This window comes from Dermacentor variabilis, chromosome 3 (assembly GCF_050947875.1).
Source record: "Dermacentor variabilis isolate Ectoservices chromosome 3, ASM5094787v1, whole genome shotgun sequence".
In the NCBI taxonomy this organism is placed as follows: domain Eukaryota; kingdom Metazoa; phylum Arthropoda; class Arachnida; order Ixodida; family Ixodidae; genus Dermacentor; species Dermacentor variabilis.
The window spans coordinates 163155512-163227600 of record NC_134570.1 but is presented as its reverse complement, the minus strand read 5'-3'; the positions used below and the strand labels follow the sequence as shown (position 1 = coordinate 163227600).

Sequence of the window (72089 nt, the reverse complement as noted above, 5' to 3'; positions counted from 1 at the left end):
AGCATGCTGCTAAAGGTGGCCTGTAGTGGTAATGCAGAGTGCAAATGGCTTACCGTATGTTTTACATATTTCCTCATCATTGTCGCCCATCATGCGCTTTTTTCTTCCCTCTTTCTTTCCCTCCTCCCCTTCCCCCAACACAGTACAGCTGGCTAGAGGAATGTAGCTCAGGCCGACTTCTTTGCATTTCATATCATTAAACATTTCTCTCTCTCTCTTTATATATATATATATATATATATATATATATATATATATATATATATATATATATATATATATATATATATATATATATATAATATAACGCACCATAGTGTGCAATGCACTGATGAACTGAAGTCCCCGCAGGGGCGTCTGCGTCAGGAGGCGTTTGGTGTGTTGCGACACCACGTACCCGAGCACACGAGGGTTGGACCCTCCCGCGTGTAGCCGTGCGCGGCTTGGCCGTGTCCGGGGAAAGGGGGATCCTGGGGGTTGAGCCGATGCCGGGTGTTCGGACCTTTAACCCTTTGTTGCATGCGGAATAATTACGTGCGCGAACTGTGATTTTTTTCTTGTTTCGTGCCTTTCTGCATCAGAAAAAACGGGAAAAATTTTTTCATCTCTTTCAAATGTTTATTTTGGAAGATACAGAATGTCCACTACAGTGGACAACATGAATACCAGCTCCGGTAGGGGAAAGTAAAAATGTTTATGTTTGCCTTTTCCACCAGGCGAAGTTCTTCCAATAACAAAAGGGCACTTTACTCTTCATTATGAAATAAAAAAAACAGTCACTTTTGCCGTCAATGCACAAGAACACTTTGCACTTCCCGCAGAGGTATGTTGTCTTCCGCTTGCAGCCATTCATTTTGCACCTTTGTGCTGCACACGTTTGCTGGCGGGGGAAGTGGCTTACGCTGTCGTACCGCACGTCTGCGGACACCGAGCTTGCTTTCGCAGGCGGCCTTCGTTTCGCTGCGGCTGAGCATGCTAGTGCATTAGAAAAATCAGTTTCATCAACAGTGGTCCTTGATTCTGCCTTGATCAGTGCTATCGCCACCGATAACTTGAAGTGGCTTAGCTGCATCTTACACTCTGCTGCAACACAGCGGTATAGCAGCCATGCGTTTACGATAGCCAAACCGGTCAGGTGAAAAATTACTCTTTTGTACCATTTTTTTGTCTTGAGGTGGGTCCGGTACATAGAAAGCAGCATGTCACACTTGTCGACGCCGCCCATATTTTCATTGTACCTTACGATTAGTGCAGGGCTTTCGACCTCAACGTGTTTTTTTTGTTTTCGGTCAAACCGCCTCACTTTTACAAGTGGGTTGACATTATGCACATTTGAGGCCACCATTACAAGCCTGTTATCGTACCACTCACAAACAATGATGCCATGCTCTCTATCGACTTTGTAGTCGAACGAGCCCCTGCCTTGTTTTCTCAGCTCTTTTTCAGGCATCAACGGGCATTTAATTAGCTGCCCTGTTTCTGCGCAGGGTGCATGTCGCATGCAGTCCCTTATCCTTTAGGTGTGCCAGGAGCTCTGGGGACGCAAAGAAATTGTCAAAAAAAAGGAACGTACTTGGAGGTACAGCTCTGGCAAGGCGCAGCACTACGCGTCCTGACGGGCCAATAGTCTGGGGTGCGTCAGGCGGGTCGGACTTCAGGTTGTCTCCGTGAAACTCTATTTCGTGAACATACCCGGACTGACCGGCCCTTACCCAGACTTTGTATCCCCATTTTTTTGGCTTGTTTGCCATGTACACCTTTAGCGAGTGCCTTCCTTTGAAGGGGATGATCTGCTCATCTATTGCCTGGCAAGACTCTGGTTCAGCCAAATTCTTGAATGAAGCATTCAGTTGGTCGATCATTGGACGAACTTTCTGGAGACGATCGAAGCCTTCCTCAGAACTCTTCTTTTCTAAAGCAGCATCGTTGAGGTGAAGAACTGATAATATTTCCTCCCATCTGTTCACCGTCATTGCGTCAGCAACCATGTCCTGCCTAGTGTTTGAGGACCAGTACGAACGCCTAAAGGAGATGTCGACTATTGACATGTACATGCATATTCCCAAAAAAAACCTCCATTTCATTCTTTGTTGTCACCTTCATTTTTGGACGATTAGATATTCTGTGCCTGTTAGATTCAAATGTTAGCAGCTCAATGAGATCCTCACCATACATGAGCTTGAACATTTTCAGTGCAGTTTTGCCTTCAGCAGCTGCAGCCTTAGGCTTCAGCTCGTTGTGCACTTTGGTGCAATGAGGAATATCTCTCTTATCCCAACGCCATACCTTCGGCTTTTCCTTCTGAATGCGACGCTGTATTGGTGCGCCCTCGCCTTCAGCATCGCTGTCAACGTCTTCCTCCTCACTCGCACTGCTATCGGTTATATCACTCCATCTGTCCACTTCTACTTCGTTCTGGCTATCATCTTCACTGTCAAGGCGATCATCGTCACTACCAGATGGCAAGTGTTCTCCATGTAGCGCATTCACCTGGTCCCGTGGCAACGGGACATCCAATAGTTTATCGATTTCGGCATCGGTTAATTTCTTCTTTGAAGCCGGAATCCTCCTAATGAGAACAAAGTAAAGCTGCGTTAAAAACTATATAGAACATAATAAATAATGCACTCAAATCTGAGCAGCAGCAGTAAACCCTTACGAAAAGCCTCACATGGGCATGTCGTTTTCCCGCCATGCATGGTGTCCACCACAGTGGACATTTGAAAGAAGTTGTTCGGAAAACTGACCTATGTTTTACTCAGTCGTAATATCAATGGCGCGTACCTAACAGTATCTCTTTTCTTGTTTCCGCATAATTATACATCGCAAATTAGGGAAATGTGCGAATGGTAAGCCAAAAAGTGAAGACAAACGTCACTTACCCGCTCGAGCAGGGGGCAGCCATCTTCGTAGCAAAATTTCGAGGCAGCCGCAGTATGGTGGCGCCATCTAGCGCATCGAAAACGCACCTTTTTTGTCCACTGTAGTGACCAGCATGCACAGGAGCACCTGGCGTACACTGAACTTGCTCTAAAAATCGCAGAAATTTGTCCACTACAGTGGACACCATGCAACAAAGGGTTAAGGCCCCCCGGTGGAGGCAACTCACCTCTTTGGCCTCTGCTTCACGCAGACGGCACCTCCAGACTGACCCACCTGGAGGAAATCGGCAGTCGCCTTTTCCTGTCCTCGTCTTCAATCTTCGACTTTCTCTCTAGCCTTTTCATCTTTCCTGTCTTCTTTTCATTTCTTCTTCCTTCCGAATTTCCTGGCGGCAAGGGTTAACCGTGTGTAGTATATCCAGTCTTGGTTATATGCATTAGGTTATAGTGGCGGCGCATAGCTGGCGTGTGCAGGTTGCTCACAACCTGTAGCGTCCCCTTGTTGGGCTCGGTGGTGGGTGGCTACCACCGTCGCCGAATTTTAAACCATATTATGGCAGAAGCTTTTCCGCGACTACCTGATCGCTCCCTGAAGAGGGGGCGCACCGATGAAGCTTTCAGCTTCTTTATGCAACCAAAACAGTCATTTCCGAAATACCACGTTGTTCACAGTCAACACGAAACCAAGACAGTCCGAATGATATCACCTTTTCTTGTAGCCAAATCCCTCACAGAAGCAATAGGCCCAGGTTATAAAGTAACAAAGATGGGAAGTGGTGATCTTCTTCTCGAAGTTCGCGACAAGCCACAGTACGACAGACTCTCGAAACTTGTAGCGTTCGGGGACATTTCCGTCTCAGTAGGACCACACAGGACGATGAATACAGTGCGCGGGGTCATCTCGGAAGATGACCTTCTTGAACTTAGTGAAAGTGAATTACTAGAAGGATGGCAGGAACAGAACGTTGTCAAGGTGCAAAGGATTAAAATAAGACGAGATGACAAAGAAATACCAACTAGGCACATTATCATAACCTTTGGAACCAGCATCCTTCCTGAATCAATCGAGACCGGTTACTGCAAGCTACGTGTCAGACCATACATTCCAAACCCGCGTCGATGTTTTAAGTGTCAGCGTTTTGGGCACGGGTCACAAACCTGCGGAGGGCGTGCGACTTGTGCCAAGTGTAGCTCCATCGAACACTCTTCTGACGTTTGCAGTTCAGCAACTCACTGTGCCAACTATGAAGGAGACCACCCTGCTTACTCGAGATCCTGCCCTTCGTGGAAAAAGGAAAAACAAATAATAGAACTCAAAGTGAAACTAAATCTGACTTTCCCAGAGGCACGCAAGCGTTTCTTTCCCAACAATCAGAACAGTCCTTTCCACACCGATGTGGTGCGCCGGGGGGCAGCGCCACATCATTCGGCGCCCGCCCAAGTCACTCGGAGAGTCACGGCGGTCACGCCATCCGCCCTCCTGACTGGGACAGCCAGCGCTGTTCCGTCGCCCGCAAATGAGGGCCAGCAGACCTCCGGGCCTGTTGTACCCAGGGCCACTGCTCGTACAGATTGGCCCACCACTCTTGCGAAAGTGCCTGCTCCGCGGGCAGTATCCACCGCCTCAGGCGAGGTGATGGATACAAGCACAAATCCGGCGTCTCAGACGCCCAAGGTACGGCGCAGCTCCCTCGAGCGCGCCGGGAAGAAAGAGAGAGCTCGTATCAAGGGGCGTTAAAACGTCTCGTGAGCATATATAATCTATATTTCTTAGACACACAGCACAAAACACATACATTATGGATACGCAGATAATACAATGAACGTCAGGGGTTTACTCCACAACCTAGACGACATTAAGGAACTCTTAAATAAGTATAATCCAAAGATGCTGTGTGTCCAAGAAACAAGTCTTAATCATTCACATACGAACTTTCTCCGGCAGTATGCCATATACCGAAAAGACCGCAACGACGCTCTTGCCTCGTCTGGCGGTGTGGCAATAATTGTAGATAAGGGTGTTGCTTGCCGGCAATTACAATTTAAAACACCCCTAGAGGCAGTTGCAGTTCGTGCGATACTGTTTAATAAACTAGTAACGATTTCCTCAGTATACATCCCTCCGAACTGCCATCTTTCGAAAACAAAATTCCAAAGCTTTATTAATGAACTGGTCGAACCTTATATTGTCGTCGGAGATTTCAATGCACCCAACACCGTTTGCGGAGGTTGTCGTTGTGATGCCAGGGGACGCCTAGCAGAAAGCCTGCTCTTCACTACAGGTGCATGTTTGCTAAATAATTAAGAGCCTACATTCTATAGCGTGGCAAACAAACCATTTTCATCGATCGATTTGAGCATTGCATCTGGTACACTCGTTCCGTATCTAGAGTGGAACGCGCTTAAAAACCCATATGGGAGCGACCATTTTCTAATTATCATAATATCAACAAAACATGATCAATGGTCCCCATGCGTCGCCCACTGGATAGTCGAGTCAGCCGACTGGAAACATTATAAAGAACTTCCCCGCATGACCTGGGAAGACATCTCTGCACTTTCTATTGATGATGCCGTGTCATATCTGATAGCATTTATAGTTGATGCGGCGTCACTGTGTATCCCTCAATCAAATGGTTCGCCCACTAGGCGACGTGTTCCCTGGTGGAATGCGGAGTTCAAAGAAGCTCTTAAAAATCTAAATAAGGCTTGGAGTCACCTTCGCGAATCTCCAACTGCCGAGAATCTTATCAATTTCAAGAAAATAGAGTCACTAGGTAGAAGAACACGCCGCCGGGCCAAACGGGAAAGTGGGCAAAAAATACATCAGTAGCATCAATTCATATACAGACGAACGGAAAGCCGGGAATAGGGTCAACAAAATAAAAGGCCGTGAAACTCACCCTCTACCTTTAGTAACCACACAAGGAGACACTATTGAGGACCAAGCTGATTCGCTAGGGGCACATTTCCAGTACATATCGAGCTCATCCCATTACTCAGATATATTTCTAAGATATCAGCGACAAGCGGAACGACAGCCTCTGAACAGGAAAGGAAATAAAAATGAACCTTACAAACGGCCATTTAATATGGTGGAATTTCAGGCTGCGTTGAACTGTTGCAATAAATCAGCTCCTGGAGGCGATCGAATAGTTTGAGATGATAGAACACCTACACGCCGAAACACACAAAACACTACTATCACTCTTTAATTCCATATTCTCTGCCAGTTACATTCCATCTGCCTGGAAGCAAGCAGTCGTCATTCCTATTCTCAAAGGGGGCAAGGATCCAACTTCGGTCTGCAGCTACAGGCCTATAGCCCTGACAAGCTGCCTATGCAAACTCTTTGAGAGAATGGTAAACAGACGCCTAATTCATTATCTTGAGAGCAACAAAATACTAGACCCCTTACAGTGTGGTTTTAGGGAGGGTAGATGTACGACAGATCACCTTGTCCGCATGGAGGCGAATATCCGAGATGCCTTCGTGCACAAGCAGTTTTTATTAGCCGCATTTTTAGATATCGAAAAGGCATACGACACAACCTGACGTTTTGGAATTCGTGATCTGGCTTGTATGGGTGTCAGAGGCAATCTCTTGAACCTGATTCAAAGCTACCTCTCTAATCGTACGTTCCGTGTGAGGGTTGGTAAAATACTATCTCGTCAATTTACGCAGGAAACAGGTGTGCCACAAGGTGGTGTACTGAGCTGCACGCTCTTCATCGTAAAAATGAATTCCCTCTATAGCGTCATACCACGAACAATGTTTTATTCAGTGTATGTGGATGACGTACAGATAGGATTTAAATCATGCAATATTTCTATCTGTGAGCGACATATACAGCTTGGCCTAAACAAAATATCAAAGTGGGCTGACGAGAATGGATTCAAGTTAAACCCCCAAAAAAGCACATGCGTTCTATTCTCTAAAAAGAGAGGTATTTTACCTGACCCTGTTGTCCATCTTAATGGACAACCGCTATCTGTCAGCCACGAACATAAATTTTTAGGAATCATCTTAGACTCTAAACTAACATTTGTCCCTCACCTTAAATATCTGAGAGCGAGATGTCTGAAAACATTGAACTTACTAAAGCTCTTGTCCCGCACATCTTGGGGAAGTGACAGGAGATGCCTTTTGAACCTCTACAAAAGCCTTATACGGTCCCGCCTCGACTATGGAGCAATAGTATATAGCTCTGCTGCGCCTAGTGCTTTAAAGATGCTAGATCCCATTCACCACATGGGTATACGCCTGGCTACAGGCGCTTTTTGGACAAGTCCCGTAGAAAGCCTGTATGTGGAGTGTAATGAATGGTCATTACATCTCCACAGGACATATTTAACCTTTTCCTATGCCCTCAAGGTTAAATCAGACGTTCAGCATCCATGTCACTCATCTATTCATGAAGTGTCTACAGCCAGATTATTTAGTAACCGCCCAGCTATTAGACCTCCGTTGAGCCTTCGGTTGACAACACTGGCAGAAGAAACAGGTGTCTTAGTCCCAGAGAATGTCCTAATGGCACCCACTCGCCTGCTCCCTCCATGGGAATGGCAGACCATTGAATGCGACGTCTCTTTCGTAGAAATATCTAAGAGGGCACCAGAAGCAAATATACAATTCCATTTTCGTGAACTTAGGGAGAAGTACTCCTGTATAGAATATTATACAGACGCTTCCAAGTCCTCTAAAGGTGTTTCCTACGCAGCTCTGGGACCTTCATTTTCAGTATCCGGAGCACTAAATCCACACACAAGTATATTTACAGCTGAAACCTACGCTATACTCTCGGCTGTTCAAAACATAAGGCTCACAAAACTTGCTAGGGCTATTGTATTTACAGATTCATTAAGTGTAGTCAGAGCCCTACTTAGACCAAGAAAATATAAAAACTCAGTTTTTAGTGAGCTGTACAGTCTGTTGTGCTCCCTATATATGTGCAATCAAGTGATTGTGATGTGTACCTGGTCACAAAGGTATAAAAGGAAACGAAGCTGCTTACGAAAGCGCTGGTCAGTAACTTTTAGCGATGCAGATTCAAATATCCCCATCCCTGCCACAGACCTAAAGCCTTTTCTACGCAGTAAATTTCGGAATCATTGGCAAGGCGAATGGGATAAACAAGCAATGAATAAGCTTCACATAATAAAACCAAAACTGGGGAACTGGATAAATGGGAAAATAGCAAGGGACAAGGAAGTACTTTGCCGATTAAGGATAGGCCACACATACGGCACCCACTCTCATCTCTTAACTAGGGGCGATCCTCCAACTTATGTTAACTGCGGCAATAATCTCACTTTCAAGTGACAGTGACTCCACACAGCACTATGAACACTACACGCGGCGTTGTCTCAGATGATGACCTGCTTCAGCTGACAGAGGCAGAGCTCCTAGAGGGCTTCAATGAGCAAAATGTTGTTAATGTGAAAAGAATAAAGATGAGGCGCGATGGTAAAGAAATTCCAACCAAACACCTAATTCTCACCTTCAATTCAAGTGTCCTGCCCGAATCAATCGAGGCCGGGTACATAAAGCTCCGTGTCAGGCCTTACGTGCCTAATCCACTCCGATGTTTCAAATGCCAGCGCTTCGGCCACAGCTCGCAGAGCTGCCGAGGCCGCCAAACTTGTGCTAAATGCAGTGCCAAAGAACACACCACTGAAACCTGTGAGAACCCTCTCCGCTGTGTAAACTGCGATGGGGAGCACGCCGCGTACTCGCGGTCGTGCCCATCCTGGAAGAAAGAAAAGGAAATTGTTACAATTAAAGTCAAGGAAAATATCACTTTCAAAGAGGCACGCAGGTGGGTTTCATACCTGCCCAAGAAAAGCTTTGCCGAAGTGGCGCGTCAGGGGGCAGCGTCACAACGGCCTCCGGCGGCTGTCCGACCCACAAGCAGTGAGTCGGCAGTTACGCCGTCTGCCCCTGCGGCGGTTGCAGCTAGCGCTGCTCCGTCAACCGTGGAGAAGGGACCATCGATCCCGAAGGTGGGCGCAGCCGAGGCTGCCTCAACCTCCCAGCCCCGCAGGGGCGTCTGCGTCAGCAGGCGTTTGGTGTGTTGCGACACCACGTACCCGAGCACACGAGGGTTGGACCCTCCCGCGTCTAACCGTGCGCGGCCTAGCCGTGTCCGGGGAAAGGGGGATCCTGGAGGCTGAGCCGATGCCGGGTGTTCGGACCTTTAAGGCCCCCCGGCGGAGGCAACACACCTCTTTGGCCTCTGCTTCACGTAGACGGCACCGCCGGACTGACCCACCCGGGGGTAATCGGCAGTCGCCTTTTCCTGTCTCTCTTCCTACAACCTTCGTCTTTCCCTTACTTTCCACCTTTCCTGTCTCCTTCTCTCTTCTATTTACTTCCTTTCTCCTTGGCGGCAAGGGTTAACCCTGTGTGGCTATCCAACCTTGGGTAAACCATATTCGGTTATAGTGACGGCGTACGACTGGCGTCGTGCAGACTTGTATGCAAGCTCTGCCGCGTCCCCTCGTTGGGCTCCATGGTGGGCGGTCGGCGCTGTTGCCGAATGTACACATATTTTCATGGAAACTTCTTTCCCCTCCCTTGTTGATCGCCCTCAGAAACGAGGGCGCACCGAAGATGTCTTCAAGTTTTTTGGACACCAAATCCAGAATTTCCCGCGCTTCCACGTTATCCACTCTGAAAAGCCAAACAAAGCAGTTCGAACATTTCCCCATTCCTTGTCTCAAAGTCCTTGACTGATGTTTTTGGTCCAGGTTACAAGGTGTCGAGAATGGGAAGCGGTGACCTCCTCTTGGAAGTCCGCGATCTGAAACAATATGAGAATATACAGAAACTAGTGTCATTTGGGGAGACCCCCATAACAGTAACCTCACACCGTACAATGAACACCACCCGTGGTGTTGTGTCAGATGATGATTTGATTGACCTGACTGAGGCGGAGCTCCTGGAGGGCTTCAGCGAACAAAATGTGATCAACGTCAGAAGAATTAAGATGAGCCGGGATGGTAAAGAGATCCAGACGAAGCACCTAATAATTACTTTTGGATCAAGTATCTTGCCCGAGTCAATCGAGGCCGGGTACATCAAGCTCCGTGTTAGGCCGTACGTGCCAAACCCACTCCGTTGTTTCAAATGCCAGCGCTTCGGTCACAGCTCGCAGAGCTGCCGAGGCCGCCAGACTTGTGCTAAATGTAGTGCCCAAGAACACACCTCTGAAGCTTGTGAGAACGCTTTCCACTGTGTAAACTGTGACGGGGATCACGCCGCGTACTCGCGGTCGTGCCCCTCATGGAAGAAGGAAAAAGAAATAGTAACGATCAAAGTAAAAGAGAATATATCCTTCAAAGAGGCACGCAGGCGGGTAGTGTACCTGCCAAAGAAAACCTTTGCCGAAGTGGCGCGTCAGGGGGCAGCGTCACAGCGGCCTCCGGTGGCTGTCCGACCCACAGGCAGTGAGTCGGCAGTTACGCCATCTGCCCCCGCGGCGGTTGCAGCTAGCGCTGCTCCGCCTACTCAGCAAACGGGGCCATCGACCCCGAAGGTGGGCGCAGCCGAGGCTGCCCCAACCTCCCCGGCCCTTTCCAGCGCTGGCAACAGCCGGCGCAGCCAAATCCCTCAGGGAGCCCCATCGACCTCCGGGCTGCTGGGCACAGGGGTCTTGCCCTCCAAGGCGGGATCTTCCCTGGTAACTTCTCGCTCGCAAGAGCACGTGTCCGGCGCCTCACTAGATGCAATGGACACAACACCTATCCTCAAGGCGCACCTAGCGCCGAAGGAGCGTCGACACTCGCTCGAACGCTTCAGAAAGAGCAAAACCCCTGTTACAGGGCCTCGAAAGGGCTCTGTAATCTAAGGCATCTCTTCCGTTTCCGTAAACACAGCACCTATTGACCTCCAATATGGATACACAGATAATTCAGTGGAACGTCAGAGGTCTCCTTAGAAACCTTGATGATGTTCAAGAACTAATCCACAAACACAATCCCAAAGTGCTGTGTTTACAAGAAACAAACTTAAAACCCAAGCACACAAACTTTCTCCGACAGTATATAACATTTCGCAAAGATCGCGATGGTGCTGTCGCATCGTCGGGCGGTGTTGCCATTGCTATCCATAAGAGCATTGCATGTCAACTTTTACAGGTACAAACGCCTCTCGAAGCAGTGGCGGTTCGAGCTGTACTCCTAAACAAACTCATCACCATTAGCTCTCTTTACATACCCCCACATTACAAATTAACGAAGCACGAATTCCAATCCTTTATTGATCAATTGCCAGAACCTTACATTGTTCTTGGCGATTTCAATGCGCACAACTCTCTGTGGGGCGACTCACGTATGGATTCGCGAGGTCGTCTTATTGAACAGTTCCTTTTCTCTTCTGGTGCGTGCCTTCTCAATAAGAAGAAACCCACATATTACTGTCTTGCAAACAATACTTTTTCTTCAATTGATCTGAGCATAGTTTCTCCGTCCATACTGCCTGAACTAGAATGGGAAGTTACCAGCGATCCCTACGGAAGCGACCACTTCCCCTTACTATTAAGAACACTTAAAGAAGACGAATATCCACCACAGGCTCCTAGGTGGAAGACTGAGACAGCAGACTGGGAGAAATTCCAAAACTTAACCAGTATATCATGGGATGACATGTCCTCGTTAGGAATTGATGCTGCCGTGGAATATTTTACAGCCTTCATAATAGATGCCGCAACTAAATGTATATCACAAGTAAATGGATTGGCATGCAAACGGCGTGTCCCGTGGTGGAACGACGATTGTAGGATTGCTCGTAGGAAACAGAACAAAGCGTGGGGGATGCTACGCGCCTCCCCCACTGCGGAGAATCTTATCAATTTTAAAAAAGTAAAATCCCAAGGCAGGCGAACCCGCCGACAAGCCAGAAGAGAGAGTTGGCAGAAGTTTTTATCTGGTATCAACTCCTATACAGATGAGACCAAAGTCTGGAACAGGGTCAATAGGATAAAAGGGCGACAAACATATTCACTCCCTTTGGTGAACACACAAGGTGAAACACTGAAAGATCAGGCGGACACACTTGGAGAACACTTTGAGAGCGTGTCGAGTTCAAACCACTATTCGCAATCATTTTTGAAATACAAACAAATAGAAGAATGTAAGCCAATAATACAAAAATCCAGACAAAATGAACCTTATAACCGGCCGTTCAGTATTGCAGAGTTGAGAGCTGCTTTGACCACATGCAAAAGCTCTGCACCGGCACCTGATAGAGTCATGTACGAAATGATCAGAAACTTACACACTGACACCAAACTTACACTACTCACGCTCTTCAACGTCATTTGGGCTACGGGATACCTCCCATCCACATGGAAAGAAGCGATTGTGGTCCCTGTTCTTAAGCACGGTAAAGACCCTTCCTTGGCGGCAAGCTACCGTCCGATAGCTCTTACAAATTGTCTTTGTAAGCTTTTTGAAAAAATGGTTAACCGCAGACTAGTACATTTCCTTGAACTCAACAATATCCTCGATCCCTTTCAGTGTGGCTTCAGAGAAGGGCGGTCCACAACCGATCACCTTGTGCGCATTGAGGGAAACATTCGCGACGCCTTTCTACATAAACAATATTTCCTATCCGTATTCCTCGATATGGAGAAGGCGTACGACACTACGTGGCGCTATGGAATCTTGAGAGACTTGTCGGGAATTGGCATCCGTGGCAATATGCTCGTGCTAATAGAAAGCTATTTGTCCGACCGTACATTCCGCGTGAAAGTCGGCAATGTATTGTCGCGACCTTTTATACAGGAAACTGGTGTACCTCAAGGAGGTGTACTTAGCTGCACTCTCTTCATCGTGAAAATGAACACCCTTCGTGCTTCATTACCGCCAGCCATTTTTTATTCTGTTTACGTAGACGACATACAGATAGGTTTCAAATCCTGCAACCTTACTGTATGTGAGAGGCAAGTTCAACAGGGCTTCAACAAAGTGTCCAAATGGGCAGAAGAAAACGGATTTAAAGTTAACCCCAAAAAAAGTTCTTGTGTGCTTTTCACAAGAAAGAGAGGGCTTACTGCAGAACCCAGTATCGTAATGTATGGCCAGCAAATTCCTGTGAACAAAGAACACAAGTTCTTAGGCATCATACTTGATTCGAAATTAACCTTTATTCCACACATAAAGTACCTCAAGGTCAAATGCTTAAAAACAATGAACTTAAAGTGCTATCCCACACAACATGGGGCAGCGACAGGAAATGTTTAATGAACCTTTACAAGAGCCTCATTCGATCACGGTTGGACTATGGTGCCGTGATCTATCATTCTGCAGCCCCGAGCGCGCTAAAGATGCTAGATCCGGTCCACCATCTAGGAATCCGACTGGCCACTGGAGCTTTCAGAACAAGTCCCATCGAAAGTTTATATGCAGAATCAAATGAGTGGTCACTACATCTGCAGAGAACATACATCAGCCAAAAATATTTCCTGAAAGTCCACTCTAACCCTCAACATCCATGTTTCAATACCGTTAACGATATGACATATGCTACACTCTTTCATAATCGTCCCTCCGTAAGACAGCCTTTCTCGCTGCGTGTGAGGGAGCTTAGTGGTCAAATGCATGTCCCACTCCTCGAGCTCCGTATAATGCATCCAGCGAAGCTGCTACCTCCTTGGGAGTGGCAGCTCATACAATGCGATATATCTTTTGTGCAAGTGACAAAGCATGCTCCTGAGATAGAAATCCAAATGCATTTCCGGGAACTCCAGTACAAATATTCCTGCACGGAGTTCTACACAGATGCATCGAAGTCACGCGACGGGGTGTCCTATGCAGCCGTCGGTCCATCCTTCTCGGAATCTGACGTACTACATCCGGAAACCAGTATCTTTACGGCTGAGGCCTACGCACTCTTGTCGGTTGTAAAGCATATAAAGAAATCAAACCTCCAGAAATCAATTATATATACGGACTCCCTTAGTGTTGTGAAGGCCTTGATGTCATTCTGTAACCACAAAAATCCGGTAATTAACGAACTCTACTCCGTACTGTGTAAAGCATATATATCCAACCAACATGTGATTGTATGCTGGGTGCCTGGGCATAGGGGCATTGAGGGAAACGTACTAGCGGACCAGATGGCCACATCCATTTTATTGCATGCAGTTAGTCCTACTGCTTCGGTCCCTGTCACAGACCTGAAGCCTTTCTTAAGAAGAAAACTGCGAAACCACTGGCAACGTATGTGGGACGCAGAAGTAAATAATAAACTGCACGTAATAAAGCCACAGTTAGTTTCTTGGCCCTCCGTAACAAAATCACGGCGAACAGATGTCCTATTCTGTCGCCTCAGAATAGGACACACGTTTGGCACGCATAACTTTCTGCTCACTGGAAATGATCCTCCAACCTGTGGTAGATGCGGGGAGAGGCTGACCGTCCTCCACGTCCTCCTGGAGTGTCGCGCAGCCGAATCTGAAAGAAGGAAACATTTTTCCCTAGCATACCGGCAGCACATCCCCCTACATCCCGTAATGCTACTCGGCCCAGAACCTTTATTTGACACCAACGCAGTCCTAAGTTTTCTGAAAGATGTTGTCTTGCATGTTTTTAGCCCCACATGTTCGTAGCGGGTCCTCTCTTCAGAGGATGCCGCTGCGATAGCTGTTGAGTATAGCACATGCCTCTAGGCCCTTGTGTTTCAAGGGCTCTGGCGAGGCAGCAGTGCTCCATGTAATTTTACGATCTTATATATTTTATATTTTGCATCATTCTTCTACTATGGATTTTAATCTTCATAGTATTCGTCACAAGTCATCGCCATAATTTTGTACCACGTAGACTTTACGCACTTTACAGCGACTATTTTAGGCCACTTTACAGCCAAGTCACATCTTCGTCACAGAACTCATCATTCCACCGCGAAGTCACTAACACTGTCTTGGCGCTCTTTGGCCATATCTGGCCCTTGCGCCACTAAACCACACACATTCATTCATTCATTCATTCATTCAAACTCCCAGGTCCCTTCCAGCGCTGGCAACGGCCGGTGCAGCCAAATCCCCCAGGGAGCCCCAACAACCTCCGGGCTGGTGGGCGCAGCGGTCTTGCCCTCCAAGGCGGGACTCTCCCTGATAACTTCTCGCTCGCAAGAGCACGTGTCCGGCGCCTCACAAGAGGCAATGGACACAACACCTATCCCCACGGCTCGCCAAGCGCCTAAGGAGCGGCGAGGCTCCCTCGAACGCTCCAGAAAGAGCAAAACTCCCGTTACAGGGCCTCGAAAGGGCTCTGTAATTTAATCACTGTAATTTCCATAATCACTACTTCTGTTTCTGTACACACAACACATATTAACTCCCAATATGGATACACAAATAATTCAATGGAACGTCAGAGGTCTTCTCAGAAACCTTGATGATGTGCAGGAACTTAGCACTTTTGGATTGTGTTTTTGTTTGTGTTTACAGGAAACACATTTAAAAAACAAACACACAAACTTTCTTCGACAGTATCTAACTTTTCGCAAATATCGCGATGATGCCGTCGCATCATCGGGCGGTGCTGCCATAGTCACTCATAGAAATATAGCGTGCCAAGCTTTAGAGCTACAAACGCCCCTTGAAGCAGTGGCGGTTCGAGCTCTCCTACTAAACAAACTCATCACCATTTGCTCGCTTTACATACCCCCGCATTACCAACTAAACAAACATGAATTTCAGTCCTTGCTAGATCAATTGCCAGAACCCTATGTTGTTCTTGGCGATCTCAATGCGCACAACAGCCTGTGGGGAGACTCTCGTATCGATGCGCGAGGTCGCCTCATTGAACAATTTCTTTTTTCGTCCGGTGCGTGTCTGCTGAATAAGAAGACACCCACATATTATTCTCTCGCAAACAGAACATTTTCTTCAATTGACCTCAGCCTACTTTCCCCTTGTATACTGTCTGAACTCGAATGTGAAGTCACCAAGAATCCTTACGGAAGCGACCACTTCCCCATACTGCTAAAGACACATAAAGAAAAAGAATGTCTACCACAGGCTCCTAGGTGTAAGATCGATACAGCCGACTGGGAGAAGTTCCGAAACTTAACTAATATCTCATGGAATATCCGCAGGGGCGTCTGCGTCAGCAGGCGTTTGGTGTGTTGCGACACCACGGACCCGAGCACACGAGGGTTGGACCCTCCCGCGTGTAGTCGTGCGCGGCTTAGCCGTGTCCGGGGAAAGGGGGATCCTGGAGGTTGAGCCGATGCTGGGTGATCGGACCTTTAAGGCCCCCCGGCGGAGGCAACACACCTCTTTGGCCTCTGCTTCACGTAGACGGCACCCCCGGACTGACCCACCCGGGGGAAATCGGTAGTCGCCTCTTCCTATCTCTCTCTCCTCAAGCCTTCGTCTTTATCTCTCACTTTTTTACCTTTCCTGTCTTCTTCTCTTTTCCATTTACTTACTTTCTCTACGGCGGCAAGGGTTAACCTTGTGTGGATATCCACCTTGGGTACACCATATTTGGTTATAGTGACGGCGTACGGCTGGCGTCGTGCAGGCTTAGACACAAGCCCTGCCGCGTCCCCTCGTTGGGCTCCGTGGTGGGCGGTCGCCGCTGTTGCCGAACACACACACTTTCCTATGGCAGCTCAAATCTCTGTTGTCCATGATCGGCGTCTCAAAAGATGCCGCACCGAAGTACCGTTTCAATTCTCGTTTCGAACCAACGCTCCATCTTTCCCCAAATACTATGTAGTCCACAGTGAAAGTAACACGCCTATTAGAAAGCTTTCTCCATTCCTGGTAGCCAAATGCCTGAAAGATAAAATCGGACAGACATACAAAGCCCCCAAAATGTCTAGCGGGGACGTCCTCCTAGAATTGAATAGTAAAGATCAAGCAGATAAGCTGTCTGAACTTACCAGTATTGGCGAGGCGACAGTGACTGTTTCAGCCCACAGAACACTCAATACAAGTAGGGAAGTAATATCTGAAGAAGATTTTATTGGATTAAGCGCCGAGGAACTGCTGGAAGGTTTCCAGGAAAAAAATGTTACCAAGGTACAGAGAATAGTAATCCGCAGAAACGATCAAGAAATCCCCACCAAACACGTTATACTCACCTTCGGAACAAGCGTAATGCCTACCTCGCTCGATGCAGGTTATGTTAAAGTCAATGTAAGACCATATATTCCAAACCCCAGACGATGTTTCAAGTGCCAAAGGTTTGGACACGCTTCACATGCATGTCGAGGACGAACAACTTGTGCTAAATGCAGCTCCAACGAACACCAATCTGAGAATTGCACTTCTTCCCCACATTGTGTTAACTGCAAGGGAGATCACGCAGCTTATTCACGGTCGTGCCCTTGCTGGAAAAAAGAAAAAGAAGTCATTGCTGTAACTGTAAAAGAAAAAATTTCGTTCTTTGAAGCCCGAAAGCGGCTTTCGTATCTTCCGCGAAGAAATTATGCCGAAGTGACGCAGGCGGGGGCAGCGTCACAGAGGCCTCCGGAGTCCTCCGAGCCCACGTGCAGTGGTGCCGCAGTGACTCCTCCCGCCCCCGTGGTGGAAGCAGTCAGTACTGCTCCACCCTCTTCGACGGCCCTGCAGACACCAGTCCCGCAGGGCCCTAAGATCAAGCGAACCCCAAGGCCCGAGACGCGTGTCTCGGCGCCTAACTCTCGATCCTCCAGCGCCTCAGAGAGAGCGATGGAGGTCGACGCAAAAACCCGGGTGTCCTTGACACCGAAGGACAAGCGCTCTCTTGAGCGCGGTAAGAGGGACAAGATCCCAATAACCACCCAAAATAAGAAAGCGATAACCTGAAGGTTATCGCTCATTTGTATTAGCCTTTTTATCCATGTCACCTATAACCCTACCTCTTAGTTTTTCGTAGTGCCATTTTTTACCTTTCAATTTCAAGATGGCTTTTATTATTCATTGGCATTGTAGAGGGCTTTTACACAACTTAGGTGACATCAAAGACTTGTTAAGTAACTTCTCGCCTGTGGCCTTGTGCTTACAAGAAACAAACTTAGGCGAAAAGCACAAAAACATTTTAAAAGGCTTCACTGTTGTGCGGCGCGATCGTACTCAGGCGAACAGGCTTTCGGGTGGTGTAGCTATAGTCCTACAGAGTGGCATCGCAGCTAGAGAAGTTGCCATTAATACTCACTTAGAAGCCGTTGCAGTCACGGTTTTAGCACATAAAACCATTACCATTTGTTCAATGTACATTCCACCACATTCACATTTTACTGTAAGAGATCTGGAGTTAATTTTAAACCAGCTACCTAAACCTTTTTTAATAGCAGGTGATTTTAACGCTCATAACATATTATGGGGTAGCAAAACAACTGACACCAGGGGACAAACAGTTGAAGATTTTATCCTGACTAACGAAATAAGCCTTTTAAACACTGGTTCGGCAACGTACTGCTCCCCAAGCACAGGAGCTATGAGCTGTCTTGATCTGGCGCTGTGCACTCCATCTCTGTTGATAGATTTTAAATGGAGTGTTATTAACAATCCTTATGGTAGCGATCATATGGCCGGCATTATTAAAAGAACATCTCCTTTCCCTACAGTACCATTAAGATCACCCCATTGGAAACTCCATCTAGCAGACTGGCCTCTTTTCAGCGAGAAGGCCAGTCTCGATGACATATCAGATGAGCAAACAATAGACGAAATGAATGAAAAGATTATTGCCTCCATACTTGCTGCAGCAGAACAGACGATCCCGCAATCCTCCGGTTTCTTAAGGAAAAAACTAAAACCCTGGTGGACGAATGAATTTACACAAACTAAAAAAGCACAAAACAAAGCGTGGGGTATCTTTCGGCGATACCCAACACAAGATAACCTCCTGTACTTCAAAAAAGCAAAGGCGAAAGCCAGGTACACGCGTAGGCAAGCCGAAAGACAGTCATGGCAAGCATATGTATCCACCATCAATAGCTCAATAACATCCAAAAGAATGTGGGATCAGCTTCGTAAATTTAGAAGCGAGTACGCTCCTTATACAATCCCCATTCTCTCACCTCCAGGTACACAGACGAATTTAAAAGAACAAGCAGACATATTAGGGCAGCATTTCCACAACATATCAAGCTCACTTAACTACTCCACTGAATTTCAAAAGTACAAACAATCAGCAGAAAAACAAAAGCTTCCGACAGCAGGAAGTTCCGAGAAACCATATAATGCCCCCCTAACACTTTCCGAAATTAACAGAGTACTCACTAGTGGCAAAAAAACAGCGCCAGGTCCGGACAGAATACATTACACAATGCTCGCACAACTATCTTCAAAAGCAGTTAAGACATTGCTCCGCTTTTTTAACATAATCTGGGAAACAGGAAAAATGCCGAATGCGTGGAAAAAAGCCATTATAATCCCTTTCTTGAAAGCTGGAAAGCATCCTACAACAGCTACCAGCTACCGACCTATAGCACTCACAAGCTGTCTCGCCAAGTCATATGAATCCATTATAAACATCAGATTGGCATACGTCCTCGAAACTGAGAACCTGCTCGATAATCATTAGTGTGGGTACAAGGAAGGCTGCTCCACAACAGATCATCTAGTTCGGTTAGAACACGAGATATGTGCGGCCTTTCTGCAAAAGCAATATTGTCTCACAGTTTTCTTTGATCTTGAAAAAGCGTACGACACAACATGGAGGTTCGGTATTTTAAGGGATTTAGCGGATTTAGGGATCCGCGGCAGAATGCTTAAATGTCTAGCTGATTTCATGTCCGATCGAACATTCCAGGTGCGTTTAGGAACGGTGCTTTCCAGCGTATTTATTCAGGAAAACGGAGTACCTCAGGGATGCGTATTGAGCACAACACTGTTTGTGGTAAAAATGAACTCGCTCAATAATGTAATTCCATCTTCTATAATGCATTCACTATATGTGGATGATCTTCAAATTGCATGTCGTGCATCGAACATGGCAACCTGCGAACGACAAATTCAAATTACACTAAACAAACTAACGCAGTGGGCATCTGAAAACGGCTTTCGCTTCTCAAGTGAAAAAACGATTAGTGTTGTCTTCACACAAAAAAGAGGCCTACAACCAGATCCCATCCTTAAACTACAGGATGCCACACTACCCGTGAAACAAGAACACAAGTTTCTGGGTGTTCTGTTTGATAAAAAGTTGAACTTCCTCGCACACATCAATAGTATTAAAATCAAAGCGAACAATGCACTTAACATTCTAAATATCCTCTCCCGGAAACGGTGGGGCTCTGACCGTAAATGCCTGCTACACATCTACCGCACTTTGGTGCGTAGCATATTAGACTATGGTAGCATTACATATGGTTCAGCCAGACTATCTTACGTCCGACGACTTGATCCAGTCCACAACTTAGGACTACGACTAGCATGCGGTGCTTACAGAACATCACCTATACAGAGCTTACATGTTTAATGTAATGAACCTCCTTTACAGCATCGCAGAGCGCTACTAACTTTTTCCTACATACTCAGAATCCGATCCTCACCACAACACATATGCTACAACATCGTCACAAAGTGCAGCTCACGCTTACATTACACAAATAAACCAAACATGATTAGGCCGCTTATCTTGCGATACGAGGAATACTGTCGGGATTATGACATCCCTCGGGAAGTCCTCCAGGTTGCCAGAAAGCCAGAACGTTTACCCCCGTGGTGTGATTTCACAGCGTTATGTCATTGGACACTAACACATCTAAAGAAAAGAGACACACCACATCAACACATTATACAAGATTTCCGCTCTCTTCAAGACAAGTACATAAACTACATAGAATTTTATACTGATGGCTCTAAAACGGAAAAACACGTGGGTGTAGGGGCTGTAACAGAAAATTGGGAAACATGTATTCGATTACCTCAGCATGCCTCTGTCTACACAGCCGAAGTGTATGCGATATGGACGGTAGTTCAAAAGATCATTGCTGACAAACTTGAAAACACTGTCATATACACAGATTCATTAAGCGTACTGAAGGCTCTACACATGAAATCCCAAAGTGAACCCTTGTTAGGCGATGTTTTGAATGCATTAACGTCAAACAAATATGGCAGATCAATTAAGTTATGCTGGGTACCAAGCCATGTTGGAATATTGGGTAACGAAGCGGCGGATAGATGCGCATCAATGGCAGCGTACAAAAACATTCAAAATACAGCACTTCCATATAAAGACAGTGTCAATGGGATTCGGAAGGCCTTGATGTCAAAATGGCAACGCGATTGGGACACTTGTTTAAGCAACAAGCTTCATCTAATTAAACCTGTCATTGGAGAGTGGAAATCATGCAGTCACCGGCAACGATTCTACGAGGTGATCTTGTGTCGGCTTCGAATTGGACATACACATCTGACGCACAATTTCCTTCTCCGAAAAGAAAACCCGCCAACTTGCGAAAAATGTAATGAAGCTCTTACAGTCATGCACATCTTAATAACATGTCCACACATCGATACACTGAGACGGAGGTTTTTACACAGCCTGTATAAATTGCACATCCCATTACACCCTACCCTATTACTAGCAGATGACCCCCTAGTGCCATTTCCTAACCTCTTCGAGTTTTTAGAAAAAACTGGTTATTTACACCAACTATAATGTAATGCAGGTTTACCTGCCCTAACGGTTCTCTTTATTTTGTCTTGTGACTGGCGCAGCATGGCCTTAGTTGCCTTTGTGCCACTAAACGCAAACTAACTAACTAATATCTCATGGAATGACATGTCTTGTTTAGGAATTGATGCTGCTGTGCAGTATCTCACAGCCTTCATTATAGATATTGCATCTAAATGCATATCTATATATTGTTCAAAAATAATTTCATTGTAGAAACTTCGACGCTTACTGGGACTGTGATGTGCCGTTGCCACGATTCAATCTTTTTTTTTCTAAATACTTTGACCTTTCAATATTATTTCTCGAGTTGCGTCGCACTGTATGCTTATCGGTGTTCTCAGCGTGCAATTTCCCGCTGCTCCTTTTTTTGTAATCCAGTGCATTAATTCATAACACAAATATGACCATATTCCATGCTTCTTTATGCGTTGCATATTGCAATCACTCAGTTCAGCCCTTGGGCGCGGCCGGGCAGCCACCATTGACCTTTAGCGCAAACACGTGACGTGACGTCACGACAGCCGGAGGAAAAGCTGGGCCCCAACTCGCGCGGTCGCGCGCGGCCGCAGCCACCACCTGACTCCCGCTCCTCCCGCTAGGGGCGCTGTTTAAATGTGCTTCTTACCGCTGCCTTTCCACTCCAGTGAACTTGCCAGTATCTATAGCATCGACAAGTTCATAGTCCAAACCGTCATGACATTAGTCGGGCAGCGGACTCGGGCGAGCGTCTCAGTGCGCGTTTTTTCAGAACATCGCAGACCGGGTGCCGTAGCAGAAATCTTCCTCGCGTCTGTGCTTGCTACATACCCGAGTTGTAGCCGATGACTGTTTGCCTGTTTTATGTTTAGCGAGCCAAGCTTCACGCAGCTTCTTGTCCTGCGGCTACGTGTGAATAAGACTGACACCGGCCTCCGTTACGTGCGTCCGGCCCTGCGGCACCGAGCAGTAGCCTACCATGTTGCGCGCCTTCAAAGGCAGCCACTACCTATTGTAGTGCTTTCAAGCGTTGTAAAGGAGACACTCGAAGCGGGAAAATTTCGCCACTAAATGAGGACCGCAGCGTACGAGGGAATTTAAACTCGTTTTCAGCTCGCTTCGGCGCTCCCGAAGCAGCCGACGCGGCCGCTATGTCCACGTGATCCCTCCTAGCACGTCACGCCGACGGTGGCGCCAGCTTTTCCAGTGGTGGAGCTCGAGGCCAATACTATGCCGCGATGGAAAGCGCAGGACAGCGAGGGATCTTTGGTCGAAGGAGAGCGCCGAGAATGCGCCACGGGCACGATCTGCTGCGCGTATCGTCGAGCGACACAAACTGCTTCAGCTCTGGTTGCGCCGCTGCCTGGCATGACGGCGGCACGCCGCTTCAAGGCGATTGTGAATGAATGAATATTTGATGCTTAATTGCGCAAGGGCCAGATGTGGCCAAAGAGCGCCATGCTAACGATTAATGAGTTCGCAGTGCCTGATGGGTTTATGGTCTTAATGCGCCGTGGCTGTAAAGGGGCCTAAAAGAGTCGATGTAAATTGCATAAAATGTACGAGTAATAAAATTATGGGAATGACTATTGGCGAGTACTATGAACATTAAAATGGATTGAGAAAGGATGATGCAATATATCAAATATGTGATTGTCTAGATGTATAATATTGTCTAGAGTACTACTGCCTCACCGGGACCCTTGAAACGCAAGGGCCTAGAGGCATGTGCTATACAGAGAATCTATCCTAGTGATATCCTCTGGAAAGAGGATGCGCTAAAAAATGAATGGGCTTGTAACATGTAGTACATCTTCCAAGAAAGCGAGGACTGCTTTGGTACCAAAAAGCGGTTCTACCCCAAGGAACATGGCCGGATGCAGAGGGACGTGATGGCTGCATGCAAAAGGAAAATGTTTTCTCCTGTCTTTTTCGGCTTCCCGGCACTCCAGGAAGACATGGAGGACGGTCAGCCGGTCGCCACATCTACCACAGGTTGGAGGCTCGTTACCGGTCAAGAGAAAATTATGAGTGCCAAATGTGTGTCCTATTCTCAGTCTAGTGAATAGGACGTCTGTTATTCGTGTTTTCGTTGCTGGCTGCCAGAAACCTAACTTAGGCTTAATTACGTGAAGCTTATTGCTCGTTTCTGCATCCCACAAGCGTTGCCAGTGGCTTCGCAGTTTGTTTCTGAGGAAAGGCTTCGTGTCTGTGGCAGGAACTGCAGCAGAACGGCTACCCTGCGATGCCATTGATTCGGCCATCTCGTCAGCAAGCACATTTCCCTCGATTCCTCTATGGCCAGGAACCCAGCATATTACAACATGTCTGTGTGATGAGTAGATGTTACATAAGTGTGTGTAGAGTTCATTGAATACAGGATTTGTATGCCTTGTAAAGGAATTAGTGCTTTTACAAGACTTAACGAGTCTGTGAATATTATTGCTCTGTCAAGTTTCAGTGTCTTTATGTGTTTTACTGCAGACAGCACTGCATAGGCTTCTGCAGTGAAGATACTTGTTAGGGGGTTCAACACGTCAGATTCAGAAAGAGAGTCGCCAACAGCAGCGTAGGATACACCAGCATGGGATTTGGACGCGTCATTGTAGAATTCGTAGCAGGAGTACTTCGATTGAAGCTCTCGGAAATGCATAGCAATTTCAAGCTCAGGTGCGTGCTTCGAGACCTCTACAAAGGATGTGTCACATTCTATCATCTGCCACTCCCAGGGCGGTAATAGATAAGCAGGAGCCATTAGGCGATGTTCGAGTATTGGGACATCCATTTCTTCACTAGCTTCTCTTACACGCAGCGACAAAGGAAGTCTCATGGAGGGTCTGTTACGGAAGAGTGTTTCAGACGTTAAGTCGTTTACTGTCGTGAAACACGGATGTTCCTTATTAGAGCGCACTTTAAGAAAGTAGGTGAAGCTAATGTATGTTCTCTGAATATGTAGTGACCACTCGTCTGACTCTGCATATAGACTTTCGACGGGGCTTGTTCTAAATGCGCCAGTGGCGAGGCGGATGCCCAGATGATGAACGGGGTCTAACATATTTAGCGCACTCGGTGCAGCAGAGTGATAGATCACGGTTAGATTACGGTGCCGTAGTATAACTAGGCTCCTGTAAAGATTCAACATGCACCTCCTGTCGCTACCCCATGTAGTGTGGGATAGAACTTTAAGTAAGTTCATGGTTTTTAGACATTTTGCTTTCAGACTTCTTATGTGTGAAATGAAGGTAAGCCAGGAGTCAAGGATAACACCTAGAAATTTCTGTTCTTTGTTAACAGGAACTTGTTGTCCACCCAGTTCTACACAGGGATCAGGTACCAGGCCTCTCTTTCTTGTGAATAGAACACAAGAACTTTTGCGCGGGTTAATTTTAAATCCATTTTGGTCTGCCCACTTGGACACCTGCCCTGCTGTACCTGTCTTTCACATACTGTAAGGTTGCAGGATTTGAAGCCTATCTGAATATTGTCTAGGTATACGGAATAAAAAATGGCTGGGGGCAGTGAAGAACGAAGTGTATTCATCTTAACGATAAAGAGAGTGCAGCTAAGCACTCCTCCCTGGGGTACACCAGTTTCCTGCGTAAAAGGACGTGACAGTGCATTACCGACTTTTACACGGAAGGTACGATTTGACAGATAGCTTTCGATTATGTTCAGCATATTTCCACGGATGCCCATTTCCGACAGGTCTCGCAAAATCCCGTAACGCCATGCCGTGTCATAAGCTTTTTCCATGTCAAGGAATATCGATAGGAAATACTGTTTATGTATAAACGCATCGCGGATATTTCCTTCAATGCGCACAAGGTGATCGGTTGTTGACCGCCCTTGTCTGAAGCCACATTGATAGGGATCGAGTATATTGTTGAGTTCAAGGAAGTGTATGAGTCTGTGATTATTCATTTTTTCAAAGAGCTTACACAAACAATTTGTTAGAGCTATCGGACGATAACTTGCTGCCAAGGAAGGGTCTTTTCCTTGCTTCAGGACAGGAACCACAATCGCCTCTTTCCATGTAGATGGGAGCTATCGGGCAGCCCACAGAGTGTTGAAAAGAGTAAGTAGTGTAATTTGTGTGTCAGTATGTAAGTTTCTGATCATGTAATACATGACTCTGTCAGGTCCCGATGCAGTGCTTTTGCATGTGTTCAAGGCAGCTCCCAACTCGGCAATACTGAAAGGGCGGTTATAGGGTTCATACTGTCTGCATTTTCTAATTATTGGCTTACATTCTTCGGTTTGTTTATATTTGAGAAAGGACTGAGAATAATGGGTTGAGCTGGAGACGCTCTCAAAGTGCTCCCCAAGTGAGTCTGCCTGATCTTGCAGGGTATCGCCTTGTGTGTTTACCAGAGGGAGTGATTGTGCTTGTCGCCCTATTATCCTAATAACCCTGTTCCAGACTTTGGCCTCATCTGTGTACGAGTTGATGCCCGATAAAAGCTTCTGCCAGCTTTCTCTTCTGGCCTGTCGGCGGGTTCGCCTGCCTTCGGATTTTACTTTTTTAAAGTTGATCATATTTTCTGCAGTGGGAGAAGCGCGTAGCAAACCCCACGCTTTGTTCTGTTTTTTACGTGAGATCCTACAATCGTCAGTCCACCACGGGACATGCCATTTGCACGACAGGCCCTTTACTTGTAATATGCATTTAGATGCGGCATCTAGTATAAAGGCTGTAAAATACTCCACAGCAGCATCAATTTTTAACGAGGAGATGTCATGCCATGAGATACCAGTAAGAGTTCGAAATTTGTCCCAATCAGCTGTCTCCATCTTCCACCGAGGTGCCTGTGGTGGATATTCGTTTTCTTGAGGTGTTCGTAGTAGTATGGGGAAGTGATCGCTTCCGTAAGGGTTCTTTGTAACTTGCCATTCAAGTTCAGGCAGAATAGAAGGAGAAACTATGCTCAGATCAATTGAAGAAAAGGTATTGTTTGCAAGACAGTAATAAGTGGGTTCCTTCTTATTCAGCAGACACGCACCGGACGAAAAAAGGAATTGTTCAACGAGACGACCTCGCGCATCGATACGAGAGTCTCCCCACAAGCTGCTGTGTGCATTGAAATCACCCAGAACAACATAAGGTTCTGGCAATTGATCTATAAAGGATTGGAATTCATGTTACGTTAATTTGTGATGTGGGGGGATGTAAAGAGAGCTAATAGTGATAAGTTTGTTTAGAAGAACAGCTCGAACCGCCACTGCTTCAAGAGGCGTTTGTAGCTGCAAAGGTTGACACGCAATGCTTTTATGGATGACAATGGCAACGCCGCCCGATGATGCGACACCATCATCGCGATCTTTGCGAAAAGTTAAATACTGTCGGAGAAAGTTTGTGTGTTTTGATTTTAGGGGTGTTTCCTGTAAACACAGCACTTTTGGATTGTGTTGGTGGATGAGTTCTTGTACATCATCAAGGTTTCTCAGAAGACCTCTGACATTCCATTGTATGATTTGTGTATCCATATTTAAAGTGAATTGGTGCTGTGTTTACGGAAACGGAAGTGATGTCTTAGATTACAGAGCTCTTGCGAGGCCCTGTAACCGGGGTTCTGCCTTTTTTGGAGCGTTCGAAGGAGCCTCGCCGCTCCTTAGGCGCTTGGAGCGCCGTGGCGATAGGTGTTGTGTCCATTGCCTCTTGTGAGGCGCCGGACACGCGCTCTTGAGAGCGAGAAGTTTTTCGAGAGAGTCTCACCTCGGAAGGCGAGACCCCTGCGCCCGCCAGCCCGGAGGTCGATGGGGCTCCCGGAGGGATTTGGCTGCGCCGGCTGTTGCCAGCGCTGGAAGGGGCCGGGGTCGGTGGCCCCGTCTGCTGTGTTGGCGTAGCAGCGTCAGCTGCAGCCGCCGGGGGGGGGGGGGGGCGGATGGCGTCACTGCCGCCTCACTGGGTGGGGGTCGGACAGTCGCCGGAGACCGTTGTGGCGCTGCCCCCTGACGCGCCACATCGGCAAATGTGTGCTTTGGCACGAAGGATACCCGCCTGCGTGCTTCTTTGAAACTTATGTTTTCTTTTACTTTGATCGTTACAATCTCTTTCTCTTTTTTCCAAGATGGGCACGACCGCGAGTACGCGGCGTGCTCCCCATCACAGTTCACACAGTGGAAAGTGTTTTCACACGATTCAGCGGAGTGCTCATGAGCACTGCATTTTGCACAGGTTTGGCGGCCGCGGCAGTTCGATGAGCTGTGGCCAAATCGCTGGCATTTGAAACATCTCGGAGGGTTTGGGACATATGGTCTGACCCGGAGCTTCACATATCCTGTCTCAATACTCTCAGGGAGCACACTTGAACCAAAGGTGAGAATTAGATGTTTTGTTTTGATCTCTTTTCCATCGCGCCTTAGCAGAATTCTCTTAACATTGATTACGTTTTGATCGTTCCAGAATTCTAATAGTTCAGCGTCCGTAAGTTCCATCAGGTCATCCTACGAAACTACACCACGGGTGGTGTTGATCGTGCGGTGCAAGGTAACTGTGACTGGGACATCTCCAAATGATAGAAGGTTAGGCAGTTTTTCCTGTTGTTTTTTGTCGCGGAGCTCCAAAAGGAGATCACTGCTAGCCATCTTTGATGCTTTATATCCTGGTCCAAATGCCTGAGTTAGAGTTTTTGAAACAACAAAAGGTGAGATTGTTCGTGCTTGTTTTCCTTGTTTTTCAGAATGCATTACATGGAATCGCGGGAATGTTTCTTTTTGGCGTCCAAAAAATTCAAAGATTTCTTCGGTGCGCCCCCTTTTCAAGGAGCGATCAGATAGTGGAGGGAAAGAACTAGCCATAAGTGGGAGTGTATTTTTCGGCAGTGGCGCCAGCCACCCACCATGGAGCCCAAGAAGGGGACGCTGCAGGGCCTGTAAAACGGCCTACAAGCGCCAGCTGTACGCTACCGCTATAACCAAATATGATATAACCAAGGTTGGCTACTCACACAAGGTTAACCCTTGCTGCCAGGAAGGTCGGAAGTATTAAAGAAATCAGAAGGAGACAGGAAAGGTGGAAAGTAAGGAAAAGACGAAGGTTGTAGGGAGAGAGAGACAGGAAGAGGCAACTACCGATTTCCCCCGGGTGGGTCAGTCCAGGGGTGCCGTCTATGCGAAGCAGAGGCCAAAGGGGTGTGTTGCCTCCGCCGGGAGGCCTTAAAGGTCCAAACACCCAGCATCAGCTCAACCCCCAGGATCCCCCTTTCCCCAGACACGGCTAAGCCGCGCACGGCTACACGCAGGAGGGTCCAACCCTCGTGTGCTCGGGTACGTGGTGTCGCAACACACCAAACGCCTGCTGACGCAGACGCCCCTGCGGGGAAGGCGATTGTAGAGAGTCCAATCTTCTTTCCTGTCGCCCTTGATGGCTCGATGTTCAGCGCGGCGCCGGACAGCTTGATGTCGGGCACCGGCGTTCCCGCAGGCACAGAACACATTTCGTGGCGTCGTCGACACAACTGGTCACGTGAGTCAGGAAATCCGTGCCCCGCAGGGGCGTCTGCGCAAGCAGGCGTTTGGTGTGTTGCGACGCCATGTACCCGAGCACACGAGGTTTGGACCCTCCCGCGTGTAGCCGTGTGCGGCTTAGCCGTGTCTGGGGAAAGGGGGATCCTGGGGGTTGAGCTGATGCTGTGTGTTTGGACCTTTAAGGCCCCTCGGCGGAGGCAACACACCCCTTTGGCCTCTGCTTCACATAGACGGCACCCCCGGACTGACCCACCCGGGGGAAATCGGTAGTTGCCTTTTCCTATCTTTCTCTCTCTTAAACCTTCGTCTTTCTCGCTCACTTTCCACCTTTCCTGTCTTCTTCTCACTTCGTTTACTTCCAATTCTCCAGGCAGCAAGGGTTAACCTGGCCCCCGCAGGGGCGTCTGCGCCAGCAGGCGTTTGGTGTGTTGCGACACCACGTACCCGAGCACACGAGGGTTGGACCCTCCCGCGTGTAGCCGTGCGCTTCTTAGCCGTGTCTGGGGAAAGGGGGATCCTGGAGGTTGAGCCGATGCCGGGTGTTTGGACCTTTAAGGCCCCCCGGCGGAGGCAACACGCCTCTTTGGCCTCTGCTTCACATAGACGGCACCCCCGGACTGACCCACCTGGGGGAAATCGGCAGTCGCCTTTTCCTGTCCCCCTCTCCATCTATAATCTTTCTTCTGCACCTTTCCTTCTCTCCACTCCTTTCCTTATCTTTTTTTCTCTACTCTAATTTCCTGGCGGCGAGGGTTAACCTTGTGTGGCTAACCAGCCTTGGTTACACCATGTACGGTTATAGTAGTGGCGTACAGCTGGCGTTCGCAAGTCTTGAGATACAAGCCTTGTGGCGTCCCCATGTTGGGCTCGGTGGTGGGCGGCTGGCGCTGCTGCCGAAGACAAATACTTTTTATGGCTACTCCATCCATTTCTCTAACTGATCGTCCTCTAAAAAGGGGGCGCAACGAAGCAACCACTCGATTCTTCTTCAAGAGCTACGACAACTTTGCAAAGTACCATGTCATCCACAGTGACGGCAGTATAACAGCCAGAAAACTATCTCCCTTCAAAGTTTCGAAGTGCCTAAGAGACACATTAGGCCCAGGATTCAAAGCTACAAGGATGGCTAGTGGTGACATCCTTCTGGAACTGAACGACAAAGAACAACTTAAAAAGCTTTCAGACCTCAAATTCATTGGTGACATAGCAGTAACTGTCACGGCGCACCGTTCGATGAACAGCGTTCGTGGGGTAATCTCTGATGAAGACATGCTTGACCTTAGTGAGGAAGAATTGCTTGAAGGTTTTGCAGAACAAAATGTGACGAAAGTTCAAAGAATCATGATCCGTCGGAATGACACCGAAATCCCTACAAAACATGTAATCCTAACATTCGGCTCCACCACACTACCAGACTCAGTCGAAGCAGGCTATGTGAAAATCCGTGTGAGGCCTTATATCCCCAATCCTAGACGTTGCTTCAAATGCCAGAGGTTCGGGCACAGCTCTCAGACATGCAGAGGAAAATTAACGTGTGCCAAATGCAGTTCTAACGATCATCCATCAGATAATTGTAATGCTGAATCACACTGCACGAACTGTGAAGGGGATCATCCTGCATTCTCACGATCATGCCCAATCTGGAAAAAGGAGAAAGAAATCATTGCCCTTAAGATAAATGAAAACATCACATTCTCTGAAGCACGAAAACGACTTACATTTCCCCGCAACGAAAGTTTTGCCGCTGTGACGAGGCAGGGGGCCCTCTCACAACGGCCTAAAGAGCCAGCCGTGGTCACACGCAGTGAACCACGGGGGACTTCTTCTGCCCCCACACAGGCAGCACCCAGTGCTGCCGAATCCAACAACACGCAGACCTTGCTCTCGCAGGGCTGCATTACTGTGCAAAAATCGAGGCCCGAGACACGACTCTCAGAGCCTCGTGACCCCGCCTCCACCGCCTCCCAGAAGGAGATGGAGGTTGACGCAAGTACATCGGTGCCAGTGGCACCAAAAGACAAGCGCAGCTTGCTTGAGGGACGTAAAAAAGAAAAAAACCCTCGAGTAATTCCACCAAAGCCTAAATAAGATTATCACTCTACACAGAACACTCCCCAAAAAAAACCTTTGTCATAATGGGTGTTCAGATATTGCAATGGAATGCCAGAGGCCTTTTGCATAACCTAGATGACGTCAAAGAATTGTTATCTACGTATAAGCCTAGAGTGTTCTGTGTTCAGGAGACGCACTTAAAATCAAGTGACTCGAACTTCCTAACTCAGTTTGGAATTTTTCGTAAAGACCGTGATGATGGACATGCTGCATCAGGTGGCGTGGCAATAATAATATCAAAGACTGTTGCATGCCAAAATCTCCAACTTAACACGCCTTATGAAGCAGTAGCCGTACGAGCTATTTTGCTTAATAGGCTTGTTACTGTATGCTCTTTGTACATCCCACCAGACAAGAGGCTCGACATTACTGACTTTGAAAAACTAATAGACCAGCTTCCTGAGCCGTATATTGTGGTTGGTGATTTTAATGCTCATAGTGGACTCTGGGGGGACTCACGTTGTGATGCAAGAGGCCGCGTAATTGAAAAATTCCTCCTATCCTCCGCAGCATCCCTGTTTAACAAAAAGTTCCCGACTTATTATAGCATTACACATAACACCTACTCCTCAATAGATCTGGCGGTTGGCTCTGCAACACTTCTGCCATTGTTTGAATGGAGAGCTCTCACAGACTCCTTTGGAAGTGACCATTTTCCAGTTCTCTTAGAGGCAATACATACGTATGACCCACCTGTGAATCCAAAAAAATGGAAACTAAACGCTGCAAACTGGGCAGAATTCAAAGAGCTCGCATGTATATCCCTTGAATCCATAAGGCAGCTTGACATTGAAGAAATGACTGCCTATATAACTGAGCACATTATTCATGCCGCGAAACAATCGATACCACAAACCTGTGGTAAAATAGTGAATCCTAAGCCCTGGTGGAATGAAGAGTGCAAGCAAGCACGAAAAGAACAAAACAAAGCCTGGCGTACGTTTTCGAAATATCCAACAGAAGAAAACCTTATAAATTTCAAACGTGCAAAAGCAAACGGAAGACGCATTCGTTGGGAAGCCAAGAGAGATAGTTGGAGAAATTATATCGGCTCAATAAACTCATACAAAGATAGCCAGAAAGTGTACAGTAGGGTTCGAAGGCTGAAGGGGAATACCACACTACCCTTGCCCGTGGTAAATGACACTGTGTCTACATTAGAAGGGCAAGCAGATGCTTTAGGCGAACACTTTGAGCACATATCGAGTTGCGCGAATTACACAAAAGCATTCCTTACATATAAAAAATTAGCTGAGTCAATACCCTTCTCCTTCCGAAAATCCCATAGCGATGGGTACAATTGCCCATTCACGATGCAAGAATTAAAAATAGCTTTGCACAACTGCAAAAACTCTGCGCCAGGATTAGACAGTATTAATTATGAGATGGTCACGCACCTACCCGAGGAAACACTTGAATGCCTCTTATACCTGTTCAATAAAATTTTCTGCAGTGGTCGATTGCCGTCCTGCTGGAAGGAAGCTATAGTAGTGCCAATATTAAAGCATGGAAAAGACCCCTCCTATGTACAAAGCTACAGACCTATCGCTCTAACGAGCTGTGTATGTAAGGTGTTTGAAAAAATGACAAACCGCCGATTAATGTTCTTTTTGGAATACAATAGAATTCTGGATCCCCACCAAGCCGGTTTTAGGCCAGGAAGGTGTACAACAGATAGCCTAGTTCTACTTGAGAATTATATACGAGACGCATTTGTTCATAAGCAATACTGTCTATCAGTATTTTTTGATCTCGAAAAAGCTTATGACACTACCTGGAGGTATGGCATATTGCAAGACCTCGCGTCGTATGGCGTGTCAGGCAACATGTTTAATATAATAAAAAGCTACCTGTCGGAACGAAAGTACAGAGTAAGGGTGGGAACTGCAGTGTCGAGAGTCTTTGTGCAAGAAAACGGTGTACCACAAGGAGGAGTGCTCAGCTGCACACTATTCTTAGTTAAAATGAACACACTACAAAAAACACTCCCACCATTTATATCCTACTCACTATATGTAGATGATATACAGATAAGTTTTAAATCATGCAATCTGTCCATATGCGAGAGGCAGATTCAGCTGGGAGTGAACAGGCTTTCAAAATGGGCGGACAAGAATGGCTTTCGCTTTAATGAAGAAAAGACGACATGTGTGTTATTTTCTCGGAAAAGAGGCATACATCCTGAACCGAATATTACGATGAACGGGTATGTGCTTAGTGTAAAAAAGGAGCAGAAATTTCTTGGCGTTATATTGGATGATAAGCTCTCGTTTGTGCAACATATAAAAAACATAAAAATGAAGTGCTTAAAAACTATGAATATCCTCAAAATTCTTCCCAGTCGTGGGGAACTGACAAGAAATGCTTGCTCTCGCTGTATAACAGTTTGATTAGAACACGTATCGATTACGGGAACATTGTCTACCAGTCAGCTTCACGTTCTGTTTTAAAAATTCTGGATCCTGTACATAACCTTGGCATGCGACTAGCCCTAGGTGCATTCCGTACTAGCCCTGTTCCAAGTTTGCACGTAGAAGCTAATCAGTGGAACCTAGACCGCCAACGTAAGTACTGTAGTTTTATGTACGCACTTAAGATTAGTTCCAACCAAGAACACCCGTGTTACAAAATGTTGAAGAGCACAGAAACGCAAACCCTCTTTGCAAAGCGGCCATCATTAGCAAAGCCATTTCCATTGAAAGCACAGTCGCTATGTCAAGAAAACAACATACTGCTGTCGGACGTTCACCTGCATAACACTAACGAGTTAGTAGCACCATGGGAATCAGTCACCATACATTGTGACTTCTCGTTCACAGAAACAAACAAAAAGCATACACCCCAAGAAGCTGTAAAACAACACTTCTTATCACTACAGAGTAAGTACAAGTGTCCAGAATTTTACACTGATGCTTCAAAAACTGCTGAAACAGCATCATGTGCTGCAATTGGTCCAGATTTTGTAGCCCATTTAAGATTAAACAAATACACAAGTATCTTCACTGCTGAAGCTCACGCTATACTCCTCGCAGTTAAAGAAATAACAACAAAACAGATCAATCAATCGATAATATACACAGATGCCTTAAGTGTGGTCCGGTCAATACACCTTGAAAAACAAAGAAAGAATCCGGTGATAAACACTCTCATCAGCAGCTTAACCTTAGCCTACAAGAGAGGGCTACATATTATAATCTGCTGGGTACCTGGCCATACTAGTATACTTGGTAATGAAGCGGCAGACGCAAATGCGGCCTTAGCAGGTCTAAGGCCCCAAATAGATTTAAGTTATGTACCATATACAGATATGAAACCTGTCGTTCGAGGAATACTGCGTCACGCATGGCAAGAAGCTTGGGACACAGAAAATAATAACAAACTTCGCATCATCCAACCCTACATTACCCAAACACCTGTACACCGGCATAGAAAGGAGGAAGTAATGATGTCGAGACTGAGGATAGGACACACACATGCAACTCACTCATACTTGCTAACAGGTACTGATCCACCGGTCTGCATTAGATGTGGAAATCAACTCACAGTCATCCACGTTCTTATAGAATGCCCTGGCATGGAAGCTACGCGAAAAAAATACTTTCCTGAACTTTACCGCACCAATTTACCCATGCATCCTGCATTTTTCCTATCGGCTGAGCCGATGTTCCCCCTCGACCGGCTGTTCAGTTATCTTAATGATGTGAACTTTTTGAACAATATATCTTACCGCTTTTAAACTCATCTTCTCTACGCTACCTGAAATCCTACATGATCATCCTAAATTCTCCCAAGAAATGCAAGCCTTATGTTTTTAATTCGTAGGCCTTTGCAGCCACCGCAGTACATTACAGGCATTGCAACCCACTATACCTGCTGACATGTTTATAACATTCTACTGCACTACTAAACATCGTTGCTGGCGCTCTTTGGCCGTTGTAGCCCTTGCGCCATAAATACTAATTAATTAATTAATTAATTAATTAAGGGTTAACCTGGTGTAGTTCATCCAACCTTGGATCTATTATATTGGGTTATAGTAGCTATGTACAGCTGGCGTCTGCGCTTCCTTCGGGTCTCGCAGCGTCCCCTTGTTGGGCTCGGTGGTGGGTGGCTGGCATAGCTGCCGAAATGTAATAATTTATTGATGGCCTTAAGCACCTTTCCCCGACTTCCTGATCGCCCTCTTTCGAAAAGAGGGCGCACCGAAGAAACTTTTCAATTCTTTGCCCAACGCAGGGAATCATTCCCGCGCTACCACGTCATACATAGTCAGTGCCCTGATAAGGCAGTAAGAACCCTTTCACCATTCACCGTTGCGAAAGTTCTCACCGATGTTCTTGGTCCTGGATACAAGATCACTAAAATGGCTAGCGGCGACCTACTGCTTGAAGTACGTGACCAGCTCCAACGTGAAAAGATTTCAAATATTCTGGCTTTTGGTGATGTCGAAGTCACAGTGGGGACGCCACATCGATCTATGAACAGATCCAGAGGTGTGGTATCAGACGCCGATCTTTTGAACCTGAGTGAAGAAGAACTACTCGAAGGATGGAAGGAACAAGAAGTTGTGAAAGTACAAAAAATAACGATCAAGCGCGACAACAAAGAAATTCCTACAAAACATCTTGTTCTTACGTTTGCTACAAGTGTTCTGCCAGAATCTCTCGATACAGGATACACAAAAACACGAGTAAGACCATACATTCCAAATCCACGTAGATGTTTCAAATGTCAAAGATTTGGCCATGGCTCACAAAGTTGCCGAGGCCGTCTCACTTGCGCAAAATGTGGTCAAGAGCACGCTTCCGACAACTGCACTGGCGCACTCCACTGTGTGAACTGCGACGGTGATCACGCCACATATTACCGATGATGTCCGACGTGGAAAAAAGAAAAGGATATTATTACACTGAAAGTTAAAGAGAATATATCGTTTCAAGAAGCGCGGAAACGTGTTTCATTCATTCATACCGCAGGCTATGTTGGTGGGGCGCGTAAGGGGGCAACGCCGCAGCAGACTCCGGCATCAGCCCGGCCCACAAAGAGTGTGGCCGAGGTTGTGCCACCAGCCCCCTCGGCGATAGCAGCCAACGCTGCCTCGCCGTCACAGAAAGAGGGCCCATCGACCTCAGGGTTGGTAGGCATGAAGGTCTCATCTGCTCAGTTGAAGCCTTCACGACAAACGCGCCGCTCACAAGAGCGGACGTCCAGTGCCTCTCAATAGGCAATGGACACTACTTCAAGCCCGACGGCGCAGCAAGCGCCCAAGGACCGCCGCCAGTCTCAGGACGGCGGCAAGAAAGACAAACTCCGCATTACACGGCCTGGGAAGGCCCTGTAATACCCCTGTCACACGGCAAATCTAATGTCATTTATAACGAATGAAATTCGCTGATAATGCCATTTGTTGGCTGTCACACGGTAAAACGTAATGACATTCGTCGAAAATGACATTTACAAACGAATGAGTTCGCCAAACTCATTCGCATTCGTTTGGAACCGAATGTGTATCCTCGACACCACGAGTGTACCAGTGTTTCGCAAACAGTACATGCTTCTTTTTTTGTTGTAACGAAAATCACTATTATTCTATCAATTTTATTACCTAATTATTGCTTTAACGACATTGAAGTCCACCACGTGCGTAACTACAGAAAACTACTCTCAGTCCAGTGACCAGACAGCCGTCTTTAGCTTTCGCTGCAGCAGTCGTGTTGGTTCGCACCGGAGCATCGGCCGCGGCCGCTTCAATTGACTTGGCGTAAAAGCATGCGCGTGTTTTCCCGTGGCACGCGCCAAGAATGAGGATATTTGAAGCCCGCATGCACATCACAACGGCGATGACATGCAACTGCCCTTCTCGTACCACTTTAGCAGATGTAGCGGACGCGCCTATCGTTCTGTTCGCCATGTTGCTTGCCTTAGCTTTGGCTTGGCTTGGCTCGACTTCGTTGGCAATGTCGACAAGTTAGCGATCGAACGCTACGGTTTGAAAGCAACGATCACATATTTTAGTAGTATTTAGCATATCGGAAAATAATTATTGCACAAAAGTGGGTTTGAGGCGTGTCTTTTTTTACTATCGTCATTGTCATCATTTTCAAATGACATTAGTTTTCGCCGTGTGACAGCGCGCTGTGATAATGACATTAATCGCAACAAATGTCATTTGTTTGAAATGACATTAGATTTGCCGTGTGACAGGGGTATAATTTAAATCAAATTTCTTCTCTTAACACACAGCACGCACACACACACTAATAACTATGGAGACACAAATATTACAATGGAGCGTCAGGGGTCTCCTACATAACCTCGATGATGTCAAGGAACTCTTGCGTAAATATAATCCAAAGGTGCTGTGTGTACAAGAGACCCATATAAAACTTACACAGACAGGATTTCTACCCCAATTTAACATTTTTCGCAAGGACCGTGACGATGCGTTTGCTTCGTCCGGTGATGTCGCGATTATAGTTGATAAGCATGTAGCATGCCAGGCCTTGGAACTCCGAACGCCTCTTGAGGCAGTTGCGGTTCGAGCCTTACTGTTAGGTAAACTCATTACAATCTCTTCTGTGTATATACCACCCCATTATCGACTCCAAAGAACAGAATTTCTTAGTCAAATCAATGAGCTGCCTGAGCCCTACGTACTCGTTGGGGATTTCAACGCGCACCATACTCTCTGGGGAGCCGCAAGCCGAACAAGCAAGCAACCAAAAGCCAATGCACGTCATGTTAGCCCAAAACAAAGTCTACGCGAGTTCCAAGAATGCAGCTGAGCCGAACTCGTGAAACCAAACACGCAAAAACACACAACACCAAAGCACAATCGGAAGCATCGGGATTCACAGAATTTTCGCAACAGATGTCGGACCGCCCAGCAAGTTTATTTGATGGCATGTTCGGTATTACTCTATCTTTCGAAAGCTGCCAAAACGTTCATCTGATTTTACTACGGATTCGATCCGCTCATCTGAGAGCCGCATAAAAGCTGTGAAACGTTCCGAAAAGACGAGCAATCGCTGACAGTCTTCTCCAAGGTCTTCTCTCGAAGCCATGCTGTTAAACGCGATACAGCGCAGCAGTTCATAGGCAGTTACATCAAACAAAAGAGAAAAAAAAACGGATTCTAGATCCTCCAGCACGGACGGCGAATGTCACGATACAAATGCATAAATTAACGAAGGAGGCTCAGTGCACAACATGTGCGTGAACTTAGCACCCAATTTATGCCACACAACGAACACGTTTCATGAGCGTGCCTCCACGTACCTCGAGCAGCAAAAGCAAACGTTCCAAAACAGAGAGAAAACAACTCACTGTCTCGGACGACCACAATTCTTGTAAAAGCTCATTGCATCGGCAAACTCCCACGTCTGCCTCGCGACGTAGGCGCTGCCGCTCCTCGTTGCGAGCTCGATTGCTTCGAGTTCACGGGTAAAGCGATCTCGGAGCTTCTTTCACAACTTGTGGCATTCTTCAACTACAAACGGAAAGGAGGGACAACAAATATCGATCAAACATTACGGTGCATGCAGCCACTGGCATGCTGCGGCCGAGAAACGTTCAAATGAAGCCGAACACAGCTCACCTGTAGCGAGACCGCTGCTCTGCCGTATCTGTTCTCTCGCGTTCTCTTTGCGCTGTTGGTCCCTGAAATCGAGTCGCTTAGTGTCGTACAAACAGCGGTGTTGTTTTATGGCTTCGATAAACCTCTCCACCACGCTATCCGAGGCAAGTTCAACATTTGAGCCGCTGGCGCCACTCCTGGTGTTCGCGCAGGCATCCGCCATTTTCCTCCGCGCGATGCATTGTCAGTCGACGCGGTCGGCGGCGCCGGCGCGCGAATGGAGCAGGAGCCAAATCTGCGCCTTGCCCGTCGGGGCGCGCTGGCAGCCGTCGGTTACGTCGACGCTGCAGTGCGTCGGACTATGGGCGTCTTGCGCTGGATTTTGAGGTATAGTAGCAGCGCCTGGTGGCGGCGCGCGAGACTTTATCTGGGTAGTACCAACTTGGGCAGTATAGAGCCCTTGCTGTGGCGAAGCACGTTTCTAGCCCGAGTTCTGCGTCGATTCGCGCTGTTTTCTGCCCTGTTGCGAGTGCGAAAAAGCTCGTCACTTCTCACAGACCACGCCGACCAGGCTGCGAGCTCGCCACAGCCTATTGGCCTCGATCTCCACCACTGGAAAAGCTGGCGCCACCGTCGGCGTGACGTGACATGAGGGATCACGTGGACATAGCGGCCGCATCGGCTGCTTCGGGAGCGCCGAAGCGAGCTGAAAACAAGAGTTTGAATTCCCTCGTACGCTGCGGTCCTCATTTAGTGGCGAGATTTTCCCGCTTCCAGTGTCTCCTTTACAAAGCTTGAAAGCACTACAATAGATAGTGGCTGCCTTTGAAGGCGCGCAACATGGTAGACTACTGCTCGGTGCCGCAGTGCCGGACGTACGCAACGGAGCCCGGTGTCGGCCTTATTCACACGTAGCCGCAGGACAAGAAGCTGCGTGAAGCTTACCTCGCGAAACATAAAACCGGCAAACAGTCATCGGTTACAACACGGGTATGCAGCATACACAGACGCGAGGAAGATTTCTGCTACGGCGCCGGGTCTTCAATGTTCGGAAAACGCGCACTGAGACGCTCGCCCGAGTCCGCTGCCCGACTAACGTCATGACGGCTTGGTCTATGAACTTGTCGATGCTATAGATACTGGCAAGTTCACTGGAGTGGAAAGGGAGCGGTTAGACTGTCGTTACTTCACAATTTTATGTCTGGAAAAATCGCCCTATCTGAATCAAGTTATGTTCAACCTGCTGCTACTAGGAAAACGAGGCACACAGCAGAACATTCACTGAGACCTATTTTTGCGAAAACTAATTTCTACAAATACAGTTTTTTCCCTAGAACAGTTAAAGAGTGGAATGAGTTGCCGCCAAGTGTTACCAAGGCCGAAGACTTTTCGGCAGAACTGGAACGTTTCTTTTGTGAGCAATAGATGTTTGCAATTGTATAAATGTAGGTATTTGCTGCTGGTTTAGTTCTGTTCTGTCTGTTGTTTGTTTTGTTGAAAATTGCTTCATTGTGTTAGCGCTGTTGCTTATGCCCCTTTTGCTGTTTGAGAATTTATTGCTGTTATTCACTGTTTGTCATTCCGAAAATGCCCCTCCTGCTAGGGCCGAAAAATTGGCCTGCAGTATGGTTAAATAAAAAAAAAACGAAGCACATAAAAAATAAGCATTGCATATGGTCATGTTTGTGTTATGAATGAATGCACTGGATTACAAAAAAGAAGCAGCGGTAAATCGCACGCTGAGAACACCGATAAACACAGTGCGACGGAACTCCAGAAATAATACGGAAACGTCCAAGAATATAGAAGAAAAAAAAGATTCAATCGTTGCGACGGCACATCACAGTCCTCGTAGGTGTCGAAGTCTCTAGAATTAAACCATTTGTGAAACGCTGTGATCGCGCCCACGAAACAATGGTTGCTTGTACACTGTCAGATGCTCATATTCTGCGGCCTAAAGCTCATGGCACGGTGCGAAAACGCGCACGCGGCGAAAGCGAAAGAGTTCGCGGACAAGCATGCACACGCGCAGTCGGTCGCGGCGAATCTGCGATCGCTACATTGAGGCTTCATTCTATTACGCTCCATTTAGTTATACAAACACTATAAGAACATATTTCACATAGTTTGCTCTCAGCGTTTACCTACCTTTCACGCAAGAAGCCGGTTCGGCAGACTCCATCGCGGCGACCGCGCGCAGTGGCGTTCACTGTACGTATTCGGTAAAGAGAGCGTGTGTAAACGATTCTGTGCTTTCAGTTTGCCCAAGATTATTATTTAGACAGTAAAAAACTTCTCTCGTTTCGAAAGTACTTACAAAAATGTCCGGGAGAGCTCCCGCGTCGTGTTTTCAGTGAGCGCTGACAGAAAATCTATGAGGAGCGCGCCGCGTGATCCCTCATACTACGCTAGCGAAGCGTTTCCGATAAATGGCGACTCCGTAACTCCTCGGCGCGAATAGGCACCCTGCAATGCAGTTTGTAGAACAAGCCGTGCCATCTGGCGGCCAAAGCAAGAAGCTTGAAGGCGTTCCTGCCGATCGCGCGCGCGCAAGGGGAAACTTCATTGCTGCCATTGCCTCCGTTGTTCAGCGTGCGCTTTTAGAGCTTCTGTCTTTCGCATCCGAAAGAGAACCTATGCGCCTGTTGAAGGTCCGATGGCGTCATTGGACTTGTGTGATCAGCCCCCTGCCAAAGCTGTGAAGAAAAGTGGGCGGAGGTACTGCTCTGTAAAAGACTGTCACAGTCGTGAAGGAACGCCAGGCTAAGGCTGTGCAGCTTTCCGTCGCAGCCTTGCGAGAAGACGCGAAGGCAAAAATAGGTTATCGCTGTGCGACGAGTCAAGTAAGTAAATTCCCATTTGTAAACGGAAATCGCTGCATATTACACAAACATCCAAAGACGATGTTCATTTTTCAGTTCGCGGCAATCAGTTAACAGATTGTTGGCCAGTGGACGGGGAGTTTTCACGAGGCGTTCGCTTATGCTTACTGTTTGGCCAGTTTCACGGTTTGTAGGTCGATAACATTTCCATTGAAATTGCTGGCATCGTACTGAGGAAATAAAGAAAGCGCAGTATGGACCTTTGCCAATGGTTTGAAACGCACTGTGCTCAGTCTTGTGGCCTCTGCTTCTTGAGAATGATTATCAAACTGCTCGTAGGCGTGTTCATCGCAAGTAATGAGGAACTGCATGTTCAACGGGAGCCATCCTCCGTATTGGTCGTGCTTTATTTTGTTTCGAAGCTACATGCTGTTCGCGGCGGCGTCGTACGTAGTTGACTCCGGCGGACAAAAAACGCCAAACGACCTGCGCTATCATGCGCTTTTCCTGCCCGCCGACAACTTCGCGATTTATCGATGCGATTATTCATGCGATTTATCCCGAACTGCTGTATTGGTACATAATCTGATGTACATTAACCATAACGAAAGGTTGCGACAATCAAGCTGGGGAGAAAACAGTGTATGAGGTGCGTCAGGTTTGTAATACATAGAGAAATAATTTGTTTTTGCAGCGTTTTTTCCTTTCAGCAGATTGATGGTAATTACTCATGTCTTACTTATTACAGTTTTGGAGACTCCTCAGATTGGCAGCCTAATCGCGATTCTAGGGTGTGCTCCAAACATTTCATGAATGGCGAGAAGAGCACAATTGAAAGCCACCCAGGCTATGTACCTACAATTTTTCCAGTAGTGTACAAGAAGAGGTGCACTTCATCTAGTACTAAGCTGACTAGATTTAGTAGGTAAGCTTCTCTGATGTCCTATTTGGGTTTTCGTTTGCGTCAAAAGCTGGGATTGTTGAATATGTTCTGTCTTTTCCCATTTAGGTTCACCATGGACCAGTTGGTCTCTACAATAAATGTGTTACATTTATTCTGTTACACACAAGTTGCGCCTCCCTGTGTAGCATATCTATAGCGGCTCCACAGCCACCGTAGTCCTCCATAAAGAAAGCAACAAAATCCCAATAAAGAAAGGCGTCAGGCAGGGAGATACGATGTCTCCAATGCTATTCACAGCGTGCTTACAGGAGGTATTCAGAGACCTGCATTGGGAATTATTGGGGATAAGAGTTAATGGAGGATACCTTAGTAACTTGCGATTCGCTGATGATATTGCCTTGCTTAGTAACTCAGGGGACCAAGTGCAATGCATGCTCACTGACCTGGAGAGGCAAAGCCGAAGGGTGGGTCTAAAAATTAATCTGCAGAAAACTAAAGTAATGTTTAACAGACTCGGAAGAGAACAGCAGTTTACGATAGGTAGTGAGGCGCTGGAAGTGGTAAGGGAATACATTTACTTAGGACAGATAGTGACTGCGGATCCGGATCATGAGACTGAAACAATCAGAAGAATAAGAATGGGCTGGAGTGCGTTTGGCAGGCATTCTCAGATCATGAACAGCAGATTGCCATTATCCCTCAAGAGAAAAGTTTATAACAGTTGTGTCTTACAAGTACTCACGTACGGGGCAGAAACCTGGAGGCTTACGAAAAGGGTTCTCTTAAATTGAGGACGACGCAACGAGCTATGGAAAGAAGAGTGATAGGTGTAACGTTAAGGGATAAGAAAAGAGCAGATTGGGTGAGGGAACAAACGCGAGTTAATGATATCTTAGTTGAAATCAAGAAAAATAAATGGGCATGGGCAGAACACGTAATGAGGAGGGAAGATAACCGATGGTCATTAAGAGTTACGGAATGGATTCCAAGGGAAGAGAAGCGTAGCAGAGGGCGGCAGAAAGTTAGGTGGGCGGATGAGATTAAGAAGTTTGCAGGGACAACATGGCCACAATTAGTACTTGGCCGGGGTAGTTGAAGAAGTATGGGAGAGGCCTTTGCCCTGCAGTGGGCGTAACCAGGCTGCTGCTGATGATGATGAATAATTGTGAATGCATGTAGATGTATCCAGTGCAAAAGACGTGTACTGGCAAGGTTCAGTGGCATTCAAGCTTCTGTAAAATGTGCAGGTGGAAGCAGCGGCATTCTAGATCGTCGTCTGCTCCTTCTGCTGCCCCTTCATCACCTGCTACTCCTGCATCAGCCGCTGTCCCTGGATCAGCTCCTCCCCACACAGCCGAGACAGTAGGAGCCAGTGGTACCAGCGGCCTTGCGACAGCCGACCTAGCAACTGGTACAAACCTGTTGTACGAGGGGAGCTCGTCAGAGGACTTAGATCTACTGGCCACTGTTGCTGCTGCAGTAAAATCCATGGTAAGCTTCCGAAAATTTTGGAACCTGAAGTTGAATGCCTGCATGTGAACAGGAAAATATGTTTTTGTTCTTGTACCATGCGGAGTTGCGCCTCCCTGTGTTGCATAAGCACCAAATTCACCGTTGTACCATATTGCTCATTGCCTTCTCGTTTTTCAATGCAACGTTTGGTGCACAATATGTGACATCATATTTCTGGAGAGGCTAGTTTGAGAAGTTTGTTTACTGCTAATAAGTGTGTGTGTTATGACTGATGAAAGTGAGGTGGGCGCTGTCAACTAGCATGCATTTATTCTTTCCTACAGCAATATTACACCCCCGCAGGGGCGTCTGCGTCAGCAGGCGTTTGGTGCGTTGCGACACCACGGACCCGAGCACATGAGGGTTGGACCCTCCCGTGTGTAGCCGTGCGCGGCTTAGCCGTGTCCGGGGAAAGGGGGATCCTGGAGGTTGAGCCGATGCCGGGTGCTCGGACCTTTAAGGCCTCCCGGCGGAGGCAACACACCTCTTTGGCCTCGGCTTCGCGTAGACGGCACCCCCGGACTGACCCACCCGGGGGGAAATCGGCAGTCGCCTTTTCCTGTCTCTCCCTCCTCGAACCTTCGTCTTTATCTCTCACTTTTTGACCTTTCCTGTCTCCTTCTCTCTTCTTTTTTTACTTCCTTTCTCCTGGCGGCAAGGGTTAACCCTGTGTGGCTATCCAACCTTGGGTACACCATATTCGGTTATAGTGACGGCGTACGACTGGCGTCGTGCAGACTTGTACGCAAGCTCTGCCGCGTCCCCTCGTTGGGCTCCGTGGTGGGCGGTCGGCGCTGTTGCCGAATGCATACATTTTTTTATGGAAACTTCTTTCCCCTCCCTTACTGATCGCCCTCAGAAACGAGGGCGCACCGAAGATGTCTTCAAGTTTTTTGGACGCCAAACCCAGAACTTTCCCCGCTTCCATGTTATTCATTCCGAAAAGCCAAACAAAGCAGTGCGAAACATCTCACCATTCCTTGTTTCAAAGTCCCTAACTGATATTTTTGGTCCAGGTTACAAAGTGTCGAGGATGGCAAGCGGCGACCTCCTCTTGGAGCTCCGCGATGTAAAACAGTATGAGAAACTACCGCAACTAGTATCATTTGGAGAGACCCCCATAACAGTAACCCCGCACCGTACAATGAACACCACCCGTGGTGTTGTGTCAGATGATGATTTGCTTGAGCTCACTGAGGCTGAACTCTTGGAGGGCTTCAGCGAACAAAATGTCATAAATGTCAAAAGAATCAAGATAACGCGCGAGGGTAAAGAAATTGCGACCAAGCACCTAATCCTCACCTTCAATTCAAGTGTCCTGCCCGAATCAATCGAGGCCGGGTACATCAAGCTCCGTGTAAGACCGTATGTGCCAAATCCCTTGAGATGTTTCAAATGCCAACGTTTTGGCCACAGCTCGCAGAGCTGCCGAGGCCGCCAAACATGTGGGAAATGCAGTGCCCTTGAACACGCAACTGAAGAATGTAAGAACTCTCTACACTGTGTAAACTGTGATGGGGATCACGCCGCGTACTCACGGTCGTGCCCCTCCTGGAAGAAGGAAAAAGAAATTGTAACCATAAAAGTAAAAGAGAATATATCGTTCAAAGAGGCACAAAGGCGGGTAGCATACCTGCCAAAGAAAAGCTTTGCCGAAGTGGAGCGTCAGGGGGCAGCGTCACAACGGCCTCCGGCGGCTGTCCGACCCACAAGCAGTGAGTCGGCAGTCACGCCATCTGCCCCCGCGACGGTTGCAGCTAGCGCTGCTCCGTCAACCGAGGAGAAGGAACCATCGACCCCGAAGGTGGGCGCAGCCGAGGCTGCCTCAACTTCCCAGGTCCCTTCCTGCGCTGGCAACGGCCGGCGTAGCCAAATCCCTCTGGGAGCGCCATCAACCTCCGGACTGGTGGGCGCAGGGGTCTTGCCCTCCAAGGCGGGACTCCCTCTGAAAACTTCCCGCTCGCAAGAGCACGTGTCCGGCGCCTCACAAGAGGCAATGGACACTACACCCATCCTCAAGCCGCACCAAGCGCCTAAGGAGCGGCGAGGCTCCCTCGAACGCTCCAGAAAGAACAAAACCCCTATTACAGGGCCTCGAAAGGGTTCTGTAATCTAAGGCATCCCGTCCGTTTCCGTAAACACAGCACCAATTTATTTTAAATATGGATACACAAATCATTCAATGGAACATTAGAGGTCTCCTTACAAACCTTGATGATTTGCAAGAACTCATCCACAAACATAATCCAAAAGTGCTGTGTTTACAGGAAACACATTTAAAATCCAGACACGCAAACTTTCTCCGTACGTATGTTACGTTTCGCAAAGATCGCGATGATGCCATCGCATCATCGGGTGGTGTTGCGATTCTCACTCATAAAAGTATAGCATGTCAACCTTTACAGCTTCGAACGCCCCTTGAAGCAGTGGCGGTGCGAGTTGTTCTGCTAAACAAACTCATCACTATTTGCTCGCTTTATATACCCCCGCATTACAAATTAACTAAACATGAATTTCAGTCCTTTGTAGATGAACTGCCAGAACCCTATGTTGTTCTTGGCGACTTCAATGCGCACAGCTCCCTGTGGGGCGACTCTCGTATAGATGCGCGAGGTCGTCTTGTTGAACAGTTCCTTTTTTCTTGTGGTGCGTGCCTTTTGAATAAAAAGGAACCCACATATTACTCTCTAGCAAACAGAACCTTTTCTTCAATCGATCTCAGCATAGTTCCTCCTTCAATTCTGCCTGAACTTGAATGGGAAGTTGCAAAGAACCCTTACGGAAGCGATCACTTCCCCATACTACTAAGAACACCTCAAGAAAACGAATATCCACCACAGGCACCTCGGTGGAAGATTGAGACAGCTGATTGGGACAAATTTCGAACTCTTACTGGTATCGCATGGCATAACATCTCCTCGTTAGAAATTGATGCTGCTGTGGAGTATTTTACTGCCTTTATAATAGATACCGCATCTAAATGCACATCACAAGTAAATGGCCTCTCGTGCAAACGGCGTGTCCCGTGGTGGACCGACGATTGTAGGATCGCACGTAAAAAACAGAACAAAGCGTGGGGTTTTCTACGCGCTTCTCCCACTGCAGAAAATCTTATCAACTTTAAAAAAGTAAAATCCGAAGGCAGGCGAACCCGCCGACAGGCTAGAAGAGAAAGCTGGCAGAACTTTTTATCGGGCATCAACTCGTACACAGATGAGGCGAAAGTCTGGAACAGGGTTAGTAGGATAAGAGGGCGACAAACATACTCCCTCCCTTTGGTAAACACACAAGGCGAAACTCTGCAAGACCAGGCAGATTCACTTGGGGAGCACTTCGAGCGTGTGTCGAGCTCAATCAATTATTCCCAGTCCTTTCTTAAACATAAAGAAATAATAGAACGTAAGCCAATCATACGAAAATCCAGGCAGAATGAACCGTATAACCGGCCTTTCAGTATTGCCGAGTTGAAAGCTGCCTTGAACACATGCAAAAGCACTGCACCGGGGCCTGACAGAGTCATGTATGACATGATCAGAAACCTACATACTGACACACAAGTTACACTACTTACACTATTCAACACTATTTGGACTTCCGGATACCTCCCATCCACATGGAAAGAAGCGATTGTAGTCCCTGTTCTGAAGCACGGAAAAGACCCCTCCTTGGCGGCAAGTTACCGTCCGATAGCTCTAACTAATTGTCTGTGTAAGCTTTTTGAAAAAATGGTAAATCGCAGACTTATACATTTCCTCGAGGTCAACAATATGCTCGATCCTTATCAGTGTGGATTCCGAGAAGGGCGGTCGACGACCGATCATCTTGTGCGCATGGAAGGAAATATCCGCGATGCCTTTATACATAAACAGTCTTTCCTATCGATATTCCTCGATATGGAGAAGGCATATGACACGGCATGGCGTTACGGTATCTCGCGAGACCTGTCGGAAATTGGCGTCCGTGGAATTATGCTGAACACAATTGAAAGCTATTTGTCAAATCGTACCTTCTGAGTAAAAGTCGGCAATGCACTGTCACGTCCCTTTACGCAGGAAACTGGTGTACCCCAGGGAGGCGTGCTCAGCTGCACTCTCTTTATCGTTAAGATGAACACGCTACGTGCTTCACTACCACCTGCCATTTTTTATTCCGTATACGTAGACGATATACAAATAGACTTCAAATCCTGCAACCTCACAGTATGCGAAAGACAGGTACAGCAGGGCTTGAACAAGGTTTCCAAGTGGGCAGACGAAAACGGATTTAAGGTCAACCCCCACAAAAGTTCTTGTGTTCTCTTCACAAGAAAGAGAGGCCTGGTCCCAGATCCTTGTGTAGAACTCGGCGGACAACAAATCCCTGTCAACAAAGAACACAAATTCCTTGGTGTTATTCTTTACTCCAGGCTCACTTTCATACCTCACATAAAACATCTTAAAGAAAAATGTCTTAGAACAATGAACTTACTTAAAATCCTATCCCACACAACGTGGGGTAGCGACAGACAGTGTTTATTGAATATTTACAAGAGCCTAGTTCGATCACGGTTAGATTATGGTGCCGTAGTGTATCACTCTGCCGCACAGAGCGCACTTAAGAGGTTAGACCCCGTTCACCATCTGGGTGTCCGTCTGGCCACTGGCGCATTTAGGACAAGCCCTGTTGAAAGCCTATATGTAGAGTCAGATGAGTGGCCACTCCATCTTCAGAGAGCAAACATCAGCTTAACGTATTTTCTCAAGGTTCGCTCTGATAAGGAACATCCGTGTTTCACAATCGCTAACGACTTGACGTGTGAAACACTTTTTCATAACAGACCCTCTATGGGACTTCCTTTCTCACTGCGTGCAAGAGAACTTAGCACGGAAATGGATGTCCCAGTTGTCAAACAGCGCCTAATGCCTCCAGCTAAGCTAGTACCGCCCTGGGAGTGGCAGCTGATAGAGTGTGACACATCCTTTGTAGAGGTCACTAAACATGCGCCAGAGACACATATCAAAATGCATTTCTTGGAGCTCCAGTACAAGTACTCGTGCACAGAGTTTTACACAGACGCTTCTAAGTCGCAAGCCGGGGTGTCCTACGCAGCCATTGGTCCGTCCTTCTCGGAATCCGGTGTACTGCACCCTGAAACAAGTATATTTACGGCTGAGGCCCATGCACTATTGTCGGCTGTGAAACATATCAGAAAATCAAATATTCAAAAAACAATTTTATTTACAGACTCCTTAAGTGTCGTTAAAGCCTTGAAGTCACACTGTAAACACAGAAACCCCGTAATAATCGAGCTCTATTCGATTCTCTGTAGAGCATACATGTCTAACCAGCGTGTCATTATATGCTGGGTGCCCGGGCATAGCGGCATTGAGGGTAACGTTCTAGCAGACCAGATGGCCACATCAATTTCATTGCATGCAGCTAATCCTACTGCTTCGGTCCCTGTCACAGACCTGAAGCCTTTTTTAAGAAGGAAACTGCGAAACCACTGGCAACGTAAGTAGGACGCAGAAGTACATAACAAACTGCACGTGATAAAGCCACAATTAGGTTCTTGGCCCTCCGTAACAAAATCACGGCGAACAGATGTCCTATTCTGTCGCCTCAGAATAGGACACACATTTGGCACACATAATTTTTTACTCCATGAAAATGATCCTCCGACCTGCGGTAGATGCGGGGAGAGGCTGACCGTCCTCCACGTCCTCCTGGAGTGTCGGGCAGCCGAATCTGAGAGAAAGAAGCATTTTCCCCTAGCATACCGGCAGCAGATCCCCCTTCATCCCGCAATGTTACTCGGCCCAGAACCGCTATTTGATACCAACGCAGTGCTAAGTTTCCTGAAAGATGTTGTCCTGCATGTTATTAGCCCCACATGTTCATAGCGGGTCCTCTCTTCAGAGGATACCGCTGTGATAGCCCTTTCGTATAGCACGTGCCTCTAGGCCCTTGTGTTTCAAGGGCTCCGGCGAGGCAACAGTGCTCCAGCCATTTTTACCATCTCATATATTTTCAATGCTATTTCATTCTTTTACGATGGATTTTAATGTTCACAGTATTCGTCATTAGTCATCGCCATAATTTTATATCACGTAGATTTTATGCACTTTACAGCAACTATTTTTAGGCCACTTTACAGCCAAGTCACATCGTCATAATACATCGTCAACATCACCACTTGTCATGGCGCTCTTTGGCCACACCTGGCCCTTGCGCCATTAAACACCACATATAATCATCATCAACCGCACGAAAGAGACCTATCCAAAATACCACGTAGTACACAGTGAGAATCCTGAAAAACAAGCTAGATTTATTTCTCCATTCACAGTAGCAAAATCTTTGACCGAAGCCTTAGGGTCAGGTTATAAAGTAACGAAAATGGGAAGCGGAGATCTTCTTCTTGAGATCCCACAGAAAAATCAATACGAAAAGCTAGGCAGTCTGGTGACCTTTGGTAACATACCAATTTCTGTTACGCAACACCGAACAATGAATAGCTCACGGGGAGTCGTGTCAGAGGCAGACGTCCTAGACTTGACAGAAACTGAACTCCTGGAAGGCTGGAAAAAACAAAATGTTAGTGACGTAAAACGTATTATAATTAGACGAGACAACAAGGAAATCCCCACTAAGCATCTTATCCTCACATTCTCATCCAGCGTACTGCCAGAAACCATCGAAACAGGATACATCAGGTTAAATGTTCGACCATTCATCCCCAACCCTAGACGATGTTTCAAATGTCAGAGGTTCGGCCATGGCTCGCAGAGCTGCCGTGGTCAAATAACTTGTGCAAAGTGTGGAGTCCAGGGCCACCCCTCAGACAACTGCAGTGGCACACCTCGCTGTGTGAACTGCAGTGGTGATCATCCAGCCTACTCACGCTCCTGTCCGAACTGGAAGAAAGAAAAAGAAATAGTTACCCTCAAAGTCAAAGAAAACATTTCATTTAAGGAAGCCCGTAAAAGGTGCTCTCCATTCCACAACACACCTTATGCTGATGCGGCGCGTCGGGGGGCAGCGTCGCAGCGGCAATCGCCGAGTGCCCTGCCCGCGTGCAGCGAGCAGGCACCTTTGGCTCCGGCCCCCAGGGTGGAAGTAGGTAAGCCTACTCCATCCAACCAGCAACCAGGCCCGGCTACCCTTGGGTTGCCGGCCCCACAAGAGTTATCTGCGGCAACCTGCGCTGCACGCAGCGATCCCGCAGGACCGCTAGCGGCCACGAAGGTAGGCGCAGCCGAGGCTGCCTCGACCTCCCCGGCCCCTCCCAGCGCTGGCAACAGCCGGCGCAGCCTAATTCCACAGGGAGCCCCATCGACCTCCGGGCTCGTGGGCGCAGGGGGTCTCGCCTTCCGAGGTGAGACTCTCTCGCAAAAACTTCTCGCTCTCAAGAGCGCGTGTCCGGCGCCTCACAAGAGGCAATGGACACTACACCTATCCTCAAGGCGCACCAGGCGCCTAAGGAGCGGCGAGGTTCCCTCGAACGCTTCAAAAAGAGCAAAACCCCGGTTACAGGGCCTCGCAAGAGCTCTGTAATCTAATTCATCATTTCTGTTTCCGTATACACAGCACCAATTCACATTAAATATGGATACACAAATCATACAATGGAATGTCAGAGGTCTTCTGAGAAACCTTGATGATGTACAAGAACTCATCCACCAACACAATCCAAAAGTGCTGTGTTTACAGGAAAACACACCTACAATCAAAACACACAAACTTTCTCCGACAGTATATAACCTTTCGTAAAGATCGCGATGATGGTGTCGCATCATCGGGCGGTGTTGCCATTGTCATCCATAAAAGCGTTGCGTGTCAACATTTACAGCTACAAACGCCTCTTGAAGCAGTGGCGGTTCGGGCGGTTCTCCTAAACAGACTCATTACCATTTGTTCACTTTACATACCCCCACATTGTAACTTAAACAAACATGAATTTCAGTCCTTTATAGACGAATTGCCTCAACCTTACGTTGTTCTTGGCGACTTCAATGCGCACAGTTGCCTGTGGGGCGACTCTCGTATAGATGCGCGAGGTCGTCTTGTTGAACAGTTCCTTTTCTCTTCTGGTGCGTGCCTTCTAAATAAGAAGGAAGCCACATATTACTGTCTTGCAAACAAAACCTTCTCTTCAATTGATCTCAGCATAGTTTCTCCATCCATACTGCCCGAACTCGAAAGGGAAGTTATAAACAATCCTTACGGAAGTGACCACTTCCCCATACTGATAAGAACATGTAAAGAAAACGAATATCCTCCACAAACTCCTAGGTGGAAGATAGACACAGCCGACTGGGAGAAATTTCGAACTCTCACCAGCATCTCATGGGCCGACATTCCATCTTTAGAAATTGATGCTGCCGTGGATTATCTTACATCATTCATAATAGATGCCGCAGCAAAATGCATATCCGAAGTGAGTGGTCTGGCATGCAAACGACATGTACCGTGGTGGAACAGCGAATGTAGGATCGCCCGTAAGAATCAGAACAAGGCGTGGGGGTTGCTACGCGCTTCTCCCACAGCAGAGAATCTTATGAACTTTAAAAAAAGTAAAGTCCCAAGGCAGGCGAACCCGCCGACAGGCCAAAAGAGAAAGTTGGCACAAGTTTTTATCCAGTATTAACTCGTTTAGGGATGAGGCCAAAGCCTGGAACAGAGTTAATAGGATTAGAGGGCGGCAAACACATTCACTCCCCCTGGTAAACACACAGGTCGATACACTACAAGACCAGGCAGACTCACTTGGGGAGCATTTTGAGAACGTGTCAAGTTCAGCAAATTATTCACAATCCTTCCTCAAATACAAACAAATAGAAGAACGTAAGCCTTTCAACAGAAAATGTCGTCAAAATCAACCATACAACCGTCCTTTTAGTATTGCAGAGTTTAGAGCTGCCTTGAGCGCATGCAAGAGCTCCGCACCGGAATCTGACAGTATCATGTATGAAATGCTGAAAAACTTACACAATGACACGCAAGTTACACTACTTACACTTTTCAACACTATCTGGGACGCAGGGTACCTTCCGACCGCATAGAAAGAAGCCATTGTGGTCCCTGTTTTAAAACAAGGCAAAGATCCTTCCTCAGTGGCAAGCTACCGCCCGATAGCCCTCACCAGTTGCATGTGTAAGGTATTTGAAAAAATGATAAATCGACGCCTCATCCATTTCCTTGAACAGAACAAAATACTTGATCCCTATCAGTGTGGCTTCAGGGAAGGGCGCTCCACAACTGATCACCTTGTACGTATTGAAGCAAACATCCGTGACGCATTAGTACACAAACAGTTTTTCCTATCCATATTCCTTGATATGGAGAAGGCATACGACACAACGTGGCGATACGGGATCTTGAGAGATTTGTCAGAAATGGGCATTCACGGTAATATGCTAAGCCTCATAGAAAGCTATTTGTCCAGTCGCACATTCCGTGTAAAAGGCGGCAATGTACTGTCACGTCCTTTTACACAAGAAACTGGTGTACCCCAGGGAGGCGTGCTTAGCTGCACGCTCTTTATAGTGAAGATGAACACGCTTCGTGCTCCATTACCTCCGGCCATTTTTTACTCTATCTATGTGGACGACATTCAAATAGCTTTTAAATCCTGTAACCTCGTAGTTTGCGAGAGGCAGGTACAGCATGGTTTGAACAAAGTATCAAAATGGGCAGAGAAAAACGGATTTAAAATCAACCCTCGCAAAAGTTCTTGTGTTCTTTTTAAACGAAAGAGAGGCCTGATCCCGGATCCTTGCTTAGAACTGTGTGGACAACAAATTCCTATCAACAAAGAGCATAAATTCCTAGGTATTATACTTAACAATAGGCTCACTTTCATTCCACACATCAAATATCTCAAAGAAAAATATCTAAAAACAATGAACTTAATGAAACTTCTATCCAAGACTACGTGGGGTAGTGACAGAAAGTGTTTAATGAATCTCTACAAGAGCCTAATACGGTCACGATTGGATTATGGGGCCGTATTGTATAACTCTGCCGCCCCGAGCGCGCTAAGGATGCTGGATCCTGTCCATCATCTAGGTATCCGCCTAGCCACTGGTGCTTTCAGAACAAGCACGATCGAAAGCCTATATGCCGAATCGAATGAGTGGCCGCTCCACTTACAGAGATCATACGTCAGCTTTACTTATTTCCTTAAAGTGCATTCCATTCCTGAACACCCATGTTTTAATACCATTACCGATATGACGTATGCTACACTTTTCCGCAACCGTCCGTCCATAAGACAGCCTTTCTCGCTGCGTGTGAAGGAGCTTAGCGATGAAATGCATGTCCCGCTCCTGGAGCACCGCATAATGCGCCCACCCAAGCTATTACCTCCTTGGGACTGGCAGGTCATAGAATGCGACGTATCCTTTGTAAAAGTTTCAAAGCTCTCCAAAGGTTGAAATTCGAATGCATTTCGTAGAACTTCAGTACAAACACTCATGCACAGAGTTCTACACAGACGCTTCCAAGTCACATGGCGGAGTATCATATGCAGCCGTTGGTCCTTCTTTTTCGGAATCCGATGTACTACATCCAGAAACAAGTATCTTTACAGCAGAGGCCTACGCTGTATGGTCGGCTGTAAAGCATATAAAGAAAGCAAAACTCCAAAAGGCCGTTATATATACAGACTCCCTAAGTGTGGTGAAGGCCTTAATGTCACCCTACAAACATAAAAATCCTGTACTTACTGAGGTCTATTCCGACATGTGCAAAGCTTATCTTTCTAACCAGCAAATCATCATATGCTGGGTACCCGGCCACAGGGGAATCGAAGGTAACGCTTTGGCAGACCAGATGGCTACGTCAATTGCACTCCCTGCCGTTAATAATACTGCTTTGGTGCCCTTCACAGATCTGAAACCTTACATACGAAAGAAACTGCGAAACCACTGGCAACGCATGTGGGACGCAGAGATAGATAATAAACTGCACGTTATAAAGCCACAGTTAGGTTTTTGGCCCTCCCCAACAAAATCTCGGCGAACAGATGTCCTATTCTGTCGCCTCAGAATAGGACACACATTTGGCACCCATAATTATCTGCTTACTGGAAGTGAACCTCCAATCTGTGGTAGATGCGGTGAGAGGCTTACCGTCCTCCACGTGCTCCTGGAGTGTCGGGAAGCCGAAACGGAGAGAAAGAAACATTTTCCGCTTGCTTACCATTACAACATCCCTCTACACCCGGCTATGTTTCTCGGCAAGGAACCGCTTTTTGACACCAAGGCAATCCTCAACTATTTAGACGATGTCGTACTACACGTTATATGCCCATTAAATTCGTAGAGCATCCTCGCTCCAGAGGATGCCACTGCGATAACAGTTTTGCATAGCACATGCCTCCAGGCCCTTGTTCTTCAAGGGCTCTAAGGAGGCAGCAGTGCTCTAGCATATCTTATAACCTTATATATTTTTACGCATCGTATCATTCTATTTGAATGCATCTTACTGTTCATGGTACACGTCATAAGTCATCGCCATAATCTTATTATATAGATTTTGCGCACTTTAGCGCGACCATTTTTTAAGGCCCCTCTACAGCCACGTCACACCAACTTCATCGAACTCATGATTTCACTGCAAACTCATCAACACGGACATGGCGCTCTTTGGCCATACTTGGCCCTTGCGCCATAAAACATCAAACATTCATTCATTCATTCATTCATTCATTCATTCATGCAATATTACACAGGTGACACATCTTGAGACATGCGACAGCAGTGTGCAACACAAGCCAGAGGTCTGTAGCATGCAGAGTGGCTCTGACTACAGAACCAGCTACTTCTCTGGCTATGACAGCGTTGCTAAATCCACAAACGCATTGCAAGACCTACGCAATGTAAGCAAAGCAGTGTTTGCAATGCTTCTGAGCATACTTCCACCTTCATCAGAGCGAAAATGTGATGTCACTGCTGAAAATAGGCTTCCTTTATTTCTTATGAAGTTAAAGCTTGGAATCAGCTATTCATTACTTGCTATTCTTTTCTCTGTAAGCGAAACGTCAGCATCACGGCACTTCAAGAGTGTTATAATGACACTCGCTGTGGCAACCAAACAATGAATGTTTCGTCCCCCATCAAGAGTGATTGAGGCCATGATTCCTGACAGTTTTAAGGTGCATTATCCTGGCTGTGCTATGATTATTGATTGCACTGAAATACGTACAGAGCAGGCACCAACTGTGCAACAAGAACGAGTCTTGTAGTCGAATTACAAAGGGTCATATACACTTAAGTTTTTAGTGGCTGTAGCACCAGGAGGGATGATCTGCTTTTGTTCAAAAGCCTATGGCAGTAGACTGTCCAATGCACACGTTACAGTCGATTTTGGGTTCCTAGACCTTGTTCAACCATGGGGATACCATTCTTGCCGATAAGGCATTCCCAGGCATCCAAACAGTTCTAGAAAACCAGAATGCTGTCCTAGTTATTCCTCCATTTCTCCATGCCTCTGTTTTCACCAGAGGAGGTTCGGGACACATGCAATATTGCGCAAGTGCTGATACATGTTGAACGAACCATTCAGAGGATCAAACTCTATAACGTCTTAAAACAAGGTACCAACCGAGCTTATCCCATGTATGAACGATGTCTTTCATGTCTGCTGTGTGCTAGCTAACCTGCAGCTCCCAATAATTAAGCTCAAAGAGCCACAGTCATCTGCAATATCCGCATCATGAGCTATTCACTGGCCTCACTCAGGGTTACATGAAACAAAACTAACGATAGTTAGGGGGGAGCCTCAGTCCGCTGTCCAATGTTTCAACTAGAGTACTTGCCTTGATCTGGACTCACTGGGGTTGCAAAGGTCATCTTGTAGAGATGTTAGCTGGCAGACGGAGCGTTCTAACATTTTTTCCCATGTTGTTCAGGTTCTGTCTGCTGTTTGTCTGCCATTGGTGCTCACTTTGGATTATTTGCTTTTGTTTTTTTTTTTGGCTGGTGATCAATGACCTGAAGCAACTTTAGCTATCAGGAACATCATACAGAGGGCTTTGGAAAAATGTCACCGATGTGGGGAGCACATAGATACGTCTTGCATTTCACCTCCATCAGTATACTGTATTCGTGGCTGGGGTCAGATTATTGGTTTGGGCGTGCCTCTGAATATTTAGTATTTATGGTTTACGGCTTATGGGGTTTAACGTAAAGAAAAGACTCAGGCTATGAAAGACGCCGTAGTGGATGGCTTCGGATAATTTCGACCACCTGGGGTTCTTTAACGTGCACTGGCATCGTTCAGTAGACAGGCCTCAACATTTCACTTCCATCAAAATGCAGCCGCTGCAGCCGGAAGCGAACCCGCGTCTTTACCATGGCCATTACCATGGCCATTATGTTCATGCAGGCTATGAAATGCTCTCCTTACATGCTTTTGGGAGTAGTGTTGTTTGCCATAATGACTGTCATCAGCTTCTGACATTAAAATTTCGTAAGTTTCCTTTCCCAACGCATACAAAAAAGTTCTTGCAACATATCACGGAGGTGTAGTGAAGACTGGTCAATATTGTTCCTGCAGTGCAGCGTCTTCTAGTCTGCTGGGTAGCAAAAGTCCAGCTTTTGAGGCCTTTAATGGCAAAGGAATTGAGGAAGTCACTCTTTTCTCCCTTCATTGTTTCTCCCGCCTGATGTTCTCATTGCAAGCTATAAATCATTTCACTGTGTTTTGCTTAAATGAACTGCTGGTAAGTCATATGAAAGTTGCTTTGTATGCTGGCAAGGAATGTAGCTTTGTGGCACGTGACCGTGAATACTGGAAGATTTTTTTTCTTTTCAATTTGTATTCATGCATTTGAATTTTGCTTTTTGTATACATTGTGCGCAATGGCGTGTTCGTAATTTTTGCTTGTATTATGTTGTATATGTTAGCACCTATACATTTTAATTAGATGTTTTGTACATATATCTAGAATACCGGAGTGCAAACTTAAGTAATGCTTGAGCTTCGCAAAGTCTCACATGGGGTATATCTGCGCAACACGCCTGCATGAGGCCTGGAAACTGTGCCACCTCCCAGCACTTCTGCAGCGGCTCACTAGTTTGTGTATCAGTCATGTGTTGTAGCTAGAAATGGACGACTCTGTACTAGTGTGTGGTGGCTTATTTGTTTCTGTTTGCATTGTCCTTGTATTTGATATGAATTCTTAGTATCCTACTCTTGATAAAAAATGCATTTTGCCTGTTTCAAGCAGTTCTTTGCGATTCCACTACTGTAGAAAACAGCTAAATAACTGCGAAAAGCATGTCGTTCTATTCATGATTTTAGTGCAAATGCTTATGTTACCTTCACATCAAGTGGGAGACACATGACACAATGGTCATGTTTGTCAACTCCCTAATTGTTTTCTACCATTGCCAACTATGTATGCATAAATTTGACATTGAGTGTTGCAGAGCAGGAGTACAAAATGTCAACTGTTTTCTTCCATTACGTGTGGCAAGCAAAGTCTGGCACTGTATGCAGATTCCAATAAACACGTTTTGTTTTGCTGCAGCAGACAGAAGCCAGCTGAAAAAAAAATCTTCTCAAGGCCTGGTATCGCCTCTTGCAGAAAGGAGTCATCCCTGCCGACATGAATAGTTAGGTGTTCTTTCTTCGAGTAGACAAAAAAAAAAAGCATTTCTTTACATTCAGCAAGTACATTAAAATTTGCACTTGGGTGTAATATCTGTGCGACTTCTTAAGTTTCGGATCACTCCAAGTCCCCTGAATGTATTCAAAGATGCTCTTCCCTGAGCTGTCGAGCATGTCATTTTGCTTGCACTTATGTGGACACTTGATCTCGAGAAGGAATCTTTCTCCAGCCAAACAAAATATACAATCTGGGCTGCCACACAGCCAAGGCTGGTCGGGGTGGATGAGCAGACCCATCTGAAACAATTTGAAATTATGTTACAGTCAGACACAACAGGTGCTCGAAGAATATGTGTCTTGTCAAAGGCTTTCATAATAATGGCCAAGATACTAGTCTTTCAATCTCTTCAAAGCTTAATGCGCGAGCAAGTCTAATGCAACTCACTTCCACAACGTGCATCGTATTTCAGTGGCACAGGCCAGAGCATCTTTTTAATCATCAATCATTATAAACCAAACATTTGTCCCATCATCATCATAAACCGAACATCTGTCCCATGTTGAAGTCTGCAATGCTGAAAGGGCTGCCAGTAATCGGGTTTTATTTTTTTGCTTTGACAGTTTTCCCCTTCTCAAACGATAATTAATTGCACAGCGTAAAGGCTCGACAAAGTATACACTCACCTCCACAACTTCAACACCTCGTTGACGCTCGAACTCCATCCGAGCCAAGGGCTCAGTACGAAAACCTGTGGTTGAGTAAAAAATGTAAAAATATTGTTTTCATACTGTCATTGTCAGCCATTGAATATACAGCACTGAAAACAAGAATCAAAGGAAGTGGGAACCACTGTAAGTATCTACCCGCCGTGGTGGCTCAGTGGCTATAGTGTTGGGCTGCAGAGCACGAGGTCGCGGGATCGAATCCCGGCCACGGCGGCCGCATTTAGATGGGGGCGAAATGCGAAAGCACCCGTGTGCTTAGATTTAGGTGCACGTTAAAGAACCCCAGGTGGTCAAAATTTCCGGAGTCCTCCACTACGGCATGCCTCATAATCAGAAAGTGGTTTTGGCACATAAAAACACCAAATATTATATTATTATTACTGTAAGTATCTGTGCATAGCTTCATTATTTTGCGCTGTGTATCAGACGAAATAATTTACAACTGTATGCATGCCATATGCCGTAGCCTCAGAAGAAAATGCCCTCGCATGCAGTATAGCCCTCGCAACTTCCTCAGGACTCCCTCGAGCGTGAAGTACGGTGTGCCCAGTAGTGCTGCTGATTCGGAATCTTTTTTTTCTTTGAGCCACCTAAATCAGAGTTCAGATACCCAAAATCAGAAACACTAAGTGCTCGTGTACCCACTTCAGAGGGGAGCAACAATGTCTGCTGTCACTGTTTCGTACCTGACACAGCTTGACTGGCCCATAGTCGCCACACACAGATCAGATAACGACCCACAGGCAATATTTGCATCGTAAAAGGCTTTCTGCTGCTTCGCCATCCCCTCTATGTGGTCTTTCGGCTTAACAATGTGCTTCGGATATGTGCCAAACACTTGCAACTCGTGTAATGCCTTGCAAGGTGCAGGAAGCAGCTGGGTAATTTTTTGCAGCTGTAACAACTGCTCGGCTTTCTTCTCTGCTTCAATGGAGTCCAAATCTGCCTCGCTCTTAGCCATCACGGCCAGTGTTTCAGTGAATGGCGAAAAAATGCCCGGAAAGTACTCCAGGGCATAAAATGGGGACAGTTCTGCTGGCTTTCTATTCCCTACAAAGGGGCTGTTGTAGTTTGCGGGCAAGAATTGCGAAATTCACTACATATTAGTCAATGCAGGTGTAGTGGCTACTCAGTGTGCCGAGCGCAGAACCACGAAAAGTGATAGCTAGAAACGCGATAATCAGAATAAAGATGCAATAACAGACATTACGGTTTGCAAGGAAGACGTAGGGTGACAACAGTTGAATCATGCAAGCAATGCTGTAGCCAAAAGCATCATACCTCCAAACAGTTCTCCAATGCTGGCCTTGTCGTTCAGCAGTGGCTTCCCTGCAGGCTTTCCCCATGTTTGTGGCGTACTCGTGCAAGATGCCTGATCGAAGTCGTTTAAATAAAAAGCAACTGCGGCACAATGCTTGCTGTTTCCCATGCTGCCGTATCGACAAGTGCACTCGCCGCTTTCAATTTTCCGCGGCTGCATCATCAGCTGCGAGTTGAAATCGAGAGACAAGGTAGCTCAGGCGCAGCGCGAAACCAAATAACGACAAGTGAGGTCTTAACGAACGCCAGCAATTGACTGTGCATGCTTTTTCAACGCTTGTTTAAATGCAAGCTAATATCACTTGCGTACAGCTAGGCCACGTTGTTTTGTTTACTTACCATGAGACCAACCTCGTACATGTGCTTGGTCTGTTCGGAAAGGCATTTTGCGGACACGTCAGTTTCGTCCACTTCGCGGACCCCGTAACCTTGATTGTTTTCAAACAGGCGGCGTCCTTTCCGTAGTATCGATGGCCGAAACTGCTGGCCGAGGCCGTCGACCGACGTGAAGCCGCAATGCAGAACCCACGGAAAAAGCTAGCGGAAAAAGTCCACGGAAAAAGCTAGCGTGTTGCACGGTTCAGAAGCGTTGACATCAAGGATGCACGAACCACGGGCAGCAATACCGGCAATGCAAGCACGGCGGCAACACCGAACCTTCGTATTCGTATGCCTTCGTATTCGGCGACACCTCCGTTGGCGGCGCAGGTGGCAGCGCGCTCGTGTCGCCGGCCGACGATTGCAGGGTGCCTATAGTTTAACGAAAACGGACTCTCCGTGAGACATAATGCTGGAAGCAGAAGGAATCAGCGACGCCGATCCGGAGAGACCTAGCTCAGCCTCGAAAAAGCGTCACCGCGTGTCGTTACTTCTGCGTCGTGGGCTGCCATGAACAAGAAGCCCTGAATCCCAACAACATATTCTACCGTATTCCTTCAAGGCCTCACGAAGCGGAGCGTCGGCCGCGCTGGATAGCTGCAGTTCGTCGCGCTGGGTAAGCGAAACCTGGCGCCATGCTGACTGCTTCGCATGTCTTGAAGCTTGCTTGATTATCTGCGTTCTAAATTTCGTTCGTTTGCGCCTACAGTCCCGACGGCAGACCGACATAGCAGCAGGCATGGCTGATGATTCATGATTCGAGACCCGGCCACAGCGACATTTAACAATTCGACCGGTGCGAAGTGGTGAAGTGACCAGGTGTGTGCAAATGAGCACAAATGGTCGGGCTGATTCTGTGACAATTCACTACCCCATTACGAGCAGCACAAGTTAGAGAGTTAAATGTGCACATCCCTGACCTCAAGCCAGCACGTTGAGGCAGCGCAGCAAGGTAGTACTGATTGCAGCACATCGATGTTCGAGCGCTGTCATTAAAAGCTACATCAAGCGATCGGCGCACGAGCTCGCGCTGCAGCGCGATTCGAACGTACGTTACTGCGAGCTCATATGCATTGCATCAGTTATTTATCAGTTGATAAAAGGACAGATGACCGTTACTACCGTACAGGCATGACTACTTGTCTAGCGGCATACAGTCAACAAAGATTGCCGGAGGCCCGCCGTTTCGCGGCATGTCGAAAGACCGCTGCCGTCGCGGCGCGTACGATCGTGCGCTCGAGCAGTTCGTACAACGCGGCGTGCTGAAAGACCGCTGCCGTCGCGGCGCGTACCGTCGTTAGCTCGAGCAGTTCCGTACACATGATGTCTGCTTATCGCTGCTGTGAATTCATTTATAGCAAGCATTTCCTCGCGTTTGTGCGCCTGAATCTAGCAGCGTGCAAACTTTACCTGAAGTTCAACTTCGTACGCGACTCGCTTCACTTGCCATTGTCACCGTGCTAAAACTTCGCCGCTTATTTCTCGAACGGCGCACAAGTATTGGGCGTTGCATAAGTTATTGTCTTTACGCAGCGTGCCATCCTTGCAAAAAATATTCGGCGCCCGATATTCGCTGCAAGCCGTACTACAACAAAACCGTAAGTGGCGGGTCCATATTTTAAACGTGCTTTCCGAAGCAGACCACCGAGCTTGGTACCACCCAGTTCAGGACAGAGGGCGCTTTTTAGCACCATTTTTTGCAGCGCCCCCTTGGTAATGCAAGAGCCCCATACACGTTTTCATCGGGCGAGGAGGCTAGGGCGCGCGGCAAGCCTTTCCTCCTCTCTGGCTTGGGCGATACGGCGCGGCGCTGCTGCTGTCGCGTGCTGCGAAACGATTTCGGAATGTTTTAATCTCTTTTTTTGTGAAATTTACGTCATGTCCGTTCATTTAAGGTCGTCAGGGAAGCCTTTCGGTGCAGCGGTAACTAAAGTAGGCAGAAATATGTCTTGGGGGCGCAAAAATGTGACGCTCATAATAAGCCGCGGTGTACGCGCATTATCAGTCGCGGTGTGTGTATATGTTGTGAACAACTTTGCTAATATCGGTTCTAATTCAACAACAAAGACCGGTGTCTCTGTATTACCGGCATTAAATGGCAAATCAGCTCACTGTCTGATCGCTTGGCGTAGGGAGTAAAACATAGAACATAAGAGCGCATGCTCGTGCGCGGCCAACCTAAGGCAACCACGAAACAGCTAAGCGGCAGGCGCTATCAAATATTTGTAACACATCGGCATCGTTCTCGCGCATTTGAAGTCTAGTAGGCTTGAAATTACAATATGTCTGCGTTAGCCTTCCTGCACGAGGCCGATGGCGCTGCTTAACACATCGATCACTGCGGTTGGTGAACCAGCATGATAACCATATATAAGCGGGTGTTCGGCATTGCCTTTTTGGCCTGTATACAGCCATAATATATGAGAGGGATCGCCTAGGAAGAATGTGGTGGCTGTTTTGGGGGACAAAATTTCCGTAATACGTGTGAGTGGGTCGTAGAGAACGGAACACACAACCGAAAAAACAATCGGTTATCATCCTCTTTCTCGAAAAAACAACAGAAAACTGGCTAACGCCGTAATTCGACCTCGCATAGTCACGCCGCACAACGTTTATTGTTATAACCGCTGATATATATAACGATATATAACCGCTCATGCCGTATGCTTGGACCATGCGCTGCATAGAACAGATATATGTAATACATCACCTACCACTGCTTAGGACGCTCGCGCAGTTCGTAAACGGTCGCTTTGCTGGACAAGCTTAATTCATACTGTAAGGTATGCTGCTATTACTAGCCAAAACTATTTTATTCATGAGTGGAAACCTCGTCGATCGAACCACGTAGTCACGCAATGTAACCTGCAGCGAACAGTTTGAACGCTTGTCAAAGTATAACAGCACAGCTCCTATCGTAGCAGAACGGTACCCACGCTGTTACGATTGTCGCGTATGTTTCGTTTCTCCTAAACCGCAGCTTAGAACTAGAGGATAATAGTGCAATAAGATCACATTAGTGGGTGGAACATTCAAAAATACACACAATTGATCTCCGAGGCGGATTGTAGGCTCAAATATATGCGCACACGTCGTCCGCCTCAATGTCAGCAGAAAGTCCCGCCATACCGACTTAAGCTACTTCAGTACGTCTCACAGAACCGTTTAGTGCGTAGATGACGCACGTCATGCTAAATAGACCGCGCGAGCGCGAAAACAAACGCCAGGAACTATCGCCGAACGTATAGCTGTCATGCAAAACGGAGCGCTCGCCCAAGCCAGCATGCCGACTGCCCATAGATGGCGCCACTGCGTAGCAATATGGTGGCGCCCATGGAAAAACGACGGTGTGTAGACCTTTTTCACGAAGGCTCGCCGCCAGGGTAAAGTGTACTAGAAGAGGGCAGTGGGCCCACTGCCCCTCGTTCACTGATGGTGTTGATGTCAAACACGAGAAGTGGCGCCACCAGCAACTTTACTGTAGCTTCGTGCTGGTCCAGCCTACGGCGCTGCTCGGTCGCTCACATATATGTACGCGCTGCTTTAATTCCTGCACCTACTTTTATGGGGAAAACGGCTGACGGACGCTCCGTACATGATCTGCAAAGTAATTCATTAGTTAGCGTGTTTATGCCCCATACAGGGCGAGATATAGCGCGGTACCCAATCAGCGATACGTAACGGCTTGATGGAGGAAGGTGGTATCAAACTAAATGCTACTTTTTTCAGGTTTCTGCGCCGATGTTTCCATGCTGCTGAAGGTAGTGATTTTAACTCTGGCGACACTGATCAAGCAGTTAGCCAGAGCTCATCTAACCTTTTATTTTTAGCAGTTCTAACTGTAGGACAAAATCTGTGGTAGTCTTTGATGTCAACGGAAATTCTCAGCAGATGCAGTATTCCTTGAAGCTTATTTTGGACATTAGGATAGTCAATGAGCGTCGGCAAATTCTGTGCAGTGAAACCTGAATGCGCACGCTTCTCTTATACCGTGTTTCACGGCCTCTTAACATTCCTTCACGTGATTAATATATGCACGTGAAGAGGGGCCTGACGAAAGCAATTCGTTATCAGGCCTAAAAAATTATTTGTCAGTTAATTCAACAATACAGTTACAAGCACTTGCACATTTACATCATGAACAACGGCTCAGCTTAAGATTCTTTGCTTTTTCTCGCTTGCCCATATGCTTGGAGTTTATCCCTTTCACATAAAAGTGCAGCCGAGAGATTATGTAAAACCTGATGATCCTGGCAGAAAGAATAGGTGCGTGAGCTGAGCAGCCAACCTCTTGTCCAAACCTTTCTTTCACAACGGCCAGCACGTCCTGGATGCTGTCAGTTTGCAGTTGATGGCAACTGAAGCATTCAGTGAGAAGGTTTTCAAGCTTGCTGGCAAAGTCGAAGAGCACACTCAACGGGTACAGCAGTCCCCCTTTATCAAGAAAATGTGTTAACCGAGCGAGTTGGAAGTCGTCATCTGGAGATGGCATTGTGAGAAGTGACATGCAACCTTGGCATCCTAGTTTAATCACACATCGACGTGCAACATACCTGCCATATGAAATATTAGAGGAGAATCACTGCTAACTACATGCTGTTTGTGGTCAGACACAGATGCTTGTGCTGGAAAAGATGTCTGTCCTGCCGAACTGGTTGCATCAAGGCTGGGACGGTCACGGTTGTCGGGTTGCATATCATCACCTGAGCTGATTTCTAGCAATGAGGTCAGTGTATCCACTTCACAGTTCCCATGGCTGATTGCTTTCACGAGGCCATAAAAGGAGAGACAGTTTACAATGACCAAGAACTGGGACGGCGTAGGGTGGTCATTGCTGCCAGAGGCTTGTCTCACAATTCCTAAAAGGTTCTCAAGTTTATCTTGGCTAATTCTTGAAGTCATCAGATACTTATACCCAACCTTCTCAGTTAAGTAGACAAGCAATTCGAGTGTGCTTGATATGGTGACGCGTAACCCTGTCGCTGTACAATCACTTATGAATCCCCCTTTGCCATTTGCATGCTTCTCCCATTGATTCAAGTACAACAAAAATTCCTTGAGCTCTGTCGCATGAGAAGAATGTGGTCGCAGGGCTTCTCCGGGATGCCTTGACGTCATTAGCGTGATCAGAGGATGAACCTTACTGAAAAAAATATTGAAGATTTAACTTTAGTGTTAGAGCACAATGCGAGAGAAAAAATATCAAGTTAAGCTACAACCGTTTAGTGTTATTTATTGTTCGAAATATCTCGTCAAGTTTCCTCACCTGAAGAAATGCTGGATGGTGGTTACGGTGCCAAATATCTTGCATAGCTTTTCTTGGTACAGATGAAGGGCTTGTAGGACCCTTGTCCTAGAGTTGAAAGGCGTAGGTAACCCTCATTTTCTCGAACCCGTTCGGTTCTAGGAGGCATCGTGTGATCCCTGGCATGGCTTTAAGGGTCACGTTGCAAGAGTCTATTTTGAAGGCTTTCTTCACATGCTGCATAGTAACCTGTAAAAAATATGAAGCTGGCTTAATACCGTATACATCAGAGATGGGGAAAGTGTCACGCCCATATTCAGAGCATCAATGCAACCCATTTTCATCTTCTGAATTAGCACTGCAATGTGCCCGAAAAACAATTATCAGAAATAATCTAAATTTTATAAACATGCTGCTGTCTTAAACATTTGAGCCAACTTACATGGCCAGCTGGAGTGTTGAATCCACATTTCAAGAGGCAGTTCCGAAGGCATTTTATGAGATGTGGAAAGTCTGAGACAAAAAATAAATGTCGGTAGGAATCAACAGGATGTTGCACTTTACAGGAGGTCGACTTTGCGGTTGCCTGCACTCCCATGATTTTCCGCATCTTGCGATTCCAAGCAGCACCATCAGTGGTAATAAAGTCCACAAAGAGACCACTCTTCTCGGCTTGTATCGTAGCCTCTGTCACAATTTTACCCAGGGTATCGCCTTTCATATTCCAATTTGTAGCGAAACAGCCAATAATTTGGCTCCATTTCCCTTGGAACAGCACAAAGAGAATTACCATGCCATGATCAGATGGTATTTGCTTATCTTTTGTTGTCGTGAAGGGCCCCATATCTACAAAGCCCTCCACAATGCCAGAGTTCTTAACAGACAGGTGTTCCGAAAGTTCCGAAAGACAGGTGTTCCTCCATGCCTTTTGCAGCTGTCAAGGTTTGTTGCTTTTGTCTTCAGTTTCTGCAGAATTTTTCCACTCAAGCTGAAAACTGTGCGGTATGATGACATATACCTTTTAAGCGTTGCTTTACTCGGAAGGGACAAAATTTTGTTCCTTCGAAGGTGTTCTTAGAGGCGAGGGCTCTTCGTTTTCATCATGATACAGTCAAGCACTCAACTCTTGTTGTATCGGAAGCCGTTGGGCTTTAAACGCTGAAAAGCACTGCTTGACAGTTTTCTGCTGTCGCGGGGGAAGGCTTCCAATGTTTTCCTCAAGGACCTCCGCTTTGAAGACGGAGTTCATATTCTGCAGCTTTAAAATTTGTTCATCGGCATTGCCGAGACGAGTCAGAAGCCTCCGGTTCTTCTGGATTACAACTTTAAGTTTCCGTGAAGCAGCGCGGCTTATCTTTGTGGTACTGCGTTTAATCCTTGATTTACACATGAGCAATGCTTGCCTCAAATATTTGCATGAAACGCACTGCACACCTGCGAAAAAAGAGGAAGTTGCATCAACTCATTCAAAATATTCTTGCATGAGCAAGCTACGGTACATTATAGGCAGCTTATTTTTATAGCTGCTTATATACAGGCAGAAGACTGATAGGTGTAACGTTAAGGGATAAGAAAAGAGAAGATTGGGTGAGGGAACAAACGCGAGTTAATGATATCTTAGTTGAAATCAAGAAAAAGAAATGGGGGCATGGGCAGGACACGTAATGAGGAGGGAGGATAACCGATGGTCATTAAGAGTTACGGAATGAATTCCAAGGGAAGGGAAGCGAAGCAGAGGGCGGCAGAAAGTTGAGTGGGTGGATGAGATTAAGAAGTTCGCAGGGACAACATGGCCACAATTAGTAGATGACCGGGGTAGTTGGAGAAGTGTGGGAGAGGCCTTTGCCCTGCAGTGGGCGTAACCAGGCTGATGATGATGATGACGATTTTTCACACTGAGTAAAGCTGAAACCTAGGCGAGTTGGTATGTCTTCATACTGGGGAACAGTGAAACAAATGTGGGACAAGCACTGGTCTCGTCTTTGTCTCGCCTTTGTTGCGCTGTTCCCCAGTATGAGCTTATTTTTCAGTGCAATCTATATATAAAAGATCATGAATAAGAAGTACCTTGCTTGGAAACTGCACCATTGCAGTTGCTGCTGAAATACACTCCATGGCGCATAATGACTTTTGTTTTAACTTTTCTGTCAGCAGCGATTCTTGGTAGTCCGCCTGCCTGATTGCGCCTGTACACAGGTGCACAGATTTGGTCTGCTGAAGCACTGCCTCCGCGTCCTTTTCAATCATCACTTCACACTCGCTCAGCAAAACACCACTGGCAAATATCTTGCAGTTGGAGCCGGATGACGAGTGAAAAACATGACGACCTTTTCTGACTTCTCATTTCGAGGTCAAAAACGACGTGCAGTACATGACACCATCGTGATTGGGGAATTTGTGCATGCTCCTATATTCCTATGGCGTTTTCAGGCAGCACAAAAACTTCAGACTGACTTCACTGCTTCCTGAAACTTTCTGGGCATGTAGAGAGCTTTCGGAGTAAAGTTCTAAGCTGTCTTGATGATTGGTGCCTGCATCACGTTCGGCAGTGCCTTCACTGCCAGCGCACGACATTTTAGCCGGAACTTCACAGTGGTCTGGTCCTCTTCTTTTTCTAGGTGGTCTCTCCCGTGCTGTCTTTTTTTGACAAGTACGGCAAGTTAGGTAAAATAGTTGGGACTGCGTCGGCACGAAGAATCGGCTTCCCACGTGGAATTCGTACTTCTTTTCCTTCGATAGTGTGCACATAGTCCCGAAGCACATATTGCGACTCAAAATGCAATTCACAAACCGCGCTCGTGTCTTCCAGGGTTCTGTCCGCGCGGTGCAGATTCTTCTCCCATTTTTCTCGCAACTCTTCGTTCTTCGGGACTCCAAATAATGATACCTTTGGAGCACACTTCACGTGAACGTAACCCGCCCTACACCCAGGTGCGTAGCAGTGGTTTTGTCGGCGTTTAGATAGCTACACAAATTTTACGCGAAGTCTTGGTCACCTTCGCTGCACACACCTTTTCCGCATGTTACTGGAGAACAAAGAGTCATAGACAAAATGCCAGCAGCACGACGTTTTAAAAAAAACGCGATAATAAACAGAAGCACGGACGCACGCACAGGCTCCAACACGGTCGACACGGCCCGCTACAGTGAAGTTGACATCAGCGCCACGCCGCGGCCTTTCCGTGAAGCAAAAATCGTTGACATTTCCGGCGCGCCCGCCAGGCGAGTTAAGCCCACTGCCCTCTTCTAGTACACTTTAGCCAGGCGGCGCCAGCGTGCCGCAAACCGGATGTCCTCCCAAGAAACTTCTGGCATAAAGAAATTTCAACACGAGGGGACACTCTTCAAAAACTGGCAACAGGAAACACGTCACGCCTAGTTTCAACTTCATCCGTTGGTTGACGCGAGCATCAGAAAAAAAGAAATGTTAAATAAAATTACATTTTATTTTTTTTATTCTTTCCCACTAAAAGTGAAAAAGTTTTGCGTGTAAATGAACTTCTACTTTGCGACTTATTTTGTAGTGTTGCCTAGCAACAAGCTAGCGGCACGCCAGATGCCCGTGCATATGTGATGCGCCAGACAAGCCGCAGGAGTGAGCGCGGCCGGCGGCGCATGTGAAGCTCGCGTGCTCGGCGACCCGTATTTTTTGGATGTAGCCCGTTTTTTGGGCTCCCGGCGTTCTTTTGTGTTCCGTCTGCATTTCGGCACGGCACAGCTGCACTACTGGACTACAACAAGGTGAGGAATTTTGTTTGACAGTCTGCGACGCACTTCAAGCACATTTAGGCTTACTGCACAAAAGTGAACCTATGTAGTGACGCAGTTATCGAGAAACAGCTCCGCCGTCCAAGCCTAGTTAATTTGAGTTAATTATTCGTACTGGGAGATGTGTGCAACGCTTTCCATGAGCTCAAGCATCATTACAACTTATTTCGGTAATCTTTCGGCACGCTCGCCGCACCTGGCTTTGTGACGAAAAGCACCTTGGCGGTGTGACGCAGTTTCGCGTGTACTGAATCTTGCCGATACAAGTTTTTGCGCTTTCTCTGACCCCAGACATTATTGTAACTAATTTCGCTGCTTTTTGGTGGTACTTTTCAACCGCAGTGGCGCCGCGCTCGGCGTAGTGGCGCAGTTAGCGAAAAGCAGCTCGGCTGTGTGCCGCAGTTAGTTTCGCGTGTACTGAATCTTAGTGGTAGAAGTTCGTGACGCATTCTCTGACCCGAAAAAGTATTGTAATCCATTCGGTAACTTTTTGAGATATTTTCAGGCATGCTCGCCGCGCCTAGGGTTGTGAAGCTGTTAGCAAAAAAGCAAGCCGGCCATAGTGAGTTAGTTTTGCGTGTACTGAATCTTAGTGGGACAAGATTGTGACGCATTTTATGGCTCTGCAACAACATATACCTTATTTCAGTACTAACGCTTTTCGAAAACGAGACGAGCAATTGCTGAGAGTGATAACACGGGAGTGTTGCTTGCGCCGGCAGGACGCGTAAAAGATAACATGGAGGAGCTCAAGAACTTGACATTTATGTATTCTAAGCGAGAGAAAACACGCTTTGCACCCACCAATCTGTCTTGAGTGCGACTAGAAGGCATTCTGCGAGCGCGCAACATGGTCTGGCTGAGCCTGTGTTGTAGCCACCTCTGTGTACTTGGCGTACCATCGCGTCGATTGAGGCCAAGTTCTTTTGGAAACGCGCAGTCACCCGTGTATTTGTGCTCTTAAAGTGCATGAAATAATGCCCGGGAAGGGAGGAATGCTTGAAAATTGGATGTTTTCACATTTTATGGCATTGTTTGGGAGGAGTCTTTGCTGCGAAATGTACGTAAAAGTGAATTTATCTGTGATGCCGCTCACTCCGCACTTACGCACGTTTCGCCTGTACACGCAATGCTCCTGTTAGGTAAATATACCGAAATGATACATGCTTGTAATTTACTTTCTTTCAGCTGATCGCATCCTGTGGAGCTTCGTGCGGCAACGACTGCTGCTTACCTGGTGCCACAACTTTGGAAGAAGGTCGGAACGAGCATTTATATAGGGCAAAATAAACATTTCATCATTTCAGAAGATGTCTACCGTTTTCTTTATGAAATTGCACCTGACAGATTCGGCGCAGTCTTGTAAAGGTCGTTCGCCATCATTTCTACTAAATAATGAAACGATTCCACGCCAAGGCCACGCGGAATTCAGCAGAAGCGAAAAAAAAAAAAGATAAACGAATGCCGCGCCGAGCAGGGGAGCCGGTGCGGCGTGTACCAACTGGTGTTGAAAACGCGCGCGCCCAAAACCGAAACCAGAAGGAGTTAATGCCATCCGCTTGGTGTGCTACAGTCAATTCGGCCGCTGGGCTCTATGAGTTTCCGCTCTTGTTGAAATTTCCTTCTCTATGCTTCTGGCGTCCTTGGCTGTTGCGTATTTTTCTTGCGGCGGTTCACGTTCGCTGCTGCTTGCGAAATGTTTTCGCCACAATTTTCATCCGCGCTTGGACAAACACAACGAGGGCCTTACTGTGCTGTACCTGGATGCAGCCGGCGGTCTGGCACTAACCTCCTTTCGTAAGTGCGAACATTCAGGTTTCCTAGAGGAAGCGACAGACGGGACGCCTGGATCGCAGGAGTGCCAAAGGATAAATAGGTGCCTACAAACCGCTCTAAGATTTGTTCTGCTCACTTCCTCCAAGGTGAGTATTTTGTTTTTTCACTTACAGCGCATTTTGAAAGCAACTATGCAATCTCGCTTTGTTGTAAGCCTTGCGAGGTTCGTTTACGAGAACGTCGATGCTGCGAATGCCGCGCGCAAGGCTGGGCACGTTTACGTGAGCTCAGTACATCCGCTTATCGTGAGCGATATCTTCTAAGATTTCAAGCGATGCGAGATCATTGCTTGTCAATTAATAATGTAGTGCTGAGTATTGGAAAAGCCCATTGTCATT

The 72089-nt window shown here is 47.0% G+C and overlaps 1 pseudogene; it reads left to right on the top strand.

Moving 5' to 3' along the window:
* The first annotated feature begins 30076 nt into the window (after positions 1 to 30076).
* Positions 30077 to 56583, top strand: LOC142574880 (uncharacterized; annotated as a pseudogene).
* Positions 56584 to 72089: the final 15506 nt, after the last annotated feature.